This window comes from Myotis nattereri, assembly GCF_964212035.1.
Source record: "Myotis nattereri genome assembly, chromosome: 6".
NCBI classification, from domain to species: Eukaryota; Metazoa; Chordata; class Mammalia; order Chiroptera; family Vespertilionidae; genus Myotis; species Myotis nattereri.
In genome coordinates, this window is record NC_138081.1 from 9,924,534 (window position 1) to 9,995,786 (window position 71,253).

General features: G+C 48.2%; 2 protein-coding genes across 2 annotated transcripts; one reads left to right on the forward strand and one right to left on the reverse strand.

Annotated features, from left to right (window-relative positions):
• The first annotated feature begins 30,145 nt into the window (after window positions 1-30,145).
• PIM1 (Pim-1 proto-oncogene, serine/threonine kinase) lies at window positions 30,146-35,374 on the forward strand. The gene is made up of 6 exons (XM_081094371.1): window positions 30,146-30,588; window positions 30,693-30,799; window positions 30,929-30,979; window positions 31,076-31,442; window positions 33,006-33,182; window positions 33,912-35,374. Exons 1-6 carry the CDS (start codon window positions 30,507-30,509, stop codon window positions 34,067-34,069), a joined length of 942 nt encoding a protein of 313 aa, XP_080950497.1. The 5' UTR covers window positions 30,146-30,506; the 3' UTR covers window positions 34,070-35,374.
• Window positions 35,375-60,108: 24,734 nt separating this feature from the next.
• Window positions 60,109-60,660, reverse strand: TMEM217B (transmembrane protein 217B; the record flags this gene model as incomplete). The annotated part of the gene is made up of 1 exon (XM_081094681.1): window positions 60,109-60,660. The coding sequence occupies one exon, from the start codon at window positions 60,658-60,660 to the stop codon at window positions 60,109-60,111; it is 552 nt and encodes a 183-aa protein (XP_080950807.1).
• Window positions 60,661-71,253: the final 10,593 nt, after the last annotated feature.

Below are 71,253 nucleotides of genomic sequence, written 5' to 3' on the forward strand. Positions count from 1 at the left end.
GCCAGCGATCGCACCTTACATGGCCATCCCGGGATTACGCAGACGCTGGCGGACTTGGAGCAAGTGCCCGTCACCTGCTGCCGCCACAAGTGTGCTTGGGCTTTGGCAGCCTGGTCTTGTGACTGAGGAATTTTTAAATGGAGGCTCTGAACTCACAGAGATGAAAATGTCTCTCTGATGTCACACAGTTGCTGCCAATTCATCAGCTCCAGCTAAAGGTCAGAGAGGGGGAAGCCACCGCTCCAGGGTCCTGCTGCCCCCTCCATGGGGCTTCCCTTCCAGCAGGCTGCGCGCCAGCCCTGGAGCCGGAGCCGGGGTGGAGCCAGGCCGAGGCGGAGAGCATTTCCAGGGCACGCACCCAGGCTCCTGACAGGGCGAGCTGCCCCTGCCTCTGCCGTCTCAGCACATTAACTGGTCCATCCACCCAGCCCCTCCCGACTCGGCTCTTCTGTGGACAGCCAGGCCTCCCTGGAACCTGGATATAAGGGTCCTGAGGGTCCTTCCCTAGCATCACTTCAGGAATAAAACGAAATTGAATAGATTTCCTTTTGGTGTTTTAATAACTAAATGCAATGATCACAGAGCAAAGGCTAGAAGTGCACTGCCTGGAGGGACAGCCTGCCTCCTGGCCCGGAGGTGAGGAGAGGAGAGTCCTTACCTCACCGTGCTTTCCTGAGGGTTCAGTGGCAGCACAGAGAGCCCGGCACGTCCCGCTGTCCACACACGGCAGTTCGGAACCATCCCTCACAACTGTAACTGGACAAGTTACTCAATCCTCGAGTCTCAGCTTCCTCACCCGTGCAATGGGGGTGGACACTTGTACCTGACAGGGCCGCGGTGAGGAGTCAGTGAGAAGGAATAGCAGTCCACGGACGCAGCACCCAGCACTGGGAGAACAAATGCTGGCCACCAGGTCAGTCCTCTCCTCAGTCACCTGCGGCCTGGAGGGAAGGCCGATGTTCTAAAACACCTGCTCGAGGCGGACAGAGTCCTCGGCCCTCGGCACCTCACCGTCAGGGTTAAAGAGGAGACGCGAGGAAAGATGTGGGTGGTCAACATGGACACAGAAAGAACATTTTAAAAATTAGTTTTAGCCGAAACCGGTTTGGCTCAGTGGATAGAGCGTCGGCCTGCGGACTGAAAGGTCCCAGGTTCGATTCCGGTCAAGGGCAGGTACCTGGGTTGCGGGCACATCCCCAGTAGGACATGTGCAGGAGGCAGCTGATCGATGTTTCTCTCTCATCGATGTTTCTAACTCTCTATCTCTCTCCCTTCCTCTCTGTAAAAACTCAATAAAATACATATTAAAAAAATTAGTTTTAGAGTTTTTTTCCCGCTTTGGGGGACTGTTTTCCATTCTGGCCTACGGCTCTAGGGAGGAGAGAGAGAGAAAAGGAAGTTACATGGGTAAGAGAGAAAGGACTGTGGTGACTGCAAGGAGACAAAGATGGAACGTGAAGTGACCTCAAGGAGGAGAAGGACGCTGAAATTCCTGAGGACTGAGAGAGCTGGGGCCTCCCCAAACTTGGAAAGGACCACAGACCAGTCCTCTGCCTCAGATGAAAGGAAAAGACCTGGAAAGACAGTGGTCAGAGTGGCTCCGTGCCTACGGCGCTGCCTGTGGGCCACCCTCTTGGGCACCCTCAGTGCCCCCCAAACACACACTCCTGCAGCTGGTGACTGAATGCCACCCCTCCCACCAGTCTGCTCTCAGCCCTGCCTCTTCTTCCTCCCTGCCCCCCCCCCCCCCCACCCACCCCGCACTTCTGCACAGGGAAGTTCTACAGAAGCTCAGAGAAGGTGAAAGGCGAGGCTTTTCTTCTGGGCTCCTCTCCCAACAGGTGAGCGCTGGTGTGAAACACCTCATCCCCTGGGTTCACCCTCCTTGGCCTCTCCTCCTGCCCTCAAGACAGGTGTATGAGGATCCTGGTTTTATCTTTCCAGGGGGCTTAATATTTTAATGACAAGATCTAGAGATTCCACATAAATATATCATATTCTGTGAACATTTCTTTCTTTCTTTCTTTCTTTCTTTCTTTCTTTCTTTCTTTCTTTCATCCTCACCTGAGGATATTTTCTCATTGATTTTTAGACAGAATGTAAGGAGGGAGATTAAGAAACATCAATGTGAGAGAGACACATGGACTGGTTGCCTCCCCCAGGCACCCCGACCGGGGCCAGAATCAAGCTGGCAACCAAGGTACATGCCCTTGACCAGAATCCAACCCAGGACCCTTCAGCCCGTGGGCTGACACTCCAATCACTGAGCCAAACTGGCCAGGGCGGGTGAACATTTCTTGAGCCTTGCCTACCTGCCAGGCACTGCGCTTGGTCCTGGTCCTTCTACTTCCTCCTGTGGGCTGAGAGCGCGGGGCAGGCACAGCCTCCTAGATGCTTCAGGTGGCGGCCTTGGGGCCTCACAGTGCCTGACTCTCCATACCTTCCCGCCCTCACATCCAGGCAACAACCAGGCGCAGGGAGATTTTTCTTCTGTCTCCCAGGCAGGCTTCTCCCTTCCTGTTCCCACCTCTGCCCTTACTTGTCACTTGTGCCTCAATCCCAAAAGCCCGTGCCTCCAACCTCCCCTTCCTCCAACCCATCCTGCACAACCGCCTCATCTTAGAGCCCTCCTCCTCACCTCATTGCCCCCAGCTGCAGACCCTTCCGTGGTCCGCCCCCCCCCCCCCCCCCGCCATTTCATTTGAGGTCTCCCAGACCCGGCCTTAACTCTCCAGAAAGCGATAGATTCATAGAGCCTGCTTTCCCCGTGAAGGAGTTTCTAAGAGGCAAGGAGCAGGCCCGGGGAACCCATGTGACCAGAGGGCTGTGCACACAGAACGCTCTGGTGCAATGTGGCTGGGGCAAAACTCTGAATTGTAGTCAATGAGGGCAGCCAAATTCCTATCTGGGAAACCAGGGCAGTCTGAGGGTGAGGCCAGGCTGTAAACAGAATGAGTAATGAGGTCAGAAGCTGGTGGGGACCAGAATCATGTCTAGATGCAGTTCAGGAAAACGGAAACGGTACAGGACTGAGGCTGTGAATTGAATTACAAGAAGGTACCGGAGACCTGCTATGCAGCTCCACATGCGGAGGGGGAGGAAGGCGCAGCCTGTGAAAGCTCCCTTTCTTCTGGCTTCGCTCTGCTCTTTCCCGTCTGGGAATGTTGTCTTCCCCGCTGCCCACAGAGTCACAGCCTCCACATGGCCCAGCTCTGCTGAGTGGCTGGTCCACGGTTGCACGGGGGTGGACGAGGAAACAACCTCACCAATAGGGAGGCAAGACAAAGTCACGGTCATAGATTGGCAATGAGTTCACGGCTCCAGGTCCCAGAGTCCTCACCTGTAAAGTGAGGATAATAAGCACCCTAGCTCATGAAAGCGTTATGTAATGACACTACTATGAGGAGTCGCCACGCAAATATTTGTAAAATGCTTAGAACAGTGCTTGGCACCTAGTAAATGCTGTATAAGTGTTACTTAAATAAGGTGCCCAGCTGGTAAATAGGGCCAGTACTCACTCAGGGTCGGCTCTAATTTTAACGTTGGAGTCCTCAGGGCCTCCACCACTGAGGTCAACAGCAGGTTACGGCGGACTCAGCTAACTATAGGACTTTCAAAAATTAATTTTCATTTCAACTAAGAATAGCAGAGCATGCTGCTGGCTTATTTGACTTGGGCCGCAGGAAATATCCCTGGAGTTACTACCCTGACCTGCTCTTAGGCCACCACGGAAAGTCCAGAAGCATCAGTTCAAACATGAGCACCTCTCCCAGTTCTATGAGACTTTGCCAAAAAACCACACATTTAGAAAATGACCGAGGGCGTCAAGAAAGAACAGCATGGGCTGGGGAAGTTCAGTTGAATCTGGCAAGGTTCAAGGCTACAGCTTTCCTCGGAAAGGTAGCTGAGAGCAAATAATTCAAAGAGGAAGAAATATTACAGTGTTTGTGTGTGTTTTTTTTCAAACTGTTGGGGGGAGGGTATTTAGAAAGAAGAGAAATGAGAGGGAGAATATGAGTGTATGGTTTGTAAGATGATAAAAAAAAATAGACACGGCCCTAGCTGGTTTGACTCAGTGGATAGAGCGTCAGCCTGCGGACTGAAGGGTCCTGGGTTCGATTCTGGTCAAGGGCACAGGCCTGGGTTGCAGGGTCGATCCCCAATAAGGGGCATGCAGGAGGTAGCTGATCAATGATTCTCTCTCATCATGGGTGTTTCTCTCTCTCTCCCTCTCTGAAATCAACAAAAATAAAAATATTTAAAAAAAATGGATACGGTGGCCCTAACCGGTTTGGCTCAGTGGATAGAGCGTCGGCCTGCGGACTGAAGGGTCCTGGGTTCGATTCTGGTCAAGGTCACATGCCCGGTTTGCAGGATCGATCCCCAGTAAGGGGCGTGCAGGAGGCAGCTGGTCAATGATTCTCTCTCATCATGGGTGTTTCTATCTCTCTCCCTCTCTGAAATCAACAAAAATAAAAATATTTTTAAAAAATGGACACGGTGGCCCTAACCGGTTTGGCTCAGTGGATAGAGCGTCGGCCTGCGGACTGAAGGGTCCCAGGTTCGATTCCGGTCAAGGGCATGTACCTTGGTTGTGGGCACATCCCCAGTGGGGAGTATGCAGGAGGCAGCTGATCGATGTTTCTCTCTCATCGATGTTTCTAATTCTCTATCCTTCTCCCTTCCTCTCTGTAAAAAACCAATAAAATATTTTTAAAAATGGACCCGGTGTACTTCAGCTCAGTAGCAATTCAAAGATGTCATGCAAAAGCCTGCTTGCTCCAGCAGTATACCACCCAGAAATCTTCCTTAGCAGCACCTCTCACCAGGCTACAGCAGGCACTCAGAGGTGTTTGAAAACGGTGACCCTGGCAGATATAAGATCCCCTCTCCCACTTTAGGATTTTCTGCAGAATCCTAAAACAGCTTTTTGAAACGGGAGAGAAAGGATTGATGAAGCCTGGTATGCATGGTCTGTAACAAGTGTATTTTACAGTACTCTCATTTTTCGAACTAAAAATACTCCTTTTCTCTAAACATGCCTTCCCATCCCCTCCCGTAGGCCTCTCCGTTTGAGAGAAGGATTTTGTTGGCGGTTCAGCTTTTACCGCCACATTTTTTCTTCTTCCCTAAAACAAGGGTGTCCGTGGCCTTGGACCGCTCGCCCCTCCTCACACAAGCGGTGGGTGTCCTCTTTCTCCAACAGCCAACACAGAAGGGCCCTTGCTGGGCAGGATTTTTAAAATAAACGCATCTCGTGGGAGGAGAGAGAGGTCCTGAGCGAGCAGGGCCAGCGGCGAGGTGTGGCGCGGAGCGAGCACGTGGCCTCCCCCAAACAGAAAGGCCGCCGGGACCCGGGGCGCCCGCACAGAGCGGACACCAAGCGGGTCCCGGGGTCCCGCGCCCACAGCGCGCTCCTCCCGCCTTTTCCAACCACCTTCCATTCCTCTCATTCCCCTCCGCGGCCGCGCTGCGGGCTGCGCATACCACGGCGGGCAGACACAAATAAAACCCATACATGGCCTCCGCCGGGGCGCAGGGCGGCGCAGGACGCCCACGGCACCGGGCGCGCGCCCACCCCTGCCCGCCGCCGAAGCTCGGCTGGTAAACACCCGTCACTTGGTAACCCCTCCACCGGCAGCCTTTGGGCGGTTATTCATCCCCGGCTAACCTTCCACCAGCTCCGTCCTCGCCGGCCTCCGCCCCCACCCCCCGGAGGAAATTCCACTGCCCTGACGCGATGGGAAACGTGATCTGCCCGCCCCGGCGCTCTCGCTCCCCCGCCCCAGCCCGTTCCCAAACTGGGTTTCCCTGGCCCCCGCCCCCCTCCCCGCTCCCTCCCGCTCCCTCCCCACCCCCACTCCTGCCCTCGCCACTGCACCCGCTGTAACCCGATCGGCTGGAAGTGCAGCCTTTCATCTTCCATTTCCCACATCCTGAAAATCCCGGGGAAGGAGCCCACCCAGATCAAGGAATTCCAAGTATGCGCGTCCCCCTCCCCCTTTAGCTCCATTCACAAAGCAGATTGCTAAGAGCCCGGGTGCCTGGGAGGCCCCGCTCCCCACCACGCTCCCGCCTCGGAGCGAGCCGTCTGCTCATTCCTTCTCCTTACTCCTCACCCGCACAAAGGCCGGCGTCCACAGGCCCAGAAGCAAAAAGGAACGTTTCCCTGGGCGCTGACCCCAAGGAATGCTTTCAGACGTCACTCCGGTTGCAACTGCGTCGGGCAGAAGGTGCTGCCCGCATTCATCTGCGCCCTCCCTGGCGTTTCTGGATGAGCGGCCGGGGGGAAATGTGTGGCGGGGTCGGGGGAGAGAGAGAAAGGTAACATGTGATGTTTCAAAGGCAAGATCGCCGGCCCTTCCCCCCAGAGACCTTCTTCTCCGACAGCAATGTGTTGAGGCCAGAGGAAAAGATGCTCATTTGAGGGTACGGGCAGAAAATGTGGGTGCAGTTCCAAATGTATGTGCGCCTCGGTGGAGAGAGGTTCTGGTAACAAATTAACTCTGTCGATAAATGTCTTGAGTTGAAATACCCTATTATAGTTCTCACTACCTGGAAATTCGTGATTGTGAAATGCACCCAGGTCAGTTCTGTAGTCGCCCCTTCCTGAATTCTGTCAGTGACCGGAATCCAAAGCAGGGACAGCTTCTCTGACCCCAAGCCCAAAGGTTAGGGAACTGCTAAGCAGCCCTACCCATCCTCCGGCGGTGTGAGAGCTGTTGGAATCTCCACCACCTCTGGGATAACCAGTCCGAGTTTCCTAGTCACTGTGTGAAACTGGATTTCCTCTATCAAGGAGTGCTCCCTGGTCCTGATTGGGGGGGGGGGGTTCGGGGGGAGTATATTTAATAGATTATTAACCCATATTGTTTTTGCAACTCAGGATAGTTAGCTAACTTGCTTAACTAGCATTGGGCCCAAATATGCTAAAGTCTGGGCACACGTTAGTGCCCTGGGTGAGCAAGCCTCATGGAATTACTTCCAAGAAGAATGTAAGAGGCCGGAGCTGGAAGACGCAGTTACCGAGATAAGAAATGACAGGCTGGCAATGAGCCTCAGATCGTCCCCATGGTGCCCAGGAGAAACCCGCGCTGCAGCTCAGTTCCGGACGGAGCCACGTTTGCAGTCCTCACGGAGGTGCAGCCTGCTCCCCATATCTACCTGGTAACAGGTCAGCATCCTTAGCACCCCACAGAGTGTCCTGCTTAATGCCTGCAACTCGGAACAAGTATTATTCTTCCTGGGCCTCAGCTGCCTCAGATGTCTTATCTGTAAAATACCAACCACTGCTGTTCAAAGTGTGATCCGAAGAGGAAAAGATGCTCATTTGAGGGTACGGGCAGAAAATGTGGGTGCAGTTCCAAATGTACGTGCGCCTCTGTGGAGAGAGGTTCTGGTAACAAATTAACTCTGTCGGTAAATGTCTTGAGTTGAAAAACCCTATTATAGTTCTCACTACCTGGAAATTCGTGATTGTGAAATGCACCCAGGTCATTTATAATGGCGGGAGGCTTCACCTGGGAGGCTTCACCTGGGAGCTCGCTGGAAGTGCAGGCTTTCAGGCCCCACCCAGCCCGCTGCATCGGAACAGGATCCCAGGTGACCCCGTGCACACTCCCACTTGAGATCTCTGGCCAGACCCAGGGTCTCTGAGGTCCTCGTTGAAGTTCTGAAATCGGCTGATCTCATTAAGTGGTTCCCAGGAAGTTTTTCTTCTCTGATAAATCCTTTTCCTTCTTTCTTCCGTCTCCTGTCTCCCTTGCCAAGGGACTCAAGTTTCAATAGCCACTGGATTTGCATGAGGACTTTGTTTAAAATACAGATTCTGGCCCTAGCCGGTTTGGATCAGTGGCTAGAGCAGTGGTTCTCAACCTCCTGGCCCTTTAAATACAGTTCCTCATGTGGTGACCCAACCATAAAATTATTTTCGTTGCTACTTCATAACTGTAATGTTGCTACTGTTATGAATCGTCATGTAAATATCTGATATGCAGGATGGTCTTAGGCGACCCCTGTGAAAGGGTCATTCGACCGCCAAAGGGGTCGCGACCCACAGGTTGAGAACCTCTGGGCTAGAGCATTGGCCTGCAGACTGAAGGGTCCCGGGTTCAACTTTGGTCAAAGGCATGTACCTTGATTGCAGGCTCCTCCGCAGGGCCGGGCCCTGGTCAGGGTGTGTGCAGGAGACAACCTATCGATGTGTTTCTCTCACATGGCTGTTTCTCTCTGTCTCTCTCCGTCCCTTCCACTCTCTCTAAAAATCAATGGAAAAATATCCTTGGGTGAGGATTAACAAAAAATACATAAATAAGATACAGATTCTGGAACCCAATAAAAAATGCACTGGGCAGGCTGGGGATGGGGCTAGGCCTGCATTTCAGCCAGCATCCTCCCACCCTGCTTCAGACTATGGCCTCCAGATTGCATTTTCTTTCCTTTAACTTTTTATTATGGAAAATTTCAAACCTAAAACAAATAAACAAAATAGTAATAATGAGCAATCATGTTTCCGTACCCAGCTTCATCAAATCAAGGCCAATTTTGTTTCACTTAGATTATCTTTTTAAAAAGCCTTCACATCTAGACCCTTCCAACCTTCCTGGTTCCCTCCATCTAACAGCGTCTAGTCCTTTAAGCCTCAGCTTGTTCTTCAGGGCAAGAGTTGTGTCCTGTTGTCTTGGAATCCCCAGTACCAACACTGCCCGGCGCTATTGGATGCAATCGTACATTTAAAAGAACTTTGCTTAGGTCCTGGCCAGGTGGCTCCATTGGTTAGCGTCGTACCATACACCAGAAGGTTTCGGGGCTCAATTCCTGGTCAGGGCACATACCTAGGTTTCGGGTTCTGTCCCCGGTCAGGGCACTTTCTCATATCCACGTTCTCTCTCTTTCTCTCTCCCTTTCTCTCTCGGTTGAGGATTAAAAAAAAAAAAAAAAAAAGAACTTCAGTAGTAAAACATAAATTATCATCTCCTTGCGTGATTTAAACTGGAGGTAAACAAGATGATCTGATCTCTCATGTTTCCCATTCTTTGCCTGTGACGCCTTTTTCAGTTAAAGAAATTAAGGCATCAGAATGCATCGTACCGAGTGAAAGGATTGGGGAAGTTTCCAGAAGGCCAAGTTTACTAGTACATTCCTTTCCTTCTGGTCCTAGCATTTGACAAGAGGCTTTGTGTCTGTGGGTGTGTGGAAAGAGAGAAGGTAGGGACGTACCTCTGGGGGCGGATACCATCCCAGGGCCTTTGTGCGAGTCTAACCTAGTGATCTCTGATTAAAGCGCCCGTGGCATTCGGCATATCCTGTCCGCGGCCAGGTCTTCCCACACTTGTGGGAGGAATTCAGGTTTACTCAGCGGGCACGGCGCTGATATCCCAAAGGCACAGCCCTGCCTTTTCACCCATTTGCTAATTATAAAGGAGAAAGCGGAGAATTTGGATGAGCGTGCTAAATAACAGGAGGGAGAGCGAGGAAGGCAGGACCAAACCGGGGAAGGGGCTCCGCAGTTCCAAAACTCAGCACCACAATCAAGGGAGAAAGCGGCAATTAGGCCTGCTTGTCATGCAAGGCAGCCCGGGCGAAACTGGCCGGGAGCCGGGAGACGAGGCTGGAGGAGAGTGTGCGGCGCTGGAGACGGGCTTTGATGTCTGCAGGGAAGGTTGGGTTTCATTCAGCCATCCAACCAACCAAAAAAAATGTTGCAGGAGCAACATGAAACCTTCTAAAATGCAGCAGACGGCAAGCTGCAGGGAGCAAGCGGCGGGGGCCCGAGGTCTCTGAGCGTGAGCGGGTGAGCTGGAGCTTGCGGACTTACCAGTATTTGCCACTTTCCCCAGACTCGCCGCTCCCACCTCTGGCATCTGTCAGAAGACAGGAGCTCACTGTTAACTCGCTGCCGTTGGCTTAGCAGAGGCTTGTGACGAGGGAGAAAGTGTCTAAGTCCGGGCAGCTCTTCACCCGCTGTGGGGAGAAAGCAAAGGGAATGGACGCCAATGGCTTTGTCTCTGAGAGGCCCGAACCGATCACAGATGCAGACGCGGGGTCTGAGGCTGCCAGCTACCACAGCTTTATACCAGCCCATGAAGGAAGACGAAAGTGAGCCAAGAAAGTAGGTTAATCTCTCCGAAACACATAATAGGGAGCAAGGAGCATGGTCACACCTTCCCCTCTTTAATTGCTTCAGGCACAGAGCTGTGAAGCACAAGGAATTCCTTGCCTCTCTCAACCCCTTAGGGGTGTCCCAGGTCTAGTACATTGATTTCTTCTCTGAGCTCATTGCTCAGTGAGGTGCACTCCCAAAACCTAGCCACAACTTTCATTTCCTGCGAGGGACTTTCAGTGCCACTTGGTTTGGGGAGACAACCAACTTTTTATTTATTTTGTGTGTTTGACGATCAACTCGTTCCTAAATCACTAACAGGAAAACAATAGTCAGGTTTGTAGTTAAGATGTCATCATGTTGTTATTTTACTTATGCACAGGGTGCTCCCCGTAGAAAGTAGGATGTGTAATCCTGATTTTGCAATAAGGAAGTCCATGAAATTACAGAAGTCTCCCATGGGAGACTACATGCAATTTCTGTTCCTTAGGGATTGCCCAAATAAGACCCATTCACCACTGTGTATACCACCCAGACTCAGGGTCCAACGTTTCTCTTTCAAAGGATGAAGTAATCTGCTGATCAAATTATATTGAAGGAAATAAGAGAGCATTTATTACACATCCAACACATCACTTCTTGGGTTTATCTCAGCCTTCTCTTCTGCATGTGCAGTGAACCATCCACTGAATCAGCCACTGTTTGCTGTGATTCTCCTGTGCCGCTGTTTACTCTTAAGACCTGCATAAATGGCATCTGTTTACCATAAAGCCAAGAACCCATGGAATAACTACAGGTACAAATCTCCTATTGTACCCGTCACTATTGATATTGCTTCTATACTTCACAAATTGTGTGAGTGAAGGATGAAACTTTGATATAATATCTGTCCTTTTCCCCCCAATGTCACTTGATTTAGGAGAAACTGCAGTTAATCACTTCTAAAAAATTCCCAGAAATCACTCTTGTAGGGTGCAGCATGAATTTAGGATAAATTGCACAACACTGAAAGCACCCTTTTAGCTGTCGTATTTTGTATAATATTTGAAAATGAATTGTGGAATCTTGTTTTTACTCAACATAAAAAAGGGGTGTTGGGGGGGAGAGTCTTAACAGCTGTGTCTGTTTTTTAATAATAAGAAAATAGCACTCCGCAGAATTTCCAGTAAAACCCATAAGACTTAGGCAGTTCATCCCTAAAATATGTGTGGGATGCTGGGAGCTCCCTGGCTTTTCCAGACAACCCTACTCCCACCCCCCACTCCCCAACACACTCCCCATAAAAACACAAAAGCAGATGGGCTGCATCTGAACGAATCAAACTCCCCGGGGACCAGAGCTCTCTGCTCTAAATGCTAATAGAGTGAGTAATCAGAAACCTACATTTGGTAAATTATTTATCTTATCTCTGGAACTCAGCAAAGCATCGAAGATAGCAACTTCTGTAGAAAGATGTTGGTCAAGAACTCCAGCTGGAATTTGTACGTTTACTAGAAAAGGGAAAAGTTCAGAGACCAGTGTGGCTCATGAAAGCAATAATTAAAAAAAAAAAAGACTGAAGGCAAAGCCAAGGAAAACTGACTCCCCAGTTCTGTGGAATAGGTCTGGATCGTGTTTTGTCTAATGGGCCTTATGTTCCAGCCTTATTCGGGTAATGGCAAAGCAAACCAATATAATAGGGATCCCTGAAGAGTTGGGAGGAGGTTCCGGCACTCCCCATCTCTACCCTTCCCTTGCAAAGGGCAGCCAGCCAAAGCCAAAGTAACCGGAAGCAGTGGCTCATCAGTATCACCCCAAGGGCTTGTTAAAAATCGAATGGCTGGGCCTCATCCCCAGCATCTCCGACTATAGGCTTTCAGGGGTGGGGCCTAATAATTTGCATCCCTTCATTTCAAATCTCAGGTACTACTGTTGCTACTTCAGGGACCACACTTTGAGAACCACTGGCCTGGACCATGGAGTCTTCCTATAATTTGGTTTGGTTTCTGTAGAATCTAAGTCCCCTCCCTCAGGTTGAAGTATGGAGATTTGGAGGTTTCAGGGCTCTGGCTTGGATTTGGACAGTGGATTTAGGCCTTGACATGAATCTTAACACTTTCATCAGTTTTATAAAAAGTATTAACCATCATCCATGGGTTAACGTTGTACTTACAGCATATTTACATGCTTTGTGTCCCCCATAGTTCCATGCACTGTTGAGTGCAATAGAAAAAGCAAATAAAAAGGGAAAGTTTTCATTTAAATGTTGTTTAAATCACATTTATAAACACATTAAACTTTTTGTTTTGCCTCTACAATTTCATTAGTCCGTCCACATTGTGAACTCAACTTTGATGGATTGAATTGTGAAATAAGAGGGACCCAAATGATTCTGTTCCCTTTGTGTCTGTGGGGGCTAAAAAATAATAATGCCCTTTCTCCCACCTACTAATTTCTTCTAGCTGGGCTAATAATCAAATTAACAGGAGAAAATCAAATTTTAATACGTGGGGACGGGGAATTCACATAAGCACGAACATTCCAAAGACAGGCAAAAAATAGGTATGTATGTGGTTTTGGGCAAAGGAGAAAAGGGGGGGAGCAGGGTCTGAGAGTTTAGAAGTGGAAATGGGCTATTTGAAGGTGAAGAAGGGCAGAAAACACATGGCAGGGACAATTTTGTTAGTCAACCCAGAAAACAATGGACACAGAAGGAACTTAGTCCACAGGCTCCTGCTTGGAGTCTTCCAGTCTAAAGCGGAGGTGATTGTGTTGTTTCCTTTCCTGAAACAGGCTTTTCCATCTGAATCTCGTAGGCAGGAAAGGGGGGAATGTCAAAGGTTCTTTCTGAGCCTTTTGTTTCTTTTTTCTTTTCCTTTTTTTAAAATATATTTTTATTGATTCCAGAGAGGAAGGGAGAGGAAAAAGAGGTAGAAACATCCATGATGAGAGAGAATCATTGATTGGCTGCTTCCTGCATGCCCCCCACTGGGGATCAAGTCCAAAATACAGGCATGTGCCCTGATCGGGAATCAAACCTGGGACCCTTCAGTCCACAGGCACACACTCTATCCACTGAGTCAAACCAGCTAGGGCTGAGTCTTTTGTTTCTTAATCACCAGCTTAAAATCAATATCCCAAAAGGCAGCTTTAGGGTTGCAAAACTTTGATCCTCTTCATGTCCTTCCTTCAAACCACAAATATATTTAGGGTATTGAATCTAAGGGGAGATGAGGCCAAACAATACAACCACCTGAGTTAGAGAAACGCCAGCAGGTGTGGTGGCCAGGGAATGCTTTTACAGAAGGTGGCACTTGAGTTGGGTCTATGGCTTCCTGTCACCTTCAGATAAAATTCATAGTCGTCAGACTAGCACACACACAGGTCTTTTTTTTTTTTTTTAAATATATTTTATTGATTTTTTTTTTTTTTTCAGAGAGGAAAGGAGAAAGAGAGGGATAGAGAGTTAGAAACATCGATGAGAGAGAAACATCGATTCAGCTGCCTCCTGCACACTCCCCACTAGGGATGTGCCCGAAACCAAGGTACATGCCCTTGACCGGAATCGAACCTGGGATCCTTCAGTCCGCAGGCCAATGCTCTCTATCCACTGAGCCAAACCAGCTAGGGCATACACAGGACTTTGTGATCACCTACGGTCACCGGTTCAATTGGATTTCTCTGTACTCCTTTTCACCCCAGGGCCATACTCATCACAAATAAAAGTGTATGATTATGTGAATTTCAGATGTGATTCAATTGACAGCCCTCTACCAAGCTATCCTGCTCCCTTGCTCAAATTGGGAAATAGGGGCAGAGTAAAGGTCTCTCTGGAGCGGGGGGGGGGGGGGGGGGGGGGGGGGGGGGCGGGGGCGGGCTGGGAAATGACTGCCCTGTGATCCTTTGAACTTCATCCAGGAGCAGCCAGTTGTGTACATAACGAGTTTCACTGTCCTTTTTTGTGTGCTTTGGTGACAGCAAGGATCCAACTGAAAAAGAACCATTTTTCTTTAATGTCACCGTGATGCGACCTTTCCCTCTATTTTCTGCTTACAAGGTTTTGGGGCCTTACTACCGTATGATGGGTTTTTCTGCCCATGCAAATTCAGCCTCTGGTGTTTACACTCGTCTGTCCCTCCCTTGCTGACATTTGAATTTCCCCATCCTGCCCTTTGATTGGTTGATTCCTCTCTTCCTATTTATGTTCAAGACCCACATCAGGTGTTATCTCCTCGCCTAAACCTTCCTTGACCTGGAGGTCAGATTTGGAGGGTGTAGCTTGCTTTGCATTCTTAGTCCTGATTCTAATCACGGTAGAGTAGGTGTTGAACTGTGCGAGAGGGGCTCATTAAATGTTTGTGAAGAAAGGAGCCAAAACGGAGAGGCAATGCCTAAGCACAGAGAGATGGGAAATGGCAAGCCTCACCCTGGGGACAGCAAGTTCTGTCCTGCCCTTGCCCTCTCCTCACACTCATAGGGAAAGAAAGACGTGCACGGATGAGCAGAAGGCCTCAGAGTAGCTGGGTCTTGGTTTCCTCGTCGGTAACACTGGGATAATGACAGTACCCGCCTCAGAGAGTGGAGGTGGGGGAGGGAGTGTGGTGTGTTATAAGGTACTTACACTCGCCTTGGCACACAGAAAGGGCTCAGCCATGTTAGCCATTGTTTGCTATATTAGACTGTTTCCATGCTTGTAAGCGGGAGTCACACCACTTACTAGTACTAAGGCGATGTTTCCCAGGTACCTGAGTAAGCAGTTGGGATCAAACCTATTGCCCAAATTTAGACCCAGGATATCTGAAAGGCATAGGTGGCCCTTTGGGCTTTTGTGTGTTGCTGGCGAGTCTAACAGTTGAACAGCTGAGCGGTGCTGAGATCTCCTGGGACCCAGACTAGTGCAGCCAACGATGGGGGGAGGGGAGTGCATGATCTTTGTCTCCAAACCGTGGAGAGCAGTGGCTTTGTTTGGAGTTCTCCAGAGGGCACGATTAAGACCAAATAAAGGGAAGTTCCAGAGAAATAGATTTTAATTTATCACTTAAAAGCTTCCAGACGAGTGTAGCTGAATGGAACAGGCTGCCTCGTTAGGTAGTAGGCTCCTTTTTAGTAGTGGTAATCAGAGTCTGGATAATTACAATAGGTATTCTAGGACCCTGAGCTTTGATTCTTGATTCTGGCCCTGCTCAGGTGGCTCAGTTGCCTGAGTGCTGTCCCATGCACCACACGGTTGCTGATTCAATTCCCAGTCAGGGCACATGCCCAGCTTGCAGGCTCCATCCCTGGTAGGGAGCATACAGGAGGCAACTGATCAATGTTCCTCTCTCATATTGATTTTTCTTTCTCCCTCTCCCTTCCTCTCCCCCACAGCCCCCCAAGAAAAAAGCTCTGGATTCTGAAATATGAAATGCTGTTAAGCTTCTGTTACAGCCATGGACTTGGGAATTCAAAGGCTTGGCTTCAAATCCCAGAATTGCCTTTGATTGTGGGTTACTCATTAACCTATCTTTGCCTCAGTTTCCTCATCTGAAATAGGAATAACAACCCCTATTTCCCTCAGTATCAGAGGTTAGATCTTTTAAAATATGTAAATAATTTAGCACAGTTTATATAGTTAACACCCAACAAAGAGCAACTGTTGTTTTTTTTAAATCCTCACCTGAAGGTGTTTTTTTTTTTTTTTTAATTAATTTTGGAGAGAGAAAAGGAGAGCGAGAGGAATCAAAAACTTCAATGTGAGAGAGAAGCATCAATCGGTTGTTTCCTGCACCCCGCCCTGGCCAGGGATCAAACCCACAATCTAAGTATGTGCCTTGACCAGGAATCGAACCTGCAACCTTTCGGTGTACGGACGACACTCCAACCAACTGAGCCACACTGGCCAGGGCAAGGACAGCTATTTTATCAGGTTCAATGCTCTCTCATATTTGCTTATATAAATTCATATCGACGTCTGGGATCTTTTTACCTGTAAAGCTCAACTCCCTTCCACCAGTCCTTTCTCAGTGTTTGCATGTCCCAGCTCACTCATTTTGGTTAATCTAGGCCCTAGGCACTCATCCAAACCGAGATCAGGTGAGAATATTTTACCTCTAAGCCCAGGGAGTATGTGCCTTCTGGGTAGGCTCCAGAGTAAATGCCCTTTTCCTCTCAGTGACATAAATAGTCCTGTCACTGCTTCCAAGCTCTGTTAAGAAGAGGAACAGACCTGTTTCCTCTGGTGTCCCCTGAGCGCTGATAACTGGATGCCAAGGAGTTGGCCTGATCATGTGGGGTAGGCAGCTGTCTACATGGTGTAATTTGAGGGGTTTGAGGAAATCCCCCTGCTTAAAATATCTTCTTCCAATGTCCAGCACACATGCCTGAAATTATTATTCTTCACAGTAAGATGCTCCTGAAATGCAGTTATTATCCAGGAGTGGACTCACATTCAGCCATTAGCATTTGTTAGCACCTCGGTTTAAATGATCAGATAAATTGATTGAGTAGAGTCCCAAACCTAAGCAGGCACAAATAAGTTTCAGTGAGAGGAGCTGATTCCGGAGGGTGAGGAGTGTGGGGCACTGGGCCGCTCTGGTGGGGGCTGTGTGGATGGTCAGGACAGTCTGGGGCAGCAGGGAGAGTCCAGTCACAGGCAGGAGGGGGGTGATGTACCAGCGGGTTGGAGAGGCTCTGAACACTGTTCCAGGATTTCTCTATTTTGAATGCTTCTATAATTGAAGATATTTTTAAAATAACACTTAACAGCGTGAAATTCCCAGGTTAAAATTGAAGTTTTGATTGCATGATACCAAAATGCTATACTTGGGTTGAAATCCAATCCCGTCTTTGTGTAATTTGTATAATCATCCTTGCAGATGGCCATTCACTCTTTCTTTTATTGTTATTATTATTGATTTCAGAGAGGAAGGGAAAGGGAGAGAGATAGAAACATCAATAATGAAAGAGAATCATGGATTGGTTGCCTCCTGCATGCCCTCCCCTGGGGTTGGGGCCTGCAACCCTGGCATGTGCCCTGACCGGGAATCAAACTGTGACCCTGTTCACAAGTCCATGCTCATCCACTGAGCCACGCAGGTTGGGCTTGCCATTCATTCTTTCATTCAATCAAAAGTTGTTGAACTTAGAGAAGTGCCAGGTGCTATATTAAGCTCTGGGGACACAGGCAAAATCAACAATCCCTGCCTTCACACAGGCTAACTGCTCACCAATCTGAGATCATTAACTATTCTTGGGTGTTGCATCTTGTAGAGTCAGTCTACATTCCTGACATTCGGATTCTTTTTTCCCTTGGACTCTTCAATTCCTTTCTCCTAAAAACTACTCATTCTATCATTTTATGAAGTCTTTGAAAAATTCATTATAGCCCTGACCGGTTTGGCTCGGTGGATGGAGCGTTGGCCTGCGGACTAAAGGGTCCCAGGTTTGGTTCCGGTCAAGGGCATGTACCTGGGTTGCAGGCACATCCCCAGTGGGAGGTGTGCAGGAGGCAGCTGATCGATGTTTCTCTCTCATTGATGTTTCTAGCTCTCTATCCCTCTCCCTTCCTCTCTGTGAAGAATCAATAAAATATATTTTTTAAAAAAAGTCATTATAGTACTATATTTGTTGAACTGATACAAAATTTAGTAAAATTTAGCAGTAATTCCATCTTCCAGAGAAGGCCAATCTGAATAATTTGGTTAATTATCATTTTAAGTCACCAGATACTGCGTGCCTGTGATATACTTGCCAATTATTGAGTGATGTCTCAGAGGGAGCTATTATTAGCCCCAAATTACAAACAAGGAAACTGAGTCTTTAGAGGGTTCGATTACATAACCTCTAAGTGCCTGAGTCAGGATTCAAAACCAGCCCTGTCTGACTCCAAACTCTGTGCCCGTAGTGAACATGAAAGAGTAATTTCTTATAAACATTTTAATGGTTAACATCTATAGATGCTTCTGGAGTCATCTAAAAATAGCATTATCTTGTCATAGGCTCGGATGGGAGCTCCTGGGTTTCAGAGCCAGTATTTCTGTCAAATGTCGAACAAAGCAAATTAGCTCACGAGGGCTGTCATAACAAAGTACCACAGTCTGGTGGCTTCAGCAGTGGAATTTATTTTCTCACAATGCTGAGGACTAGAAGTTTGAGATCAAGGTGTTGACAGAGTTGGTTTCTTCTGAAGCCTTTCCTCTTGGCTTATAGACGGCCACCTTTTCTGTCTTCGCTTGGTCTTCCCTCGGTGCCTATGTCCTTATCTCCTTTTCTTACAGGGACCAGTCAGATTGGAGTAGGGCCCACCCATGTTACCTCATTTCACTTTACGCAGGATAATAAATGTGTACTATTTCCAAGTACACGTTCTGAGGTATGTGGGGGGCTAAGACCGAAACACGTGTGGGGTAAGGAGACACTATTCAGCCGATAACGTGAAGTGAGCCTCTGGTTGCTGATCATGTCCTGCAGAGAGCGGATAATGGGATGCCTTGCTTGACCTTGGTCACTTTCATAGTTGTTTCAGAAATATTGATGAACAGCCCCCGTTCAAGGCTTGGCACTAAGTGAAGGAAAAACTGTGGCAGAAACGGCCCCTGTCTTCAAGAGCTCACACTCTGGAGGCCATTTATTTTATTTTTTACATTTGTCAGACTATGAGAGGAGGTTTATTTAAAAAGTCACAGAGGTAGAAAAAGTGCGTTGTAGAAGAAATGGCCTCAGGAAACAAGTTACAGAGGCTAAAGAAAGGGTCTTGGAGCCCTAGCTGGTTTGGCTCAGTGGATAGAGCGTCCACCTGCAGACTGAAGGGTCCTGGGTTCGATTCCTGTCAAGGACACATGTCGGCCTTGTGGGCTGGATCCCCAGTGAGGGGTGTGCAGGAGGCAGCCGATCAGTGGTTCTCTCTCATCATTGGTGTTTTTATCTCTCTTTCCCTCTCCTTTCCTCTCTGAAAGCAATAAAAATATTTTTTTTAAAAATAAGAAGAAGAAGAGGAGGAGGAGGAGGAAGAAGAAGAAAAAGAAGGGCCGTTGGAGCTTAGAGGAAAGAGAGAGGCAGGGAAAGCGTGCTGAGAGAAGGAGAGAGGCGAGGTGTGCTCCACAGAGAGAGCCGCCGGAGGGCCATTTGGAGAGACTGAGGTTCTCAAGCTCAGAAGTGCGTCCGCGTCACCTGGAGGGCTGGTTAAAACACAGAGTACTGGGCCCCATCCCCGGAGTTTCTGATTCAGGGGATCTGGAGTGGGCCCAAGAATTTGCATTTTAACGAGTTTCCAGGTGCTGCCAGTCTGGAGACCACACACTCTCAGAACTATTGAGCTACACCTACCAAGATCGCATGTGACATGTATGATTGAGGTGACGGGTGCTCCGAGAGCACAGAGGAAGGGCCTTTTTCTGTTTTTCATGTTAAAGCAGCTGAAGAGACAACCGGGAAAGTCCCTTTGCCCCTGAAATTACCCAGAAAATTTCTAGCATTTAGACCTTGATTTCGTAAACTTATTATGGTAAGAAGCAATGCATTGCCTGTACCATTAATTTGCTACTTGGCAAATACTGCCTTTATTACTAATTACATCTACATAAGAAAATAGAAAGCCTGGGAGTACACTAAATTCTGGGTTCTAGCCTTGATCTGAAAATGCTATGGGAACTTTGTCAAATCTCTTGCTGCCCTGAGATTTGGTTTTGGTCATCTATAAAACTAGAGATTAGATGAACAGATCTTTAAGTTTCCTTTCAGCTTTCTCTTTATGGTCCTATATGTCTTGTCTTATCAGGATAAAAGATCCTGAAACAGGAACTAGAACCACGTCTTTTGTTTCTATGGGTCCCCGGAGTTCCTGACACAGAACCGTAAACATAGTAGCTGTTCAGCAAATGTTTATTGATTAATTGACTGAATTAATCAAAGCAATGCAAGGCACAAGCGATTCTTGGCTCAGCACTATGGCTTCCCCTCACCCTAAGGCTAATGCTTACCCCACCTGTGTAGCTGCCAGGAGCTCTCCTTTTCAGCAGCCCTTCCTCTTCGTCACCTCTCACTCACGTCGTTAACTTTTTATTTTATTTTATTAATTTTAGAGAGCGAGAGGGGAAGAGAGAGAGAGAGAGAGAGAGAGAAACATCAACTTGTTGTTCCACTTATTTTTGCATTCATTGGTTGCTTCTTGTAGGTGCCCTGACCAGGGATCGAACCCGAAACGTTGGGATATCGGGATGGCGCTCTAACCAACTGACCTACCTGGCCAGGTCACACCATTAACTTTTAATATTGTTCCAATCCCCATTCATTTCTCTTGGGCACAATACTGAAGGAAATTATCCACAAACTCTATTGTCTTTCCATTCATTACCTTGTTTCCTGATTTTATTTAATCTGGCTCACGGCCCTCTGTGCTCTAAGTGTGACCTCTAACACACAAAGAACTACTCCATACATTGTCTGGCTCTAAATCAGGGTATGTTTCATGGATTAGGGCTTGTGCCTCCCTCACCTGTGGACTTTGGGCAAGTTAGTTACCTTCCTGGGTAGAATAACAATTAAGAGGATTAAAGAAAAATGTATGTGCCACATGCATATCTACCACATATAATATGTGTTGCCATATCATATGGCCGTCATAGTGCTTTGTACATAGTAAATGTTCACATAATATCAGCTGTATGTACATATATTTTAAATATGGAACACTTTACACATTTGTGTGTCATCCTTGCGCAGGGGCTACGCTAATCTTCTCTGTATTGCTCCAATTTTAGTATATGTGCTGCCGAAGTGAGCACAGATATTATTTCTATAAAGTGGACTGCACCTACTTCTCTAAGCCTTTGGCTTAGGAACCTGGCAATCTTAATTTTTAAAAGTACTTCTTTGAGGAAGGCAAAATTTTGCTCTGAAGTCTGTATTTTTAATAGAGCAAACAGCCGCCTGCTTTTTTCATCATAATATACAGGTAAGTGGCAGGGGCAAAGATTAATGCAGTGGACAGTCACAGGATCTTTGATGTCTTCTTTCTTGGGTTAAATTAAATTCAGGTGTTTTTTTTTAATTATCTCTTTTGCCTGGCCAGCATGGGTCAGGGGTTGAGCATCGACCTATGAACCAGGAGGTCGTGGTTCAATTCCCAGTCAGGGCACATGCTTGGGTTGCAGGCTCGATCCCCAGTGTGGGGCGTGTAGGAGGCAGCCAATCAATGATTCTCTCTCATCATTGATGTTTCTTTCTCTGGCTCCCTCTCCTTTCCTCTCTGAAATCAATAAAACATATTAAAATCATTTATCTGTTTAGGACTTCCCAAAGGAAGCTATATAATCTTTCAAATTTTACAATATAGTCTCTGTACTTGAAGAGCTTAGGGTCTCATTCATGGCAAACACTCGATTACTGTTTGCTGCTCTTAAAGTTGATGCCATGATGGCAGCAAACACTTAGATAACAAAAGAATATGATTGTGTCAGATTGCTAGTACATATAGTTGCCGTGAGTTTAAAAACTATTGTCTGGAGTGATCCGGGAAAGCTGCAAGTAGTCCAAATGGCCTTGAGTTGGTGTGAAAGGATAGACTGAACTTGGGAATATGCATGTCATTTTGGGCTAAAATATGTAATCTGTGCTGTCTTTACAACCCTGAACAAGAGGACTGGCTATTTGCCAATGTAACTTTCATTCATAAGAGCTAACTCTGATGACTGCCAATGACACATTTGATTCTCATCTAGTGAGTGGGTATCTCCTTAATGAAGTGGCATCACTGAACACAGCAGCAAGTTAACCTACCCAGGGAAAAGTCACACTTCCCACAAAGAGGGTAACCCAGCTCTCTAGTTGTCCAGGGTGAGCAAGACTGAACTTAGAAATTCTAAGAATCTTTGACAAAGTTCTACGTGAAAGGCCATAAAAAGGGGTTCCGTATTTGTATATGGTTTTTAGTTCAGGCCGCGGTGAGCTGTCAGTGTTTGTTTTAGCAGCAGCAGCATCCAACCTAAAAAGAGAACTAAAACACAGTTGGAAAGAGGAAGTATATGTTGAAAATATAACATTTTCCAAATTACTGAGTGAATTTCATCCAATCATGTTAATGCTTGTCCTTGACACTTAGATCTTTTAAAAATATTTTTTTTATTGATTTTAGAGAGAGAGGGAGAGAGAGGGAAACATCGAAGTGAGAAAAAACATCAATCAGTTGCCTCCCATTCGCACCCTGACTAAGGATCAAACCCGCAAGCTGGGCATGTGCCCTGAAAGGAGACCAACTGGTGACCTTTGGGTGCATGAGATGACGCTCAACCAACAGAGCCACTCGGCTAGGGCTGTCATTTGAATCTTGAACACTTTACGTGTTAAGCTGCTATTGCCAAACCATAAGCTTCAGAGATGCCTTAAATAGAGAACCTGCCTCATTTCCTCTTCCATGAAGACTGAAATAAAATCTATCATCTTTTTCATCTCTTTTCTTCACCTTTTGCATTATGACATCAGGAGGTCCTACTGATTTCTCTTTCTGGCTTTCTGCTTTTGATTTAAAGAAACATCCCCTACCCCCTGCTTGTTTTATTGAGAGATCATTGACATACAACATAGATTAAGTTTAAGGTTTATAACATAATGACTTGACTTACATGTATTATGAAATGATTACCATAATAAGTTTAATTAACATCCATCATCTCATACAGAAACAAAAAATGTTTTGTAATGAGACCTCTTAGGATCTACATTCTTACCAACTTTCAAATATACCATACAGCAGTGTTAACTATAGTCATCATGTTGTACGTTACATCCCCAGTACTTACTTATAATTGGAAGTGTGTACTTCTTAACTACTTTTAACCAATTCCCCCTCCCCGTGCCTCTGGTAACCACAATTCTGATCTCTTTTCCTGAGTTTGTTTTGTGGTTTTTTAGATTCCACATATAAGTGAGATCATATAGTATTTGTCTTTCTCTGATTTATTTCACTAAGCATAATGCTCTCAAGGTCCATCCATGTTGCTGCAAATGATAAGAGTTCCTTCTGCTTTATGGCTGCATAATACTCCAATTTTTTTTATACATACCACAATTCTTTATCCACACATTCATCAGTGGACATTTAGGTGGTTTCCATGTCTTGGTGTAGCCAAAGAAACTTTTATTCATTCATTTCGCATGTATTGGGGAATACAAAGAACATAATACAAAGCATCCTTTGCCTCAATTCCCAACGTTACTTACCCCACTCCCTCTCCCCTTTTACCTGTTCATCTGTGACCCATCCTTAAAATCCATGTTAAGTTCTACATCCTCCATGGAACCTTTCATGACCTCTTCAGGCTCCTCTGACCCCTGTCCTTGTGAATGACACCCTCAGTTAGAACCTAATCATAGAATACCTTGTGGTTACCTTAAGCTTATCTTGTGCTCCTTGGAAAGGCAGAATGGCATGGGGGGGTAGGAGACAGCTCAGTCACTTAGTCATGCAGCCTTAGGCAAATTACTTCTGTTTATGTATCTGTACACCAGCGAAGATAGTAAAACTGCCCCTGTCATAGGATTTAGATGAGGATCCATAGAAAGTGCTTAGAAAAATGCCTCGCACATTTGTGACGCTCAATGTTGGCTACTATCAGTGTCTCTTTGGCCCAATCAATTTTTAGCACTTAGCCTTTATGTTCAATGACAGATTGGTTTCTGCCCTCACCACATTTATAATTTAGTTGTAGAGACTAAACAAATATAGAAAAGAAAGGGTGTGTACTATTAAATGACAAATGAGATACACAATAAATGTTTTCATTAGCATCTTTTAGCGTCTAGAAAGATGTTCCACAAAATCTTTTTGAGCAGTTTCCCCCCCTTTTACCTAGATGCACTCTGTGGCTTTTCAAGTATACATTAGCAATTGTATTTTCCTTTTAAAAGATGGCAGACAACCCCCTCACCAACTCCCAGACATATGACATCTTTCCTGTTCTCTCTCAGGGATTTTGTTCACAGGCCTGGCTTGTTTTCTTTTTGTTTTTATCTGTGGCATAGATTTTCCTAGTCTCCTGGTCTAATAAGGTATTTTATAACAGTCTCCGGAGTTCCTGTAGCTCTATACATTTTAAGCTGCTCCTTTTTGTTTCTTATCTATCCACTAATACTCAGAAACTATAAAATCTTTGTGTACAGTGCCTTCAATAAATATTATTTTAATTCAAATAGTCAGTACTGAATGTGTAAAATTATTATTTTTTAAATGAATTGGTAATAAATTTAAATACGCTTTACTGGATAATAAAAATGCTTTCTTCTCCAACCTTGCTGAGGAAACTGAAAGTTGACTAAAAGAGATTTATAAACTTGAAACAAATGTCGCATGTTATCAAGAATCAGTTCTGACTTGACTATCCGGACTCCCTGACCCTTCTAGAGCTGACACTCTGGACTCCCTAGCTGTTCGCCAGTAGACAATTATTACAATTTAAAATGGAGGCTTTAGTCTTTTTTTTTTTTTTTAAATATATTTTATTGATTTTTTACAGAGTGGAAGGGAGAGAGAGATAGAGAGCTAGAAACATCGATGAGAGAGAAACATCGATCAGCTGCCTCCTGCACATCTCCTACTGGGGATATGCCGGCAACCCAGGTACATGCCCCCGACTGGAATCGAACCTGGGACCTTTCAGTCCGCAGGCCGACGCTCTATCCACTGAGCCAAACCGGTTTCGGCGAGGCTTTAGTCTTTTTAAAGTTGGACTGTTTCATGTATTACTGTTTGTAGTGGATTTTCACATATATTTAATACATATGAAATATATGTGAAATTTAAACTTTTCTAAATAATCTTAAACTCTTGAGGCAATATTTTAAGGTATAGAAGTGTATTGCAGTTGGATTGTCCAAAATTTCCCCTTTTGATTTCACCAAAGAGAGTAAAATAAAAAATAATACATTTTTCAAAATTAATCTTTAAACTTAAAAAATGCAGTAATTGTATTTTTAAGGAGAACGAAGAGATACAGACCCAAATGATTTTCTCCTTATAGAGAAAGCTGTACAGCAGATCCTCCAATAAGGTAACTTTCAACGTCGTTCTATTACAAAGTTGATGCGATGCCCTAGAAACTTAACTCTTTTAGCCTATGGTAAAATTGGTTTTGCTGCACTTCCATGACAATTGAGGACTTAAAGTACAGACCCCTACTTACAAAAACGCATCAACTTGCCCTGGCTGGTTTGGCTCAAGAGCACGTGCCTTGGTTCCAGACTCCTTCCCGGCCCGGGGCCCTGGTGAATCTCGTGCAGGAGGCAACCAATCGCTGTTTCTTTCTGTCTTTCCATCTCTCTTACACTCTTCTTAAAAATCAATGGAAAAATATCCTCGGATGAGGATGAAAAAAAAACACAAAACATCAACTAGACTCAGAGGTACTTTAAAAAATAATATACAGGCATCCCTGCAAAATCAATTCTTTTAAACTGTGATTACAGAAATTGCTGAAGTCATTCCTTTGACAAAGGCTTGATTAAATCCATAGCAGGTAGAATATGGGAACCACCTAAGGATTCATTTGGGTATTATTCAAATTAACATTCTCCCCTTTCCAGAGAATTGTTAGCATTATTATGGCCTTTATCTTCCTAAAAGCACTTGTCATTTAATAATTAGCGTGCTTTTCCTGATTCCTTGTTAGATTCTTTGAGACAAGCACAAGTGGTGCTTGCTTTTATTATTTAAACTACATTTTGATGAATCAAAATATCAAGTTCCCTACACTTGAGAAAAGTAACTTTTAACATAAAACATACTTGAATGTTTAATAATTACATTTAAAAGCAGTTTTAAGTAAATAAATGCTCTTGCCAAGTGTGGTCCATGTTTTGTAACTTCCAGCGTTGAAGTAGCCACTATATAAAGCAAACATATTAAATGTTAATCACTTCAGCTCTAATTAAATATTTAAGCCTACAAAGATCTAGAGAAAGTGGAAAAAAGGTTAAACTTGATTTCATGTATACAACTATTTTGAATCATATTCTCTCCCAAGATGATTAAATCAAACTGTCCTGAATTTCCCCTTTGGAATCTCCAAGGTGCAAGACCATTCTAAAATTCCTCCTTTTCATCATCATTGCCATCACCACCATCAGCATTATTGCCATATAGCTAATATTTTTAAGTTTACTCTGTGCTAAGCTATGCACACAATTCTGCTTTACATGCAGAATTGCATCTGCTTCTTGCCACAGCCCTATGAGGTAGGTGCTATTATTATCTCCATTCAGAGTCTGAAGCTTTAGGAAGGTTAAGTAACCTGACGAATATCACATAACTAGTTTAGGTGCCTGATCACAGATTTAAAAGCAAGCTAACTTAGTTTAAAGCCCCTGCTTCTCACCTTTATTTTGCCTAAGCCCGCTTAATTAACTTAAATTTGGTATAAATAGACTTTAATTATGACCTTTTTTGGGGGGACCCATTTTGGTCTTCCCCTTCATCATCAAATGTTAAAGTATACGTTCAAGGAATAGGGAGACAAGATACAATTAATTGAAAATTTAACACAAAGATGAAAAACAACAACCCAAATAGATGATTGTGACGGAGTGGACAGAGGATGATTGCACGGAGTTTATTTAGCAATCTGGGTGCAGCCACAATTGTTTCCTGATGGCTCTAAAAGCTTTCAATAAAAGTGAAGCGGAGAGGACATTCTGAGACCAGGTTGGCTGCTTCTGTAAAGGCAGGAAGACTGGCAAGTGCTAGGTGAGTGTGAGCAAGTGAGAAGATCATAGTAGGGCTTGAGAGAAGGAAGGGGGCGTAGAAGAGGGGAGGGGGGGCGGTGTCAGGTACATTTACACTTGGTGTCTTAGTACCAGGGGCAGTTTTAGACCCCGATAGGAGGAAATCTTTAAGTCCCCAGGAGTTGAATTTGGGTCATTTCATCTCTTCTCCTTTAGCTGTTGTATGACTCGGTGTCACCCTACTCATGTTTCATTTTTCTAAATGTAAAAAGGGAATGACTCTTGTTCCCTGTGTTTTCTCCTAGTCATCAAAAAGGAAGGAGCTATGCCTGCCCGGGCAGCTCGGTTGGTTGGAGCATCTTCTTTCCCAATAATGCCAAGGTTCAGGTTGGATCCCTGGTCAGGGCACACACAAGAATCAACCAATGGGCCGGCTCCTGTGGCTCAGTGGTTGTGCATCCACCCATGAACCAAGAGGTGGCTGGTTGATTCCCAGTCAGGGCATATGCCCTGGTTGCAGGCTTGATCCCCAGTAGTGGGTGTGCAGAGGCAGCCAGTCAACGATGTTTCTCTCTCATCAATGTTTCTCTCCCTTCCTTGCTCTCTAAAAATCAATAAAAACATTAAAAAGAAAATCAGCCCTAGCCGGTTTGGCTCAGTGGATAGAGCATCGGCCTATGGGCTAAACTTACAGCGGTCGCCAACCAGTGGTCCGTGAGGTCTGAAAGGCTGGCGAGCACTGGTGTAAGGAAACCTTGTCCAGGGTTCGATTCCGGTCAAGGGCACATGCCTGGGTTGCAGGATTGATCCCCAGGGGAGGGGGGGGGGGCGTGTGCAGGAGGCAGCTGATCAATGATTCTCTCATCATTGATGTTTCTCTCTGAAGTATGGTAGCTATCATCTCAGGTAGAAACTGTAGTTTAACTTTAACCCTGCTGTTTGGCTTCTGTACTTACTTGCTTTAACAACAGAAAAGTTACTTTGATTTTCTGAATTGTATAAATCATCCCATTCGATTGAATGCCTTATTGATTGTCATGTGACTATCCCATTGATTGTGATCTTTCTGGTTTTAGAAAGCACATTCCTCTGTACCTGGGAACCAGGACAGCACAATTATCCCAAGATCTGAGGGTTCCAGATAATGTTTCCCTGTCAGCTCAGTGGTCCCAAGACCCAAAACTATAATTAATCTTTGTAGATAACTAATCGGCTCAATCTCGCTTCTGTAACTTTGTGCAAACCAGGATCCTCATTCCAAACCCTGGGATGTAATCAATACCTTTGTGATTTTTGCCTATTATAAATCTGGTGTTGAGGCCATCTTACGGCTGCGAGATTTGGGAGAGCAAAATGCCCCCTCGTAGTCCCGGATTGCAATAAATGTGACTCTTTAATTTGACTTCTTGAGGCGTCCTACTGTGAGTCGCGGGGTACATTACAACATCTCTCTCTCCCTTCCTCTCTGAAATCAATAAAAAAATATATTAAAAATAGAAAAAGAATCAACCAATGAATGCATATGTGGAACAACAAATTGATGTTTCTCTCTCCCTCCCTCCGTCTCTCTCTAAAACCAATCAATCAATAAAAACTTTAAAGAATGTATGTTAGCCGGACCAGTGTGGCTCAGTGGTTGAGCTGCAACCGATGAGCCAGAGGGTCAGGGTTCGATTCCTGGTCAGGGCACAGGCCGGGTGCGGCTCCGGGTGCGGCTGGGTCCCCAGTGTGGGGCCTGCAGGAGGCAGCCAATCCATTTTATTTCATCACTGATGCTTCTGTCTCTCTCCCCCTCTCCCTTCCTCTCTGAAACCAATAAAAATGTATTTTAAAAAATGAATGAGTTAAGCCACAGGACACAGAGGGAAATATATAATATTTTCTAACAAATTCAAAAACGTTGTAAAATAGCTGGGCATCTTTATAAACTCAGCGCTGCAGAAAACTTTTCATGGGACATTGAAGTTCATTAATGACTTGCAGGTGTACGGATCCTCCAATATCCTTTTCTTCTTTCAAGCGGCAGGATCTTGAAAAAAATGAAAGGGGGGCAGAGTTAGCTTTTCCTTACTTCCGCCACCGACAACCCCACGCACGCATTACGGAGAGTTTCATGTTCTCATTTCTGCGTCATGGCCAACCCCACGTGAAGTGGAAAAACAAAGGAGGAACGTCGCCTCGGTCCGTTTTCCGTGTCATTTCCTCGGGCGAGAGGGGGTTTCCCCGGAGACACGCCGGGCCGCCAGCGGGTGCGGGGCTGCCCGCCGCTCCTCCCGGCCGGGAACGGCCGCGGCGTGGGAACCGCGGGCCCCGGGCGCAGCCCCACGCGCGCTTCGGCCAGGCGCGCTCCTCCCCGCCCCCCGCGCGGGCCGGGCACCGCGCTGGCGTCGTGATGTCCTCTGCCGGGCCCACGCATCACCGGCGGAACCAGGTTCTTTTCTGCTCTTTTAAAATAAAAATCTTGAGAATAGCGTGTGCGTGTGTGTGCGGGGGGGGGGTGACGTCTCGCACGGGCTGACAGTCGTGATCTGGACCCCGCGCCCCATACGCGGGGTTCTCCCCGTGTGACTCCGGGCCTGCGCCCCTCCGCTCCCGCCGCGGAAGCGCCGTGACTCACATCTTTCAGATGCTCCCCCCACGCGCCCCACACACCCGCCCGCGAGGACCCGGCCCGCGCCCACAGCGTGGCGTCACCCCGCCCAGGCCGACCGGGAGGGCTCGGGTGTGAGTCACACGGAAAGACCACCCTCGTCGGCATCCCCACACACGTCGTCCCTCACACCGACGCCGGCCGCCCGGCCTCCCCGGACGCCCCGCGTCTCTGCGCAACGTGTTTGGCTCCAGCCCGAGCCCTTGACCCAAAAACCTCCGAGGCAGAGCCGCAGAGCCGGCCTCGCGCGGCCTTTGAAGGCTTTGTTATTGTTTGGGTTTGAATCGATACGCCCCTCCCCATCCTTCCTCCCGGCTGCTCTACACCCAGCTCCCGCCTCCCGCACGCCCCGCGCCCCTCCCCCTCCATTTTGGCGCCTTTTCCTTCCCGCCACGTCGTGGCGGCGTAGAGACCATTCTGACCGCGAGAGCAGGGCGGGGCGGGGGCGGGGCGTCCGCGTTATGCAGATCAGTCGGCCTCTGGTTGGCTGGAGATGCGCCGGCGGGGGCGGGGCCTGGGCGCGGCGCTCAAGCGCGCGGGGCGGGGACCAGGGGAGTCGCCCTGGCCCGCGGCTTCCCTACCCCCTCTCCTCCCTCGGTCTGCCCGGCAGCCGGCTCCCCGCCTAGGCCCCCGGGAGAGGCCCCGCCCCTTCCCCGCCCGCCCGCGCCCCCCGCAGGCGCGCTCCGCCCCTTTACTCCTGGCGGCGGTGCGAGCCCGGCGTCTGCTACAGCGGCCGCGGCGGCGAAGGCCCGAGAGGACTTGGCGGCAGCGACGGCGGCGGCGGCGGGACGAGCAGCAGCAGCAGCAGCAGCTACCAGCCCCCGGTGCCGCGGCCCTGCCACACGAGTCCCACGAGCCGCCAACCCCGTCGCCCTCGGCGCTGCCTGACCCCGCGGGTGGGTCCACCAGCCGACAGCCCCGGCAGAGCCCCCAGTTGTCCTCCGACTCGCCCTCGGCCTTCCGCGCCAGCCGCAGCCTCGCCGCATCGCCGCCCGCAGCCTTAGCCCAGCCCTAGGCGCCGCCCGGTCCCCGGCTCCTGCGGCCGCGGCTCCAGGCAGTCCCTGCGCCGACACCCTGGAGGGTGGGATGCTCTTGTCCAAAATCAACTCGCTTGCCCACCTGCGCGCCGCGCCCTGCAACGACCTGCACGCCCCCAAGCTGGCGCCCGGTAAGCGCCCCCCTCCCCCGGGATGGGGCCGGGGCTGGACCCGCCGGCGGGGAGCTGGGGGCTCGCGGGCCGGCGCTGAGTCCCCTGCTCCCCCCCTTCGCTAGGCAAGGAGAAGGAGCCCCTGGAGTCGCAGTACCAGGTGGGCCCGCTGCTGGGCAGCGGCGGCTTCGGCTCCGTGTACTCAGGCGTCCGTGTCGCCGACAACTTGCCGGTGAGTGGGCGCCACGCCGTGGGGGGGGGGGCGGGGGGTCGCGGGGCGGGGGCGGGGAGAGGGGGCGCAGGGCTGTGTGTTGGCCCCAGCGAGGGGATCTAATGTCGGCTCTCCGGGGGTGATTTCCAGGTGGCCATCAAGCACGTGGAGAAGGACCGGATTTCCGACTGGGGCGAGCTGGTGAGTGCGCAGGAGGGAGCGGACCCCCAGGGTGGGGGGGTGGGGTGCGGGGCGCCCCCCGCCTCGCGCGCTCACGCAGCCTCCCGGTGCCCGCAGCCCAATGGAACCCGGGTGCCCATGGAAGTGGTGCTGCTGAAGAAGGTGAGCTCGGGCTTCTCGGGCGTCATCCGGCTCCTGGACTGGTTCGAGAGGCCCGACAGCTTCGTGCTGATCCTGGAGCGGCCGGAGCCGGTGCAGGACCTCTTCGACTTCATCACGGAGCGGGGGGCCCTGCAGGAGGAGCTGGCCCGCAGCTTCTTCTGGCAGGTGCTGGAGGCCGTGCGGCACTGCCACAGCTGCGGGGTGCTGCACCGCGACATCAAGGACGAGAACATCCTCATCGACCTCCACCGCGGCGAGCTGAAGCTCATCGACTTCGGGTCGGGGGCGCTGCTCAAGGACACCGTTTACACGGACTTTGACGGTGAGCCAGGCCGGGGCGGGAGCTGCCGGGAGGGAGCTGCCCAGGTGACGCGGCCGGGCCCGGGGGCCTCGGGCCAGCTTCCCTCTCTGGCCCTTTGTAAAGGTCATCGGGCAGCCTGGCTCCATGATAGCAGGGGTGGGGCGAAGGGAGCTTCCCAGCGTAGTAAAGCCGGGGATTTCAAGCCAGCGGAACCTGTAATGTTTCTGGCACGATTTTATTTTATTATTATTTTTTTAAAGTAGAATTCAGTGGGTTCCAAGCTTTTCGGATGAATAAGAGGTTGTGGGCAACCGGCCGTAGCCCAGATTTCTGAAGTCTGACCCAGTTTCCCCGCCAGGAATAGGATGGGAGGTGGAAGAGGGAGGAGAGAGTGGGAGAGATGAAAATTGATGCCGGTTTTTGTAGTTTTTTTGCTTTGTTTTAGAAGAGTTTAGCTTTCTGTAAGGTAGTTTTTAGACTGCATTTTTTTCCTCCCCTTTGATCTAGGGACAGATAAGGGCTAGAGACAGAAATAGTTTCACTAAATAATTCATTTTGTTGATTTTTTTTTTCGGTGTTGTTCAGTGAGGGCGTCGGGAATGAATGTTGTGAAATAAGATCTCTTGCTAGTTTGAAAATTAGTTGGGTGTCTCCGAAGAGGAGGAAAACCTATCCTAGGGAGGGGCTTGGAGCAGGTTCTTTCAGAAAAGGTGGAACGGAGAGCCGGAGAGCCGGCGATCAAAGCCGAGTGGGGTGGGTCACCTGAGCCGCTTAGCCTAAAAAACGACAGCCTTTCAAAACCTGTGACTGGGGCTTGTGGTTTGTGTTTATTTGCCCTTGGAGGACGCTGGGCTGGGCTGCATTTTTTTGTATTTAGCAGTTAATGGCTGGTCGGATCCTCCCATGTTTTTTTTCTTTCGAGTCTTTGCTGCCCCCTGGTGAGCACCAGAAGAATGGCCCCTCCTTTTTTTTTTTTTTTTTACAACCCAAAGTTTGTAAACAGGAATCACGTGGTCTGAAACCAGCTCTGCAGATCTGTCTACCTTTCCAGTGTGGGGAGGAAAGGGCGTGGGTGTCTGCGCCTGCACTCAGGGCGGGAGGAAGGCCTCCCAAAGGGCACCCTGACTTAGGATATTGTGCAAGTGCCCTCACCTACACATATCTGAGTTGAGAATCTCACCCTGGCTCCTGGGCAACCTTTAGATCAGTTTAGGGTTTGTCTGTGGGATACCTCCCCTGATTATGCAGACATACATCCCTTTATTCCCCTGTGGGTGGTCCTGCCCCATACAGGCCTCAGGCTCTGGGTCTTCGGCCAGCCCCTTGGTTTCTTGGAGCGGCTTGTAAAGACTTTCAGTTTATGGTCTGGGCTGGTAGAGAGGTGGGTAATGCTTTGGGTTGGAGAGATGCCATAAGCTGCTTATCCACTCCTTTGAGCTCAGGGAGGTAAATTGAGTTCACCAGCTCCCGAGGGAAGGGCTGGGGTGCCTTTTGTTTTAAAGAGTTACTCAGGATACCACTCAGTTGCTTTGAGTTTTATTTTTGCTAAAAGTGTGTTTTCCTTCTTATTCCCCTGGCTCACAGGGACCCGAGTGTATAGTCCTCCAGAGTGGATCCGCTACCATCGCTACCACGGCAGGTCGGCCGCGGTCTGGTCCCTGGGGATCCTGCTGTATGACATGGTCTGTGGAGATATTCCTTTTGAGCACGATGAGGAGATCGTCAGGGGCCAAGTTTTCTTCCGGCAGAGGGTCTCTTCAGGTAACTTCTGGAAACCCCTTGTTGAAGAGAAGCAATCTGGGGATTGCTTCCACAGTCTTTGAATTCTGGGGAGCTTCACTCTCCAGGAGGTGGCCAGCCTGTGACTTCCAGTCCTAGGCCAGCAGTTCCCCCTTGAGAGCTGACCCCCAGGAAGCCGAGGGTTTGCCGTTGAGCATTCTTGGGGGAGGTCAGAGGAAGGGCAGGTGTGCGACTAGTAACAAAAGACAACTAGTTTCTCTGAAAGGGTGTTTAAAGTACCAACAGAATCATCCTGAGCCCTCAGTGCCTGGCTGGTTTGCCAGGGAGGAAAACGTGGAGTGCTTGCTGAGCCTTCTCCCTTACGTGGAGGCCGGCTCTAAACATTGTGGTCCCAGTGACCTCACTGTGGGTGGTGTTCGTATTTGTAAGTTGGTAGGTGAATTGAATCACCTCCTGCTCACTGATGTCTCATCACAATCCCTAGTCATCCTCCTTCGTATTTCTGGTGGGTGAGTGGGTGTCGTGGGAAAGGCTCTAGCTATTGAAATTTGAAACCACAGATTTAAGAGGGGTGCTGTGTTTTTTTTAGCTGAAAGCAGACGGTTGGATCCAGATGTTATATTCTCACTAAAGAATATGAGTTCTAGAAAGTATGTGGTCTCTGTTGGACCTCAGACTTGTGGGTCCTTGGAAGGCCCTTGCATCACAAAAACAAACTGAGTCATTCATAACCTTTCTTGTTTCCTGCAGAGTGTCAGCATCTCATTAGATGGTGTTTAGCCCTGAGACCATCCGATCGGCCATCCTTTGAAGAAATCCAGAATCATCCGTGGATGCAAGATGTGCTCCTGCCCCAGGAAACTGCTGAGATCCATCTCCACAGCCTGTCGCCAGGGCCCAGCAAATAGCAGCCTTTCCAGCAGGTCCTCCCCTCCTGGCAGATGCTCCAGGGAGGGGGAGCTTTTGTACCAGTGACACTTCTCACCAAGCAGCACAGTGCTTGATACAGGAACAATATTTACAACTCATTCCAGACCCCAGGCCCCTGGAGGGGCCTCGGACAGGGGAAAAGAAATTCCTCTGGGTGTCCTAGGCCTCAGTTCCTCGTAGATGCTCTCTCCTTCTCATAGGTGTGCAGCCAGCATTGCTGGACTCCGCAAAACCCCGGGGGTGGGGAGGGTGGGGGAGGGGGTGGGGGTCAGAGCCCTGTCATGGAACTGTTCCCTTCACTGAATGCCGTGATGGTCAGGTTAGGGGAAAACGGGTTGGGGATAGGACTAGCACCATTTTTTAAGTCCCTGTCACCTCTTCCTTGACTCTTCTGAGTGCCTTCTGTGGGGACTCCGGCTGTGCTGGGAGAAATACTTGAACTTGCCTCTTTTACCTGCTGCTTCTCCAAAAATCGGCCCGGGTTTGGTTTTCCCTGTTTTTCTCTCCCGCCCCCTTCTCCCCACCCTTCATAAGAAAGGTGCCATGGAAGAGGCTACAGGGCCAAACGCTGAGCCACCTGCCCTTTTTCTGGTCTTCCTTTTTGGTTTTTACTTCACTGTTTCAAAGCCAAGACCTCACACACACAAAATGCACAAACAATGCAAAATCAACAGAAAAACTGTAAATGTGTGTACAGTTGGCATGATAGTGTACAAAAGGATTGTAGTTGATCTAATTTTAAAAAATTTTTGCCTTTAAGTTATTTTACCTGTTGTTCTTTTTTAGTTTTGTTTTTTGGGTTTTTTTTTGTTTTTTGTTTTTTTCTTTTTTTTGTTTTTTTTTTGAAAGATGCGCATTCTAACCTGGAGGTCAACGTTATGTATTTATTTATTTATTTATTTGGTTCCCTTCAGCTCCAAGCTTCCACGGCTGCTGCCATAGTTTTCTTTTCCTCCTCTAACTTGGGGACCTTTTGGGGGACGGCTACGACACTTGCTCTGTTCTTAGGGTGATGGGGCTCAGGCGGGACCGCTGCAGGCCCCTCTCGCCTGCTTACCCAAGTGGGTGGGTTCTGTGGGGAGGGGAGTTGCCGACTTGTGTATATAGGGTAGATAGCTGGAAACCAGTTCTGGACAGTGTGCCTTCCGGATCCTCTCTGGGGCTGTGTTTTGAGCACGTAGCCTGCTGGTTTTACTGAGTGAAATACTGTACAGGGGAATAAAAGATAATCTTATTTTTTTTTTTTTATACCTGGCGTTTTTTGAATAAAAACCTTTTATCTTAACTTGTGGCTTCTAAGTGTTATCTATGCAGACTTGCTAATGCGCTTTTATTAAACCACTTGGTAAGTGTCAAAATCTAACCTAGGAGGAAAAAGGGAATTTCAGCTTAAATCAGGTTCCTTCAACAGGACTTCTGGGAATAATCGCTTTTCTGAAACAATGTATGGCTGGGGGGGGCGGGGGGGGGGGGAGGCAGTCATATGGACACGATTTGGCTTGAGGGGCCCCCATAAGGTCCTAGTCTCTGTTCCTAATGCAAATTCTAGTTTCTCTAATACAGCACGGGGGGTTGTTTCCCAGTTGCACTAGCCACATTTCATGAAATAGCTGCTTGTGACGAGGGGCCCAGGAAATGGAGGACATTCCCATCATTGCAGAAGGTTCTAGTGAGCAGGGCTGAGTTGTCAAACAGCCCTACTGTCCCCCACAGGTAAAACTGAGCACGAACCCATACTACATACTGCAGTTATCAGAAAAACTGTAATTACTCTTAGTTTACTGACTCAAGTTTCCTTCATATGCAGTGTGGGGTTTGGCCATGAATAATGGTGGATGAGGAGAAATGCGCTTTTTGACAAGCAGACAGGATTTTCCCCTCCAATGTGCTTGACAACAGGTTTATAAACGACTAGGGGCACAGTGCACGAATTCATGCGGGTAGGGTCCCTTGGCCTAGTCCTCTGCAATCAGGGCCATCTTCTGCCCATTCGCCAGCCCCAGGCTGAATGCTGCCTCTGCCGCCGGGCTGTCAGGCCACTGGGATCACCAGCTCATCCCCGGGGCCACTTGCAGGTGCCACCACCACCACTGCCACTGTGCTGCTAGGGCTTGAGGTGCTGACAGAAGTTGCGACCTACTCACCCCAGCATGAGCGCCCTGAGCGGGCAGCGCCTTCCATCAGTGGCTGGCCTGGCACACACGCATGGAGGTGAGGTCGCCGGTGCCCGCTTTCCTGCAGTCCTGAGCCCCCGAGCAGCCGGGGATGAGCTGGTGGTCCTAACAGCCTGACAGCCAGCCCAGTCCTCCTGCCACCCACCCCGATTCCCCCGTTCACCATTGCTGATCCATCGGAGCCTGCGGGCCGAGGGGCAAGGACCAAGAGGTGCTCAATGCACCTCATGGTGACCGGTCATTTGGTCGTCCTGGTCATCACAGACACTGGCTTTTTATATCTCTATAAAAGGCTAAGTTGACTCACGCATTTGCAATACATATAAAGCTCTCGCTGGCGCCAATCACACGCGTGCGTTTCGATCTGTCATTGTTGATCGTGAATTTGGTTGACACTTCTATTATAGAGAAAGGGCAAATAGCGATATTAAAATATTTCTTCTAATTAATTTCAATGTGCATGAATTCGTGCACTGGGACACTAGTATAGAGATAAGTGAGATGTTCAATTTTCTTCCATTATCCCTGGTTGAGATAATTAGTATTTATAGTACGTTGTTTCTTTGCAGGAATCTTTAAGCCCCTTATTCATTTATATATACATTTTTTTTAATCCTTACCCAAGGATATGTTTACTAATTTTATACTGAGTGGGAAATAGAGAAACATCACTTGGCTGCCTCCCCGACCCCCATACATGCCCAGACCTCGGACAAATGTGAAACCCAGGTATGTGCCCTGACCGGGAATCAAACCCCGTGACCTTTTGCTGTACACATTTTGGCTTACAGGATGCTGCTCCAACCAACCGAGCAACCCGACCAGGGCCCTTGTTCATTTCTTGAGTTTTGTTTAAACCAGATGGTAGCTAGGACCGCCTGGTGGAGGCCTGCTATGCTGAAAGCACACTCAATTTGCATAAGTATTAGTAAAGGTGGGCTTCTTGCTCATGTGCATCGGCAGCAGTTCTAACATTCTCCCTGTGGGTCATCTTGTCCTCTCCCCTTGGTGCATACACACATCCTCTGGACACTGGCCAGGATGCTGTCTTATCAAGATGCTTGAGAGTCCAGGCTGTAATACCCATCACTTCTCATCGTCTACCCTTCAGCTTGGATTAGATCCCAAGCCCTAGCTCTACCCCTGTGGCTGCAGGAGAGGAAGGGAGGATTTCTTGGTTCTGGGGGCGGATTTTCTAGGTTCCCCTTTTCCCTCCCTTCCCCCATCTCACAATCTCTTGGAACATGAGGGTTGCATGCCTCATCCTTTCCAGTAAAGTTGACACGTGAACAATTAAAAATTGCCCCAAACTTATAACGAAATCTAGTAAAGCCCCACCCTTGTTCCCCTTGAGTTTCTGGCAGTTCCCCATCCTCTACTGAGACTACTAAGGGCCTCTGAAGAAATACATAGCATGCTTCTGTTGGGTACAAAATACTAGGGGTTGTATAGGAAGGGTGACAGATCACATGTAGTCTCTTTTTTAAAGTCTAGAGTGGAACGGAAGTCAGATAACTAATATGACTGTGTGGCCAGAAGGATATAGACGGAGCAATCTTTAGGAGCATCACCTTGGGAGCCCTCCTCGGCCTTTGAAGCCTACCACCACTTACCTGGATGCCCTGGGCAAGGCATGCTCTCTGAGGCTAATCTCCAAATAGAGCTACTCCTGGATTGGATTATTAGGAAGATGCTTTTTAAATAATGGGAAGATTGAGTTAAATATGAGAGTACTCATGCAAACAAATACTAGCTCCTGCTTATGGATGCAGATGTATATGCAGTAAAAGTACTAAGAAGTACAGGGCAATAAAGTCCCAAAGTCAGGAGAGTGGTTATTGCTTCTGGGGAGGAGGCAGGGAGGTTGGGATTTTGGGAGGGATATCTGTACGGGGCCTTTCGACTATTTGGGCAAGGCTTCATTTCATGAGCCAGATGGCAAAGATTAAGGTGTTTGCATTATTCTTTTTTTTTAAATTGAGTTTATTGGAGTGGCATTGGTTAATAAATTATATAGGTTTCAGGTGTACAATCCTATAAGACATCATCTGTATATTGTACTGTGTGTTCACCACCTAAAGTCGAGTCTCCTTCCATCACTATTTATCCCTCCTTTACCCCCTTCTACCATTCTTTATTATTATTATTATTAGTAGTAGTAGTAGTATTGATTTTTAGAGAGAGAGGAAGGGAGGAAAGGAGAGGGAGAGAGAAGCATTGATGTGAGAGAGAACCATCAATCAGCTGCCTCCTGCACACCCCCGACTAAGGATTGAACCAGCAACCCCTCTATGTGCCCTGACCGGGAATCAAACTGGCAACCTTTTGATGCACAGGATGATGCCCAACCAACTGAGCCACACTGGCCAGGGTCACCCTGCATTATTCTGTATAGATTTTTTAATCTTAAATATTTCATGATAAAATTTTATTTTATTATATTTATTGATTTTTAGAAAGGGTAAGAGAAAGAGAAAGAGAGAGAGAAACACTGACTTGTTGTTCCACTCATTTATGCATTCATTGGCTGACTCTTATAAGTGCCCTGACTGGGGATCGAACCAGCAACCTTGGCATATCCAGGACAATGCTCCACTCAAGTGAGCTACCTGTCCCGAGCCTCATGATAAAATGTAAAAAGTAATGAACAAGTTAGTGCTTATCACATAGGAGATAATGCCTCCTTGGCTGAGGTGATCTGGGAAGGCTTCACAGAGGAGGCAACATTTCAACTGGACTTAAAGGATGAGCATCGGTTTGCTCACCTGTAAATTGAACATGCAGATAGAGCAGAGAAGTCCAGGAGGGCTGCTGTTTTCCCCCATTATAGCAGGGATCAGCCCAGTACGGCCTGCTGACCAGGTCTGGCAGACCACCTGGTTCTGTGCGCCTGCACACTAAGACTGGGTTTTACATTTTGAAATGGAAGAAAAAGTTCAAATGAAATTTTTTTTTGTTAATCCTCACTCGAGGATATTTTTTGCTATTCATTTTTAGAGAATGGAAGGGAGGGGTGAGGGAAGAGAGCGAGCGAGAGAGATAAACATCAATGTGTGTGAGAGAGAGATGTTGATTGGTTGCCTCCTGCATGTGCCCCAACCAGGGTGGGGATGGAACCTGCAACCCAGGCACATGCCCTTGACCAGGAATAGAACCTGTGACCCTTCTGTGTGAAGGCCGACACTCCAACCACTGAACAACACTGGCCAGGGCAGAATATTATTTTGTAACACATAAAGATGATATAAAATTCAACTATCAATGTTCATAAATAATGCTCACCCAGTTGTGAATTGTCTGTGGCTGCTTTAGTGCTGTAGGGGCAGAGTTGAGTAGTTGTGACCTTATAATTGGCAAAGCCGAAATATTTGCCATGTGGCCCTTCGTAGAAAAAATTGGCTGACTCCTGCACCAGACCACGGTCTCTTTGATTCATTTGCCTCTTTCTTAACACTTAGCCATAATAGCTAACACCGGCTTTGCACATATTAATGTCATCTTACAACAAATGCCCGTGAGGTAAATGCTATTATGACTTATCCCCATTTTACAGATGAGGGAGACGGAGGTGCAGAGCAGTTCGTTCCCATGTCCAAGTCACATACCTAAGAAGCAGCCAGGTCAGCGTTTGGACCCAGGCTCATCATCGCTCTGCTAACCTGCCTCGTATAAACATTTGGGAAGGTTACTTCAGGGCCCAGGATCTGGTGGTCCGGGAAGGTCTTCCCCAAACTCCAGAGAGCCGGGTAAGCAGTTCTGTTCTATGCCAATATTCATTATTGGCTCCTGTGGGCTGCCCTTCACTTGGGCCTGGGCAGGGAGGAAGAGTAGGAGGCGGCAAAGGGAGGAGAGAGGGGACCAGGGGGAGGGGGAAGGGGTGGAGCAAGCGCACATTTCTTGTAAATGTTGCTCAGCTCCTTCAACTGCTCTGCTGGTTCTTGGAAACCCTTACCACAAAGGGCCTATCGAGAACAGTGTTGTAGCAGATATGGCCTCATCCCCCCAGCTCACTTCCTGCCCAGCCTTGTGCTAGTAACCCCGATTGCAAAGAGCAAGGTTACAGTGACCCCCAGCATCGCTGTGGGAGGAAGTGCAAAAATAAGCAGAACTAGGGTCAAGCTGAGAGGACAGACTTTATTTTTATTTATTGTAACAGGACATACGATGCCCAGAATTGGATTAATCGTAATCCTTGGTTCCTAATATATTCTCACCTCTGGTCCAAGCATGGCCTGCTGTTATCATGATATTATGCTGGGTAGTGAGCCTGTCACCCAACTCAAGAAGCAGACATCGACAGTGATATCCACCCACCTTTACGATCCTCTCTTACTCCATCCCTTGCCTCGATCTGATATAACCTACTATCCTAAATTTTGTTTAGCATTCTCTTAGATTTCTTCAAAAAGTTTTTACTTTATAGGCATGTGCTCCTAAATTATAGTGTTTAAATAGTTGTTCTTGAACTTTATAAAAAGAGTATCATGCATGAATGGAGTGATCTGGAACTTGCTCTTTCCACTCAGCGTTATGTTATGAAAATTCATGCGCGTTGTAGCACTTGGTCCATTTTCACTAGAGGATTCTCTGGTGTGGACAGTCTTGAGGGGCCCCCTGGGTTAAGCTGCTTAGGAGTCAGCATGCCCATCAAGGTGTAGGTCTTGCCCGGTATCCCAGGGGGAGAGCAAGTAACCAGTAGCCATTCCCGATGTCCTTTCGGAGCACCCACTATGCCCCAGGCACCATGCCAAGAACACAGAACTCCCTTTCCACGTGTGAGCAGACAGAACCAGGCTTTTCTCATCTGCACCCTTTAGGGTTCAATGTGGCGACAGCAAACAGACAAGTGTCGCAGCAAAGCCAAGACCTGACTGCATGGGCTCCCCGTGAGAGCCATGGCTCAGCAGGGACTGTTGTGTGTGTGGTGTGTGTCTGATGTGGTGTAGGGTGATGGTATGGTGTGCTGGTGTGTGTGTGTGTGTGTGAGTGTGTGTGTGTGTGTGCACATGTTGTATCTTTGGTGTGTGTGGTGACCAGGGCGGTGTATATGCACTTATGTGTGTGTTGGTGTGCACACATAGTACAGGGGGTGTGGGTGTCATAGACATGTATGATGTGTATGTGCCAGTATGCATACACACTCATTCTCGGGGCTACTACCTGCTTACCCCACCTGACTAAAGGCTCCTATTTCTTCACTTTGTGGGTTGGCTGCCTCCTTTTCCTACCTCTGCCCTGATTCCTCTACCCCACTCCCTCCTCTCAACTCTCACACCTTATCTTCTTTCTGATCTCCAACTCAGATCCCTCCTCCGATAACCACCCACCCAATTCCCTTGTTCCCTTCACCGTTCCTCCTTTGGGGGGAGAGGGGGTGCCCATTCCAATTGACCTTTGAGACCTCATCCTGGATTTGACCTTGCCAGCAAGCTTCATAAAACCGTTGGCCCCGCCCTCCTTGAAACTCCTCCCCTGGCTTCAGGACCCCAGGTTTGCCTTCGACTTCTATGCCCCCAGCAGGAAACAGATGGCACTCTCAGATGGGCGGGCGAGTGACGAGAGTGTGAACAAGAACTCCTTCCAAAGGTGCGGGCAGGTGTTGGGAAACCACGAGGGGCCACCACCTGAGGGGCCGAGGACGGAGCAGCAGCTGGAAGCAGGTGTGGGGAAGCCTGCCTGATGAGATCTGTGACCTTCATCCCAGAGGCAGCCAGCCCGTGGGAACCCCAGGGAGCGAGCCAGAGAAATAAATACCCTGGCCTCCCCCCTCCTCCTCCCCGCCCCCTGATCTCCTCCCACGGCCTCTCAACTGGTGTGAGGCTATCCCCCAGGTGATGAGATGGTGTGATGGTGTGTGTGTGTGTGGGTGTGTGTGTGTGCGCGCGTGTGTGTGTGTCAGGGCACAGACCCAGATGGGGAAAGGCTGGAAGTGACTGCAGAGGACAGGGAAGCCCAGCACAGTGGCCTCAGGTGCCGTCTCCCAGCTCCAGCGCGCGTCTTCTGCATGGTGGTTCCTGGAACTCCAGCACAGACCTCTCTCCTGAGCTCCAGGCCTGGGGACCAGTAGCCTAAGTCCCCTGCCCAGGGTCTCCCAGTAACCCAGGAACTGAATTTCACTGGTGCCTGCAGGACAATGTGAGGCCTCCAACCCGAGTTCCCACCCGCCACTGCTCGCTTCTCAGTTCCACTCATGAAGTTCCCAAGAGACACAGATGCCCACAAATTTTCCAAGTGCAAGTAGTATTTTTAAAAACCACAAATGTGTTTTAGTAAAAATGATAGTATAAAGTGAAATAAAGTGATGTGCTATAATGCTACCACACCAGAGAGAAATACTCTTAGGAGATTATATATATCCTATATAATAAAAGGCTAATATGCAAATCGACTGAATGGTGGAATGACCAGTCACTATGATGCGCACTGACCACCAGGGGGCAGATACTCAACGCAGGAGCTTCCCCCTGGTGGTCAGTGCGCTCCCACAGGGGGAGCACCGCTCATCCAGAAGCCAGGCTCACAGCTGGCGAGTGCAGTGGTGGTGGCGAGAGCCTCTCCCACCTCTAGGGCTAAGGATGCCCCCAGGGAGCAGGCCTAAGCCATCAGTCAGACATCCCCTGAGGGCTCCCAGACTGTAAGAGGGTGCAGGCTGGGCTGAGGGAACCCCCCCCCCCTCCGCCAAGTGCACAGTTTTGTGCACCAGGCCTCTAGTATATATATAATATTTTTATACATGTATATTTTCTTTATGTAATTTTACAGCGCAGAGCTCATATTTTTGTAACCTGTTTTTCCCCTGCATTTAGCAATGTGCTATTGAAGTGTTTCCATTTCAAGAGCTATAGATTTTATATGGCCAAAATACAGATGTACATTATTCATTTGTGTAATTTCCAATTTTCTACCATCATATATGAACTACTAGAGGCCTGGCTCATGAAATGCATGCATGAGTAGGGTCATTAGGCCTGGCCTACAATCAGGGCCGATCTTCCCCGGCTGCCAGAAGCTGGCCCCGCCCCCTGCCACCAATGCCCTCTGTATGTGGGGAAACCAGCAGGGCGATTGGGGCCCCACTCCCCAATCGCACCCACCTTGGCCTGGCACTGCCCATGTTCACCGCCACCCACCCCTGGTTCTCCATTCCCATTGGGTGATCAGAGCCTGCCAGCCTGGGGGAGGGACCGAGAGGTTGGCCATTCCTGCCAGCTCACCGGCCCCGCCCCACACTGCCGGTCGCCCTCTGTGTGTGGGGCGACCAGTGGGGCAATCGGAGCCCCACTTGCTCTCACCTGCCTTGGCCTGGTGCTGCCCGCATCCGCTGCCACCCACCCCCGGGGAATCAGAGCCTGTGGTCGGGGGGAGGGACCAAGAGGTTGGCTGGTAGGCCCCGATTGGGCGATCCGGGCCTGCGGGCTGGGGGCAGCTCCTATGCTGAGCATCTGCCCCCTGGTGGTCAGTGCGCATCATAGTAGTCGGTCCTTCTGCCACCCGGCCGATTTGCATATTATGCTTTTATATATATATAGATTCTGTTACCAGTTAGGGCTCTGGGCAGAGATTGTTGCCAATATCCATTCTCCTTTCCTTCCTTAGTAATAAACCTCTCATTTTTCACTGATCATATGACTTTCCTTAAGAACAAAGACTAAATTCCCTTGCAGCTAGCTGTGGAGATAAGACAAGGTTATGCCCAATGAAATGTAAGTAAAAGTGTTGCTCAAGCAGATTCCAGGAAAACTCCTTCGGACACCGATAGGCGCCCTTGACCCTGAGAGGAAAGGCGGAGCTCTAGGAGGAGAGGGCGACAGGGTGATAAGAAACAGGAGCTGACAAAAGTGAAAAGTTCCCCCAGGCCACTCCATCGCTATCGCCTTGTTTTGTGACAAGCTTTTAATATTTCACTGGGAAAATATTTCCCCTCTTTAACTTAGTGATTTCTGGATTTTTTTTCATTCTCACCCAAGGATATGTTTTTTTTATTGATTTTCAAAAATTGATTTTAGAGCGGAGGAGAGAGAGAGAGTGAGAGACAGAGAGAGAAAGGAACATGGATGTGAGAGAGAAACATCAGTTGGTTGCCTCTCATACTTACCCCGACTGGGGATCAACCCACAACCTGGGTATGTGCCCTGACTAGGAACCAAACCTGCCACCTTTCAGTGTATGGGAGAACGCTCCCACCAACTGAGCGGCATAGGCCAGGGTTTTTATTGAATTTTTTTAGAGAGAGAGGGAGAGAAACATCGATGAGAGAGAAAAACATTGATTAGTTGCCTCCTGGGGATTGAACCTGAAACTTAGGTATACCCCCTGACTGGGAATTGAACCCAAGACCTTTTGATGCATAGGATGATGCTCCAACCAACTGAGCCACCTGGCCAGGGCTGTGTACTGCCTTTAAGTACACTTTCATTGTATCTTGATCCCTCTGTCCTTCATGACACATCTCTCCAATTTTATAATACAAGTCAGCTAAAAAGTGAGATTTGCCCAGCCGGTGTGGCTCAGGAGGCCATGGCACATGCCCGGGTTGTGGGCTCAATCTCCAGTGTGGGGCGTGTGGGAGGCAGCCAATTGATGATTTTCTGTCATCACTGATGTTTCTATCTCTCTTTCCCTCTCTCTGAAATCAATAAAAATATACACTTTTTAAAAAGTGAGATTTGATATTTAGGCAATTCTCATTTATTTACATCAATTCATGGGGGAATTTATATGGTGATATGAATAATGTAAAATGAAAAAACTTGCCCTGTCCGGTGTGGCTCAGTTGGTTGGAGCCTCATCCGTACACCAAGCATGCCAAGTCCAAAGGCAACATGGTCCGAATAAGCAAGGTTTAAGTTTATGTGGCCGCAAAAACACAAAAGCTTCAATTTTCATAGAAACGTAGGTTTATTTCAATAGAGACATGCTGAATACAAAGGGCTGAAATAAGTGAGTCATCATTAACATAAAATAATGGAACATTTTAATAAAAATTAATATTTTTTCTTGAACATTGACTTACCAGACACTGAATAACTGCACAATTAATAAGCATGACGCAAATAAACCTATTTTTCTTGTCCTCTGAAAGCGAAATATTTCCTGTTGCGCACACCAAACAAGTCAGTCCAAGACTAATGACGTGGCCATCGGCTGCTAAAATATTCGCCGCTAGTATTAGTGGAGAGAAATGGTGCATAAAGGAAATGAATGCAACATGATTATAGTCATCAGTCATTAGCGAATGTTGTAGTTCATTATTAATAATTATGTATAATAGGATATTGTAAAAATTAAGTTACAAAATTTTTTTTAAATATATTTTTTATTGATTTTTTACAGAGAGGAGGGGAGAGGGATAGAGAGTTAGAAACATGGATTAGCTCGCAACCAAGGTACATGCCCTTGACCAGAATCGAACCTAGGACTCTGGGACCCTTAGAGTCCGCAGGCCAACGCTCTACCCACTGAGCCTAACCGGTTAGGGCAAGTTACAAAATTTTTATTAAAATGTTTCTTATATACCATTATATTGGCTGGGCCGCAAAAATATTCATTGTGGGCCACATGCAGCCCGCAGGCCATGAGTTTGACATGCTTGCCGTACACCAAAAGGTTATGGGTTCGATTCAGTAAAGGCACATGCCTAGGTTTCAGGTTCAATCCCTGGTTGGACTGGGTATGGGAAGTGGCTGGTCAATATATCTCTCTCACATCAATGTTTCTCTCTCTCTTTATCTCTCTCTCTCTCCCTCTCTCCTTTCCTCACTCTCTAAAATCGGTTAAAAATAAAATAATAAAATGAAAAAGAAGTTAAAATATATATTTGACTCTGAAATGAGTTCCTTAATCCAACATATTTTCATTGGTAGAGAAAGGAAGGGAATGAACTTTTTTTAAACCAACTTTGTTGAGGGATAATTTACACTCGCTCACTAACACCCACGTTAAGTGCAGGATCTGATGTGTTTTGACAATTGTGCACACCTGCGTAACCACTAGCACTATCAAGAGATGGATCTCCAGCCCTCCGAAGGCTCCGCCCCCACCGGCCCCAGGCAACCACTGATCCACTTTCTGTCACTCCCGATTAGTTGCACCTGTTCTAGAATTTCATGGAAATGGTGTCAGACAGCGTGAGCTCATTTGTGGGAATGACCATTTATTGGGTGCCTACCATGTGACAGACACTTTACCAGGGTACCATCATTTTTCCCTTAAAAATGAGAAAACCAGACTCAGAAACTCAATCATTTACCAAAGTCCCATGGCTAGTGAGTGGCAGAGAAGAATTCTGACTAAGTTATCTCCAAGTTGAAGGTCTTTCTTTACACACCACACTGTCACTGCCCTTGGCTTTGTGCAGGCCCTAAAAGATGAATATTTGAGGTGTGAGGTCAAGGTTTATAATCTCATGAAAAGGCGAGATTAGGGCACATGGAACACCTGGAGAACAGACGCGAGGATCCGTAATAAAATGTTAAGGGTAACCAACCTCCAACCATAAGCTGCCTGCTTTGTACTAACAAATAGCGACCGGAGGCCTACGGGGAAGCTGTTGGCCGAAGGTGTCACGCGGGTTCTCAGTGGCAGGATTCCTCTCTATCACCCTCGCATTTCCTTCAGACAAAACCGTGAAGCTGGGCTGGGAACCTCTGGTGTGGCGGGGGCCGGGTCTCAGGTCTTCTTCCTTCCTGTCCAGTCAAACCCGTGTGGGAACCGGAAGTTTAGAAAGTCATTCCTTAATAAGGGAAACGCAGACTCAGTCCCCAGCTCCCAGAACAGTAGCACCAGGAGGGCAGCGAGACCTCAAGGACAAGTACCATGAAGAAGAGACAATCTCCAGCCTCGATGGGGTCGTGTTTCGAAAATGTGTTTATCATGTGATTGAAACACAACACATCTTCCCCGAGAACCTCGTTGCCAGTGGAGGCTGGGCCCTCAGATCCACAGGCGAAGGCTGAGTTAACACGAGTGGCTGAAACACTGTGCCGCCGTGTGAGGCCTCAGCCAAAGCAGTGGGCTGTGGGCTCACAGACAGCCTGAGTTGCTGTCTACACCTCCCTCCTACCTGCCACAGGGATCGGCTCCCCCACATCCCTGCCCCTTGGCATTCCGCCTGAGCCGAGTCCAGCCCCTTGCAAGATCGAAAATTCTTCTGGCTCCTTCCCTCGCTTGGTCCCAGCTCCATTCTCTGTTTCTACGTGAATCTGATCACTCCTGTGACAAGTCTTCAAGAGTTGATGGGTATTCATTTTACTATTTTTTTCAACTTTTCTGTTTGTTTGAAATTTTTAATTTTTATTTATTAATTTGAGAGAGAGAGAGAGAGAGAGAGAGAGAGAGAGAGAGATATGGATTTGTTGTCCCACTTTTTTATTCATTCATTGACTGCTTCTTGTATGTGCCCTGACCAGGGACTGAACCGCCAATCTTGGCGTATTGGGACAACACGCTAACCAACTGAGCTACCTGGCCAGGGATTATGTTTGAAATTTTTCATAATAAAAAGTTGCAGGACATTTGTGGGGGAAAAAAAAATTCAAATGTCTGTCACCTCAGCCTTTCTCTCTGAAACTGGCAAGGAGGAGTATAGTAATCAGGGAAAATGACTGACCTCCTTGAAAAGGACGCGACTACAAAGTGCTCAGTGAATCTGACACCTGTCAGAGCGAGAACATGGCAAACTCCTCGCCAGCCGGCTTCTCCACTGAGCGACTGATAGGAGCCTAAGACAAAACCCGTTTCCTAGGGTGTTGTAAGACCTGTTTGAGACGATCTCAAGGGAAGAATAGGGTGGGCCAGGCACACCGGAAGTGCCACTACATATAGTCAATTCTCGTGACTCACAGTAACTTCTATAAAGTTGCTGTGAGCACTGAATTAGTGAGTTCCGAGTCGCTGCAACAGGGGAGAGACAGGGTCCGCTCCCTGCAAGCCTCTGGTCACAGTTTATGTGTGTTTCTCTTTAAACACGTCTTATGTCATATATAGGCAGTAAGTCTTCACTTAACGTGGCTGATAGATTCTGTGACTTTAAGTGAAATGACCAATTTTAGTAAAAAAAAACAATTTTACCACAGGCTGATGGATATAAACAAGGGTTACGTTCCTATGGCCTCTCACCTACAGTGTAAGGAAAAAATGTTGGACGAAACTAGGAGGTTCTTGTATTGTGACCTCCTCACGTCGAACTCATGCCAATAGCCTTGTACCTCGGGCCCCAGGGAAGCTGCCCTGTCAGCTGTGCTGTCTCTGTAGGGCACGTCACTGCCTCCCTGGCCAGGAGCACTAGACACACTTCAGCACGACATTTGGGGGCAGTTTTATGTATTTATTTAGTTAGTTATTTTTCAGTATTTTTATTGATTTCAGAGAGGACGGGAGAGGGAGAGAGAGATAGAAACATCCCTGATGAGAGAGACTCATTGATCGGCTGCCTCCTGCACGCCCCTCACTGGGGATCGAGTCTGTCACCCCGGAACGTGCCCTGATCAGGAATCGAATCGTGACCTCCTGGTTCATAGGTCGACGCTCAACCACCGAGCCATGCCGATCGGGCTGGGAGCAGTTTTAAACAGCAAAGTCACCAACAAAAAGCACAAACCTGTGGGGAAAAGGACACAAAAAGGACACTTGTTCAGAGTATGAGAACTGCAACCAGAAGGCAGAGAAAGCATCGCTCCGTTCCACCTGCACATGGGCAAGTCGTGCGCTTCGGGTGACTCAAATTTTCGGTGCTTTGCACATGTCTGCAATGGCCAGGAAAGCACTGTGAGTATTGACTTTGGGGGTCACAAATAAATTTCAGTGAGAAGGCACATTCACAATTAGAGGGTTCATAAATAATGAAGATAATTGTCCTCAGTGATGGAGGGTTTGTTTGATGGTTTTTGTAATCTTTCTCTCATATACTTTTACTTCTTTGGAGAATCGTGAGCTGGGCAAGGTGGATGGTCTTATCCCCACTTTATAGATGTAGAGCGTGACAAGCCTGCCCGCGGGCTTTGTTCCAGGTACCACCAGTGTGACCATCCAGGCCCTGGCCGTGTGGCTCAGCTGGTTGAGTGTCGTCTGGTGCATCAAAGTCACTGGTTCGACCCCAGGTTGCAGGCTCAATCCCTCGCCAGGGTGCAGGGGAAGGCAGCCGAGTGATGTTTCTCACATTGATGTTTCGCTCCAAAAAAATTAATTAATTAATTAAGAAGAGTGTGATTATTCAAGCCTACCCAACTGCAAATCAATATATTTTTTTTAAGAGTGGGCTCTATGCCTCCCCCCCACCCCCCTTTTAATCCTCACCCGAGGACATGCTCTTAATGACTTTAGAGAGAGGAAGAGGGAAATGTGAGAGAGAAACATAGATCAGCTGCCTCCTGCACACGCCAAGACGGGGGATCAAACCCACAACCTGACCGGGAATTGAACCGGTGATGTTTTGGTCACAGGATGATGCTCCACCAACTGAACCACACCGGCCAGCACTCTGGTACTCAGTTTTGAAATCTTCATGTTTCCAGTCATCTAGACACTCAGTGAAGGAAGTAACTTTTTATGCAATTGTTTATTTATATGAGAATGGACTCGTGCATGTTAATTTTATTCTATGGGTTATAACAGGGGTGGGCAAACTTTTTGACTCGAGAGCCACAATGGGTTCTTAAACTGGACCGGAGGGCCGGAACAAAAGCATGGATGGAGTGTTTGTGTGAACTAATATAAATTCAAAGTAAACATCATTACATAAAAGGGTACGGTCTTTTTTTTCAATAGTTTTATTCATTTCAAACGGACAGGATCCGGCCCACGGGCCGTAGTTTGCCCACGGCTGGGTTATAAAATCCAGTACTCTTGCTGCCCAGGCTGTTTCAGCTTTGGCCATTGGGAGCGCCTGCGGGTTGGTTCCTGTGTCTTTGAAGAGCTCCCATCTTTTTCTGAGGACCTTCCTACTTCCTGCCCCGGCAAGATGGGCCAGACTCACCCTGTCTCCTCCCCAGCCAGGACTCAACCACTTCTCCAAAGCACCGGGGCCTTTGATTGAGGGATGGTGTTTAAAGAGCAACCTGGCTCTGGATGTGCTCATTACTCCCCGGAGTCACTGCCTCGAAGCCTCTCAGGTTGGAGCTGGGACATACGTGTCTGCAGATCCACGCGTGAGCACAGCTCTATGCTTACTTCAGTGTCCATTCGTGGTACCAGGTAAGGAGTTTTTAATGATGGTCGTTCCTATGTCTTTACAAACTAGTATGCAGTAGGTTTACAAAAAATGTTTGCTGAATTGAATGGAACTAATGAAAAATGTAGGGGTCAATGTGGTGCAGAAAAGTGTTGGGGGATTGAAAGAGAGAACAAGATAAATGAACCTTTGCCAACTGGTGACACTGAAAGGGCCCGGGCTTGGGCTCAGAGATCAAGGACCAGCTCTGGCCACTGAGCCTCAGGACCTTGAACCAGTCACCTAACCTCTAGGCGCCGGTTTCCCATGCATAAGAAGACTCGTTGGGCTAAGCGACCCTTACACTCCTTTCAGCTTGGGAGTACAAATCCGATACTATCAGTCACTTGCTTTAAATATCTTTGAAGGGCAGGCAGTTTCTCTATTTTTTTAACCACAATCTACAGTAATAAATATAATTCACAGAATGAACTGGTATGGTTGTGTGTATAAACATATATATGAACACGTAGCCATATACCTACTATATATACATATACACACACATTGTGTGTAGTAGGGATAGGTCTGAGATAATGTAATAAAAATGTAAGTGTGTCTTAAATACAATAGAAATTAACTTCTCCTTCACATAACTTACTTTCTCTTTTGGAGTCTGAGCATGTGGTTTTCAAGGCTCGAACACCATCAATAACAGCTTCCATGTCCGAGCCCAAGGTGACTGCTCCAGCTCCTGCCATCATGTCTGTATCCAGCCAGGGCAAGGGGGGAGGGAAGACACGAAGGAGAGCATGCCGTTCCTTTCAGGAGCACAGCCCAGCAGTGGCACACGCCACGTCTGCTCAGACTCCGCTGGCCAGAGCGCAGCCAGGCAGCCACCCCCGGCTGCAGAGAGGCGGGGGAAGGTGGGCTCTAGCTGAGCGACCAGGTGCCAGCACGTGGGGCCTTGCTATTAAAATGAACGGAGGAGAGTGGGTTGATGGAAACCTTGCAGTACCTGCCGCCATAGATAAAACTGAAACATTTGCACACAATTGTACTTACTCTTAATACAAAAGCACGGGCTTTCTCTCTTTTAGTCTACTCCATTCAATTTCTTGTTCATTTTCTAAATATTGGTCTTGACCTACTAAACTGACTTCGTCATACTCGACGGGATTACAACCCTCCTGTGAGACACACTTTCCCAGAGCAAAGGGCAAACGCGTCCTCAGCACAGCCAGTGGTTAGCCTCCTGGCGGCTGTTGCCCTTGCACTGCGGGGGCCCCCCTGAACTCCCCCTTCCTGGACACACCACGGTGTTGCCCCCCAACTTGCTGTTCCCTCCGCCTGGAATGCCTTCTGCAATCCCCTCCCCCCCCCCCCCCACACACACACCTCTCCCACCCAAACTATTGGTCTGGCAAACCATCTTCATTGTTCAAAGCCCAGCTTGTGTGTCCCCTCATCTAATAGTTGATCCACTCCTTGTTACCGCCCCCTCCACCCCATCCCAATTAATGTTCTTAGTGATCAGCTTCCCCGCCTCCTCTGTGAGCCCCTCCAGGGCAGGACGCAGGTCTCACTCATCTTGGATCACCAGGCCCTTTGTCAAGGCCCAGCACAGAGTCCAGGTCCAATGCTCACTTTCCGAGTTGACCAGATAGACGACTTCTTTCGGAGGAGGGGAAGCCGACCCCATCCTCTTAGCAGGAGTCACTTCTACCTCTGCTTTGCTCTCCTAATGCTTTCCTTGTGCCTCAGATTAACTGAGGGGCCCTGGAGCCAGGCTGCCTGGGTTCAAGTTCCGGCACTGCCACTTCATGTGTGACTCTAGCAAAGAGATTCAACTTTCCCAGGCCTCACCTTCCTCATCTGTAAAATAGGGAAAACAATACACTTTATCTCACAGAGAATTAGTTCATGCATTTGGAGCAATACCTAGTAAACACTCCATCAGCATTAGTTATTAGGGGCTATCTCTACAGCTCCATTAGCCTGTTAGCACGGGAGGGAAGTTTTACATCTCCCTCGGTGCGTTTTGTACAGGCCTTGCTTATCGTAGCGCTCCATACATGTTGACTTAATTGGCAAGCCACATCCAGTATCGTTTCCATATCTGGCTAGCCTGTGGGAATTGTAATAAAGAGCAGGTCAATGAACGCCTAGCCAAGTGTAACCAGACTCAGGGAAAGACAGCCAAAAGGAACCACGCCTGCCACATCGACTCAGATTCTCTGAGCAATTCACCATCATGGCAGACAAAGAAACATGCAGACTTGCTTATCAAGGCTGCCAACACTTCTCTCACCAAGTTAGAACTACCTGAGGTAGCAAGCAAGGGGAGATATTTGTTGTTGTTGTTGTTTTTAAATATTTTTATTGATTTCAGGAGAGGACGGGAGAGATAGAAATATCAATGATGAGAGAGAATCATTGACCGGTTGCCTCCTGCACACCTCCTACTGGGGATGTGCCCGCAACCAAGGTACATGCCCTTGACCAGAATCGAACCCGGGACCCTTCAGTCGCAGGCCGATGCTCAATCCACTGAGCCAAACCAGCTAGGGTGGGAGGGGAGATGTTTTGTTATGAATAGGGAGTTGGCTGGGCCCTGGGAAACAGAGGTAGGATTAGATGGCTGCCTCTCTGTTTAACGGTGGGGTCTCTGAAACATGAGAGCTAGGGGACCCAAACCCCATATCTATGAGAACCAGCTACAGGAAACCAGAGGCCACCCCAGGTATCTGAGGCAGAACGGGACCGAATCTAAGGAATTGGTGCAGGCCTCTAAGAATGACTCCTACATGATGCCAAAGACCTTGCCTGCCAGGCTGCTGCCACTGCCCCCCTCAGGAAGCTGGGGATCAGGGGCTCACCTTTGGAATTGTTGATTCCCAGAAAACACCACATAGCCACCCAGGGGTTGGGAAACTATGACCTTGTTGGCCAGCTGCAGCCAGTGCAGGAAGATGGCCTCTGCCTCACTTCTGCTGTCCCAGATTCACACCCACACCCAGCCTCGCAGGACCATAGCTGCAAGGGATTTGGGCACATTTGGTTTTAGCTTTCCACTCTGATGCAGAGGTAGATACATTAGGGGGTTGTAAGAGATGCTGGACCCATCGACCCACCCCATGCCCTCACTCACCCCGTGCTCCAGTCACTGGCTTTCTGACTGCTCTTTGCACACAACAAACTCGTTCCCACTGCTTGGAACTTTGCATTTCCTGCTCCCTCTGCCTGGAATGCCCTTCCCTCAGATCTTTGCAGTCCTCTTAAGCATCACCTCCCTGAGAGACATCCCTCATCGGAAGGCCTCCGAGAGGCCTGGGTCCTGGGCCTGCTCCTGAAACAGTCAATCACAAGAGTCTGGAATGATTAGGAGTGGCTAAGTCTCACTATCTGAGCTAAACCTACATTGTATCCCCTTGTTTCCTTTTCTCTTTTGCACCTATCATTAGCTGAGGTTATGATATATACTTACATGTTCACTTGCTTATTACTTGTCTGCCCTGTGGAGAATGTAAGTGTCACAAGAGCAGGAACTGTATCCGTTTTCTTCACCCCTGTAGCTCCAACATCCAGAACAGGGCCTGACGTACAGCATGTGCTCAATAAACACTTGTTGAACAAACCACTGAGAAATAGAGATAACACCACCCTTTGGACTTACCTCTGTTACTTCATTTATTATATAACACTAGAGGCCTGGTGCATGAGATTCGTGCACTCGAGGGGGAGGGTCTCTCAGCCCGGCCTGCATCCTCTCGCAGTCCAGGAGCCGTTGGGGGATGTCCGACTGACTGTAAGCTGGCAGTTGAACATCCTTAGTGCTGCCGCGGAGGCGGGAGCTGCGCTTGCCAGCCCTGAGCCCGGCTTCTGGCTGAGCAGCGCTCCACCTGTGGGAGCACACTGACCACCAGGGGGCAGCTCCTGCGTTGAGCGCATGCCCCCTGGTGGTCAATGCACATTATAGCGACCGGTCATTCTGCTGTTCAGTTGATTTGCATATTAGCCTTTTATTATATAGGATTGTAATCACTCCCCCACAAACCTCCTTCTTGATTCAAGGCCAAGACCACATCCTTTTTTTAAATTTTAATTTTTTAAGATATTTTTATTGATTTCAGAAAGAAAGGGAGAGGGAGAGAGGAACATCAATGATGAGAGAGAATCATTGATTGGCTGCCTCCTACATGCCTCCTACTGGGGATTGAACCCACAACCCAGGAACATGCCCTGACCAGGAATTGAACTGTGACCTCCTGGTTCATAGGTTGATGCTCAACCACTGACCCATGCCAGCCAGGCCACATCCTGGTTTTTATTTTTGCCTCACTTATTAGCATACTAATCAGCAAATAGTTGACAAACCACACATTTTGATAAATATAGGAATGAAGGCATGAATGCACGTGTTTGGGAAGCATAGGTGTGTTTCGGGATTTCAGAGGAGGGAGAGGAAGATGATTATTGTATAAACACAATCAAATGCTAAATAAAATCATCTCAAACTGGCCAGAAAATGCAAGATCCTTGGCTGGGGGTGGTGGGCCGGTGGGTGGGCCGAGGTCAGGTGCTGGCAGCAGGCTCAGCCTGAGCAGAGGAAGGTGCAGAAGCTGAGAAACTCTGAGAAGGAGCTGCCAAGTGTCTGTCTGCAGAATTGATAGGGTCTCTAGTTGACGGGGCACTTTTTTAAAAAAAATTTATTTCAGAGAGGAAGGGAGAGGAAGAGAGAGATAGAAACATCAATGATGAGAGAGAATCAACGATGAGCTGCCTTGTGCACACCCCCCACTGGGAACCAACCCACTACCTGGGCATTTGCCCTTCACAGGAATCGAACCCAGGACCTTTCGGTCTGCAGGCCGATGTTCTATCCACTGAGCCAAACCAGGTAGGGTGCCTGGGCACTTCTTACAAGTACTTCCTCCCAATCCCTCTGAAAGGCACCCTCTAATATCTGTTTGGAAAGGAAGAGGGCCTCAAGTCCCATTCTCCAGTTCATTCATAAACTACATCTTGTCAGTGTCACGCTGCTGGGGCGAGAGAAGCACCAAACATCCCCTTTTATAAGACGCACTCTAGTGCTGCCCCTCAGGGAATCTATTTCTGAAGGGAAAGGCAGCCCTGGTAGGAGGCAAAAGGAGATTTGATAAAAATGTTGACCTTTTAATATCTTTAATATATGTTATTTCTGATAATCATCAAATAATTGCTTAACTCAGCCTTTTACATGTACACAGACATGCAAGCACACACATACACAAAAACACACAAACACAATGTACGCAAATAGAAACATCGATATACACGAATAAACACACACAGTCATGTGCACACACACTCACACATAAAGCCCTTGTCTAGGAAACAAAATGAGTAGTCAGAGGGCATTTGCAAAGCCTATTCCCCAGGGAAGACGATCATAAACCACTGATGGAAAAGACACTTAAGCATTTAAACAAGTTTCTGTTTACTGGCAGCTGGTGAGGAAGAGGCAGGAGGAAGGAAGCTGGGAGGTTGCACAAGCAGCTGCCACGGGAAGGCCGTCTGGCCGGCCAGGAGTCGGCCTGCTGCCGCCGCCGCCGCAGCCACGACCAGCCACAGGCTCTCCGGGGCCTCGGGCAACCGCTTGCTGGGTGGGCACAGTGGGGAAAAAGGAGCCAGGCCTCAGTCCATCGGTACAGACCAATAGTCAGGCCAGACCAAAGCAAGGAAAAAGAGGGCTTCGAAGGCCAAGAATAGTAGCAATCGACGGATGGGGGAGTTCTGGGGAAAGGAAGAGGGAACATGGAATAAAACGGACAAACATTTGTTTTGAAACCAGTGGGAGAGAGAGGTCCACTCGGAATGAAGTGTCCCCTGCGGGACTTGCTGCCAGAAGGCCGGGAGCCCCAGGGGGTAGCAGTGAGGTGCCTCCTGCCGCAGCCGTGGGAAAGGGGGACCCGCTTCTTGACACCGCCGTCCCCTGAACTGGGCCCCTCCCTTCACCCTGAGGTGGCGATGACAGCTAAGAGCTCACAGCGTGGCTATCCCAGGGGCTCCCACCTCTCCATTTCCTCCCTTCCCTCCCGGGCTAACTCACTCTCTCTCCTAGGACCCAGCCTACAGGTGTCCTCCTCCAGGAGACTTCCCTGACTGCTCACCGCCAAGAGCGGAGACTTGTTCTGCAGCCCAGCACCCCGCACACTGGGTGGAAATGGCCCGAGTGACCCAGCGCCGCAGTCGGCTGGGCGCCCTGGGTATGTGGCTGTGTCCTGCTCTGCAGGGGATTCCACCTTCCTAGCTCAGGGCCTGCAAACCTAGCGAGGCGAGGGGGGCTGAGAGCTGGGGCTGCACAGCGCGGTGACTGCCCTCCGAGATGCCCTCCAGGGGCACCTGCGCTCTCCTACAGGCTTGTCTTAGGCATGGGTAGGTGGGGCTGGGCGGTGAGGTGTTCCTGTGTCGGCAGCTGATGCCAGGGAAAGGGACTGGGAAGGAGTGCAGGGACAAGAACGCTGAAGTCAGGCCCCAGGGCATTTTCCCAGGCTCCAGAAATGAGTGAGAGGAAAAGGGAGCAGGAAGTGGGGGGGGGGGGCAACTAAAGAGCAGCAGGAATTTGCCTCCCACTGTAACCACTATTTGGAAAACAAGGCACAACGGGCCGTTCGCTTCTGCTGAGGGTTTGTGTCCATTCCTTCCACGAGTATTTGTTGAGCACCTGCTACGTGCTGGGTGTTGTTCCAGGTGCTGGGGAAGCAGCAGTGAAGAGACATGGTGCCCCCTGGCCGGGGAGCGCGGAGGGTTAGAGCGTTGTCCTGCTACGCCAAGGTTGTGGGTTCCATCCCTGGCCCGGGCACATATAAGAAGCAACCAGTGAATGTATCAATAAGTGGAACAACTAATCAATGTTTTCCTCTCCCTTCCTCCCCTCTCTCTAACATCAATATATAAAAACTAAAAAGAGAAATATGGGGCTTATATTTGGGGGGGGGATGGGATGGGGTGGGGAATAAGTCAGGTGACAGTCCCTGTTATGAAAAAGTAAAGCAGAATCAGTGGCCTAGAGAAGGATGAGGTGGGAAGGGCTGCTTCATATAGGTTGGTGGGAAGGCCTCTCTGATGACTTTTGAGCAGGCGTCTGAAAGGAGCAACAGAGGGAGCCAGTGGTCACCCAGAGTAAGTACACTCCAGGCTAAAGGATGTGCAAAGGCCCTGAGGCTGGGGTGTGCTGGGTGTGTAAGAGGAACTGCAAGGAAGTCAGTGTGGCTGGAGCAGAGGGCAGGAGGACAGAGTGGCTAGAAAGGAGAGTGGAGGGATGACAGGGAACTGGACCACGTAGCACGCCATGGCCCACACTCAGAGTTGTTACTGCCAGGGCGGTGGAGAGCTCTGGATGGACATGGCAGCACAGTAGAGGAGACGTGAGCTGACAGGGTTTTCAGCGGGACCCCTGCGGCCGTTGGGTGGAGAACTGACGTAGAGGGAACAAGGGTGTGCTGGGGAGACCAGCAGGCACGCTGCTGCTGCCAGAGCCTGGGTGGAAGATGGTGTTGGCCTGGGCTTGGGTGGCGGCAGCGAGGCTGTGGGAGGTGGTGGGTCTGGATCTGCACTGCAGGTGAAGCTGATAGGTTTGTTGGGGTCCAGCCACATCCCGGGGGAGGTGATGAGCGTGCAGGGACCGTTGGAAATCGTGTTAAAGGGGCCGCTTCAGCAAGGAAGCAATTGGATCAAGTGCACAGTTCAGGGGAGAGGCCCAGCTGCAGGTACCAGCTGGGGCTTCTCACAGGGGCCTGGGCAAGGGCTGGAAGTGGCCGAGACAGAGGAGAGAAGGGGCCCAGGGACTGAGCCCGGACACTGCCATGTTTGGAGGTCAGGGAGATGCGGAGGGGCCTGCGAAGGGGAGGGAGCACAAAGGCAGCCCTGGTCTCCATAGGCCAAGAGGGGAAAGTGTTTGCGAAACAGGGAGGGATCCGCGGGCAGCAGCCACGAAGAGGTCCCGTGAGAAAAGGGGAGCACGGGACCTGGGATTGGCAGGTGGGGATCACCTTACAAGAGCAGTGTGAGCGGAGGGAAGGGGGTTCTAGGCCGAACGGGAGGCCAGGAAGTGGAGGCAGATGCAAACAACTTTGGAGCAGAATGGTGTGCAGGGGCACCAGCCTTGTTTCTGAGTCGTCAGCTGTTCTGCATCAGGCAGCTCGTAGCTCTGCTCTCCCTCTGCCTGGTCTCTGCACAGGTCTCCCGTCTCCCAACCTCCCACCGCCTCCCCGGGGGGACCAGCAAGTTACAATCAGTCAGGGCACAGCTTGTGAAACTGGGGACGAACCCATAGGATTAGCCCTCAGCCCTCAGCCTGAGGCTCCCTAAATCCCAGGATCTGGCCACCCCACAAACAGCACCCAGCAAAAGCTTACTGCTGACTGCCATCTGGTGGTCATGTTGGGAACTGGCCAGCTCTCACAGGCGATGGGAGGAACTGAGCGAAGTGTTACAATGGCACCCAGCGCTCGGTGAAAGTGGGCTACTACCATTTGGCCCATGGTTCGGGGGCGTGTGGTTAAAACAGTGTCCCTTGACTTCACTCCCAATATTTGTTGAAGGAAAAGGAAATATCCTAAAAGGAGGTAGCCCCTTTTAAATCTTGGTAAAAGTTAAGAGTGCTTCAGGGAACCAAATAGGACACTCGTGTACGAAGTCAGAGGATCTAGATTCAAATCCTGCTTTTGCTGCTGTGTGACCTTGGTCACATCATTGAAGCGTCTTGGGTCTGTTTCATCAACCGTAACCTGGAAACATTAGGGTTAAAACTACGCAAGGTGGTGAATGGAAGGAGAGCTCTCAGGAAAAGATGCTCTTCGTTAGTTCATGGAAGTGACACCCCAGCTTCCAATGCTTTAAAATAACGGTTCTCAACTGGGGGATATCTGGCAATGGGATATTTTTGTTGTCACAAAGGTGGGGGGATCTAGTGGCATCTCGTGGGCAGAACATCCTACAATGCATAGGACAGCCCTTTGCCAGACAGAAGTCGTAGTGCTTCACCTGAGAAATTCTGGAGCTTTCTAAAAGGGGGTTGGGGGGCTCCTGCTATGCTGCAAGCCAACATGAGGAGCTGTTTTCTGAAAAGTCCGAGGGAAGCAGATGCTGACGCTGAAAGGGGTTCTCTCAATGGCCACCGGCAGGAGTGAGGCGAAGCCCCGTGTTACTGTGCTCGCCAACGCGGTAGCTACGAGCCAGCCACATGTGGCCACTGAAATCAAAATGAAATAAAATGCTGAAAATCCTGGTTGTAACAGCCACAGCCCCAGTGCTCAGCAGCCACATGTAGCTAGTGGACAGACAGAGACAGAACATGTCTAGCAGCACAGCAAGTTCTAGCGGACAGCGCTGCTCTCAGAGGCCTCGGCAGGACCAGGCCTCGGGGGGCCAGCCACAGAGAAAAACTGGAGACAGAGGACACGCAGAGAGAAGGGGCCCCGCGAGGCAGCGGCACGCACTGAGCAAGCACACAGGCAGGATGCAATTTAATGCTAAAACAAGTCACAAACACATACACTATCACTGACCTCTGCCACCCACCCCCCGCCCCCAAGAATCACTCTTAAATGCGTAAAACTCAAGAACCCCCCAAAGGCAAACAGAATCAACAGGAAGCGGGCAGGGATGGGGACTCCGTTGGTGGGGAGCACTGGCCCTCTCTCCCTGGCACCGTTCAGTTTAACTTGCGGTACATCATCCCCGGCCCGACGGGGGACCACGAGTCGAGGGTAGTGATGGAGGAGAGCCTGCGGCGGCTTATCTTGCTGAAACTCTTGGGGTCCCGATAAAGGATGTAGGTGTGCTTGAGAATGAAGGGCAGGCAGAAGAAGTGCAGGAGCATGCGGGAGATCTGGAAGACCACGTGCACGTAGCCCAGCTCCTTGAACTGCTCTTTGATGATTCCGTTGAGGAGAAGGACCGTGGAGAAGTTGGTGATCTCGTAGGTGACGATCCAGAGGGCGTAGCACAGCAGCCCCTGGTAGACGTTCAGGTGGATGCAGTAGATGAGGAAGGCGCTGACGAGGACGGTGATGGTGGATAGGCTGATGCAGATGTTCTTTTTGTTGGTCAAGACCCAAGTGGCTACCACAGACCCGTTCGTGTAGACGCTAAACTTGTCCTCGAAGCCGATAAACGTACACTCGTTCAAGTCAAAGATGAGGAACTGAATGGTGCTGAGGATGGAGAAGATGCCCACCAAAACGGAGAACGTCTTGTCATTCATTTTATACTTGTTTTGCCAGAATCTCTCCTGCAGGGGAAAAAGTAAAATCATGGAGATACACAACAATATGGCAGAGCCAGCCCTAAACCAATTCCCCAAACCACTAGGGATAAATGCGGGTGCTCAGAGTAGTGATGGTATGTGGACTGGCCGTGGGCTGGAGGGGCACAGGGGTGTGGTCCTTGCTCTGACCTACAGCTGTAGGTGACCACATCACCGGGCAAGGGGGCATCGCTGGCCTGGGATACTCCCCAGGGAGCTCCCAGCCCTGCTCCCAGCTCCTGTGTCTGCAATAATGATCAAGTCCCCTCTGGCCTCCTCTCTGGGATGTTTGCTTCTCTGAGGTCAGAGGCACAAGCTCCTCGAGGGCCCGAGGTCATCCCTGACCCTCCCCCAGACGCCTGTCTCTCCTCCCAGCCCTCGGAATGGAATGCCCCTGCTTTGCTGTCGGTGTCTGACCCAGATTTGTCCCAAGGCAGGGTTGAGCCAGCAGTGAGTGGAAGGGGGAAGGCTATGGGTCTGACTTACTATCTTCTCTGCCCAGGGTGAAGGTGTCTCATCATAGAGCTGAAGGCCAGCAGGCAGACCCCCAGCTGCAACCTAGGCTGGACCTGAACCCTAGAGGCCGCTCCAGCCTTTGGGAGAGGCCCAGAGCCCCAGCGGACCCGCTGAGGGCACACTCATTAGGGAGGACCCCAAGCTGGGCAGGCCGGCCAGTGCCACTCCCTCCCAGCCCAGATCACCTTCAGAGAATTCCAGAGCACAGCTCCCTCCTCTTCGCTCCCCACTGGTGAGCCGCCACTGTGGGGGGGAGGGAAGGGGAACGGTCACACGTGAGGGGGCCGCGTGCAGTCCCTGGGCTGAGCCTGTCGGATGGCTTGGCCTCTTTCTGAGGCGACCGGGACAGGCCGCCTGCTCAGTCCTGTGGAGCAAAGACAGGCCACCGTAAACCTCCCTCCAGCCTTCTCACTCACTCTATCAATTTCAAATTTTCTCTTTTTCGTCAGTAGCAATTTTTTTGGTGTGCTAAAATATATATAACAAATTTTACCATCTCACCCTTTCTGTGTGTGCAATCCGATGGCATTCAGTACATTCACACGGTTGTGCAACCATTGCCACCACCATGTCCAGACCCTTTCATGTTTCCCGAGAAAAACTTTGTCCTCATCAAACACAGACTCCCACTGCCCCCCCCCCCCCGCCTGTTAACCCCCTTTTCCCTTTCTGTCTCCATGAATGTACTATGCCAAGTACCTCACAGTGGGCTCACACAGTCTTTGTCCTTTTGTGTTTGGCTTATTTCACTTCACATAATGTTTTCAGGGTTCATCCCAAATATGCTCAGACTGTGTCCCCATTATCCTTCCACTCTGTGGGACTCCAGAGTGTAGTCCAGGATGCACGAACCGCTTGCTGCACCGCAGGCCCTGAGGGGTCCCCGTGGGCTGGGAGAGACCATGCCCCACCCCACCCCCCAGCCCATAGCTGCACTGATTCTTCCCTGTCCCCAACAGTTAAACCGCACCCCATCCCTGCCCCCAGAGCAGCTTCCAGAGCAGCCACTACCTGCGGGGTGCTCTCCTGCACCAACCCAGATAGGGCCCCAAACCACACAGGCGCATTACTGTGGTTTCAGCCTGGGTTGCAGATTTCAAGGCAACGTCTCTATCAATCCCATTGTTTTCTCATCGCTGCTGCTCTAGCCTTGGTTTTGACCCTGTCACCTCCCTCCTGAGTCACCACTCTGATAACCACCTCACTTCTCTTCTGTCCTGTTGGGCTCCTCTACATCCACTCATCAAGCAGCTCCGAGCATCTGCTCTGTGCCGGGCACTGAGCTTGGTACTGGAGATACACAGGCAAACATTCCAGTGAGGAAGCGAGACAGAGAAGTAAAATGTTAAAAAGCAAACTTACAATGCAGTGTGGGAAGTGCTGTGGAGGAGGTGGCCCATGCCTGGGATGTACCAAGATCTAACCCGGAGTGAGAACCAGGAGGCTTTTCTGGAGGAGGCAGTCAGTGAGCTTAAAGGATGTGGGGAGAACTGGGCAGAAAGGCAGGAACTGCACCCCCAGCAACGTGGACTACACCCAGGTGGGCCCAGACACAGGAAAAAGCCATTGTGGAAACAGCAAGTTTGGTGTGGCTTGAGCAGAGGGGTAGGCCGCTTGCATGGGCAGAGGACAGAGAAAGGAAGGGGCCTTACCTGCCACCTGCCCTGTGGAGGTTTCTCTGGAAGGCACTGGGGAGGCCTGGAAGGGTCTTGGGGGGCGGGGTGTGTGTGTGTGTGTGTGTGTGTGTGTGTGTGTGTGTGTGTATGAGAGACAGGATCTGACTTGCATTTTAGAAAAGCATTTCTTGCTGGGACCATGGGTCAGAAGAGGGGCAAGAGTGGAGGCAGGCAGAACAGGTGAGAGCAGTTAACAGAGGGATGCTGGGGGAGTGACTTTGCATTTGGGGCTGGAGCTGTGGGAAAGGGAGTCTGGAATGAACACCTGGGTGGAGGGTGGCCCCTTCCCTGAGGTGGGGAGCCTGGTGGCAGGAGCACACTGAGGATGCAGGTGGGGAAGAGGAGGAGGACGACAGCTTTGGAAATGCTGGGTCGGGGTTCCTCAGGGACATCTAAATAGGCACGTCTACTGTGAAGTCACCTCCGCCAACTCAGACAGAATCTGAGCATTTGCTGGATGTAGGATTCTTGGTTAACAATGTGGGTGTTTTAGTTTGTTAATCCTCACTGGAGGATATTTTTTCCATTGATTTTTAGGAAGGAAGAGAGAGCTGATATAGAGACAGAGACAGAGATAGAGATAGAGATAGAGATAGAGATAGAGATAGAGATAGAGATAGAGATAGAGATAGAGATTGGTTGCTTCCCACAGGTGCCCTGACCAGGGCTGGGGATCAAACCTGCAACCTAGATACATGCCCTTGACAGGGAATCAAACTGGTGGACTGATATTCTAACTATTGAGCAATACCAGCCAGGACAATAATGGGTTTTTGAAAGAACTTTATTTATTTATTTATTTTTGAAAGAACTTTATTTTTTTAAAATATATATTTTGAATTTTATTTATTGATTTGAGAGAGAGGGGGGGAGAGAGAGAGATCCATTTGTTGTTCCACTTATTTATGCATTCATTGATTGATTTTTGTATGTGCTCTGACTGGGTATCAAACCTACAGCCTTGGCTATCAGAATGGCGTTCAGCATTCTAGCCAAATGAGCCACCCGGCCAGAGCTGAAACACCTAATATAGGTTATCCTGCCGTCTGGCTTGCATTGTTTTTGCTGAGAAATCAGTTGTTAATCTTATTGGGATTCCCTCATAAGTGACAAGTCATTTTTCTCTTGCTGCTTTCAACATTCATTTTTCTTCCTCTTTGACTTGAGCGCCTTTACTGTGTAGGGTTGTTTGTGGAGCCGTTGCATTTATCCTACTTGGAGTTTGTTAAGCTTACTGGATGTAGGTTAGAGTTTTTCAATAAATTTGAGAAGTTTTAAGCCATTATTTCTTCAAATATTTTTTTTCTGTTCCTTTCTTTCTTCTCCTTCCAATACTAACATATTTTGGTTGGTGCTTAATAATGTCCCACATTTCTCTGAGGCTCTACTTATTTTGCTTCATCTTCATTCTCTGTTCTTTAGATGCATAATCTCTGTCACCTACCTTCAAGTTTACTAATGCTTTCTTCTGCCAGTTTAATTCTACTGTTGAGCCTCTCTAGTGCATTCTTCATTTCAGTTATTTTACTTTTCAACTAAAGAATTTCCACTTGGTTCTTTTTATATAGTTTGTACCCCTTAATTGATATTCTCTACTTGATGTGGCATTGCCATTATATTTTTCTTTACTTTTTAAAATCATGGTTTCCTTTAATTCCTTACTTTTATATATTTTAAAAAATATTTTTATTGATTTCGGAGAGAGAGAGAGAGACAGACAGACAGACAGAAACATCAATGATGAGAGAGGATCATTAATTGGCTGCCTTCTGTATGCCCCCCACTGGGGACCAACCCCACAACCTGGGCATGTGCCCTGACCAGGAATTGAACCGTAATATCCTGGTTTCATAGGTTGACACTCAACCAATGGTTGAGCTCCTTTAGTTCTTTAAACATATTTGTAATGGCTATTTTATTATTATTATTTTTTTAACCCTCATCTGAGGATATTTTTTCCATTGCTTTCCAGAGAGAGTGGAAGGGAGAGAGAAAGAGAAAAAAATCAATATGAGAGACATTGATTGGTTGTGTCTCAACTGGGGTTAAGGAACCTGCAACCAAGGTACATGCTCTTGACCAGGAATCCAATCCACCACCATTTTGTCCATGGGCTGACATTCTAAGCAGTGAGCCAAACTGGCCAGGGCCGTAATGGTTATTTTATTTTTAATTTTTTAAATATTTTAAATCTTTATTGTTGCTGTCCCCCTTCTCCAGTTCCTGCTCCACTCCAAGCATTCACCACCTTATTGTCTGTGTCCATAAGTAATGCATATAAGTTCTTTGCTTAATCTCTTCTTCCCCTCCCCTCTTCCCTCTGAGATTTGTCAGTCTGTTCCATGTTTCCATGCCTCTGGTTCTATTTTATTCATCAGTTTATTTTGTTTAGTAGAATCCTTATTTGTTTAATTTTTAGATTCAATTGTTAATAGATATGTATTTATTGCCATTTTATTGTTCTTTTTTAATTTCTTCTTCTTCTTCTTCTTCTTTTTCTTCTTCTTCTTCTTCAACTGATTTTAAGATTCTCTCTTTGTCTTTAGCCCTTGGCATTTAAATTATGACGTGTCTCAGTGTGGGCCTCTTTGGGTTCCTCTTGTTTGGGACTCTTTGTGCTTCCTGGGCTTGTAAGTCTATTTCTTTCAACAAGTAGTGGAAATTTTCTGTCATTATTTCTTCAAATATATTTTCAATATCTTGCTCTCTCTCTCTTCTCCTTCTGGCATCACCATCATGCAAATGTTGTACATTTGAAGTTGTCCCAGAGGCTCCTTATACTATCTTCATATTTTTTATTCTTTTTCCTTTTGCTCTTCTGATTAGGTATTTTTTGCATCCTCATATTCCAAATTGTTAGTTTGATTCTCAGAACCCTCTACTCTACTATTGAGTCCCTGTAAATTATTCTTTATTTCAGTTAGTGCATACTTAATCTCTGACTGGTCCTTTTTCATGTCTTTGAAATTCTCACTAGGATCCTTGAAAGTCTCACTAAGTCCCTTGATGCTCTCATTAAGATCCTTGAGCAACCTTATAACCATTGTTTTGAACTCTGTATCTAGTAGTTTGCTTACTTCTATTTCCGTTAGTTCTTTTTTTTGGAGATCTCTTCTGTTCTTTCATTTGTGACATGTTTCTTTGTCTCTGCATTTTGGCTGCTTCCCTGTGTCTGTTTCTATGTGTTAGGTAGAGTCGCTATGTCTCCTGGAATTGGTAGAGTGACCTTGAGCAGTAGGTGTCCTGTGGGGCCCTGTGGGGCCCTGTGGGGCCTCCCCAATCACCTGGGCTGGGCCCTCTAGGTGTGCCCTTGTGTGGGCTGTATGCACAGTCTTATTGTAGTTGAGCCTTGATTGCTGTTGGTGTCACTGGGAGGAATATGCCTCTAGGCCAATTGGCTGTTAGGACCAGCTGTGACTACAGTGGAAGAGTTGCTGTGCAGGAGACACCCTATGGAGCAGGACTTGCTTCCGTGGGGCTTTAGTGCTTACTGAGTCTGCCCCTTGGGTGTGTTGCTTGTAGATATTTAGATTGTAATCTCATATGGCCTGAAGCTGCCGCCAGGTGCACTGGCTCTGGGGCCTCCTTGGGGGTGCAAAGTCAGTCACTCCCTGGGGCCACACACAGGAGCTACAGAATTATCTGCAGGTGGTTGCTACTGTGTTGGGCTTGGAAGTTCCCTGGATGAGGCCAAGCTATCTTAGGCCTCTTTTTGATAGGTATGGGGCACGCTGGCACCAGCTGCTGCTTATTTGAGAGATTTTATGAAAGTCTGAAACCTGAGTTAGAATAGGCCATTCATATAGAAAAGCTGCTGCAAACAGCTTGGGTGGGGCTGCAAATTGGATTGAGTGGGGTCTCAGGGAATCACCAGGGTGGAATGAACAGTGTGAGCCAGGCTGATGGAAGCACAGATATGGCTGCCAGTAAGCTCTGCAACAGGGGTGGTCTCAGCATAGAAATAATGAACCCTGTGAGCACCCCTGTCTGGGAGAAAGCCACCCCCAAGTTCTTGCTCCAATGCCAGACAATCCAGTCCCTCCTCCTCCCCCCACCCCCCCATATGTCCCTGGATCCCCCTGAGCCAGTGGTTCTCAACCTTCTGGCCCTTTAAATACAGCTCCTCATGTTGTGACCCAACCATAAAATTATTTTCGTTGCTACTTCATAACTGTAATGTTGCTACTGTTATGAATCATAATGTAAATATCTGATATGCAAGATGGTCTTTGGCGACCCCTGTGAAAGGTCCATTTGACCGCCAAAGGGATCGCCACCCACAGGTTAAGAACCGCTGCCCTGAGCCATTGCCCCAGTGCTGGAGCTCAGAGGGAGTGAGTCTGTGTAAGTTCCTGCAAGGGCCCTTTAAGCGGGACGCCTGGGATTCCAGCAGCCTTCAAGTCACTCAGCCACATCCTGCTGGTTTTTACAGCCCGAAGGTATGGGGACTTCTCTTCCAAGCTCTGGAACCCTGGGCTGGGGGGCTGGGGTGGGGCTAGGACTCCTTGCTCCTCACAGGAGGCCTCCACAACCAAGATATCCCTCCTGCTTAGAAAGTGCCACACGTGGGTGTTGGACCAGCCCGTCCTGCACCTTCGCCCCTCCTACCGGTCTCGATGTGTTTTCTTCTTTACTTCTCTCATTGAGGACTTCTATTCAGCTAGCTTTCAGGAGGTTCTGAATGATGGCTGTTCTGTATGTTGTAATTCTGATGTGGATGTGGGAAGCAGCGAGTACTGGTGTTTATTTATGCTGCCATTTTGTTTCTCCTCCTGTAATGGCTCCTTTAAGCCTTTTTCTGTCAAAGCTGATATCTTGTCACTCCCACAGGCAGTTTCTGTTACCTGCTTTTTTTCTGGTGTATGGGTCATACTTACTTTGCTGTTTCTTTGCATGTCTTTTAATATTTTATTGTTGTTGTTGGAAACTGGGCATTTTAGATGACATATTGTAGCAGCTCTGGGTACTGAGACATCCCAAACATCCACCAGGTTTATTATTGCTATTTGCTTATTTACTTGTTTAGTAAATGGCTGGATTATTTTAGTAAATTAAACCTCTCCATGCCTGGCTAGTGTGGCTCAGCGGTTGAGCATTGACCTATGAATCAGAAGGTAATGGTTCGATTCCCAGTCAGGGCACCTTCTTGGGTTGTGGGCTCGGTCCCCAGTAGGGGGCATGCAGGAAGCAGCTGATCAATAATTCTCTCTCATCATTGATGCTTCTATCTCTCTCTTCCTCTCCCTTACTCTCTGAAATCAATAAAAATATATTTAAATCTCTCCCCTCTCCGACCTCACACCACAGGGTGTGAAACCTCTGATATTGCTTCTCAGGAAGGTGCAGCTTGGGTATGCCCACACCCTAGGCCAGTGATGGCGAACCTATGACACGCGTGTCAGAGGTGACACGCGAACTCATTTTTTTGGTTGATTTTTCTTTGTTAAATGGCATTTAAATATATAAAATAAATATAAAAAATATAAATCTTTGTTTTACTATGGTTGCAAAGATCAAAAAATTTCTATATGTGACACGGCACCAGAATTAAGTTAGGGATTTTCAAAATGCTGACACGCCGAGCTCAAAAGGTTCGCCATCACTGGCATATAGGGACAATACTCTAACCAATTGAGCTACCTGGCCAGGGCAATGAGGATCTTTTGATACTTCTAAACTTTTGTGTGCACAATTAGAAGAAGCCAGCTATAGAATTAGGCAGATTGCATGGAAAACATATTTGTCTTTTGAAGATTCAAAAAGAGGATTTAGATACATGGATCAACCTATAATGTCATTTAGGCGTCAACTCAATTCTTTTTTAAAAAATATATTTTTATTGATTTTTAGAGAGAGAGGAAGGGAGAGGGATAGAGAGATAGAAACATCAGTGATAAGAGGGGAAATCATCCATCAGCTGCTTCCTGCATGGCCTCCACTGGGGTAGAGCCTGCCACCTGGACATGTGCCTGATCGGGAATCAAACCATGACCTCCTGGTTTATAGGTTGATGTTTAACCACTGAGCAATACTGGCTGACTACTTCTTAGTTTTCATTAGACATTGTGGGGTTGTTTTTGTTTGTTTTAATATATTTTTATTGCTTTCAGGGAGGAAGGAAGAGAGAGAGAGAGAGAGAGAGAGAGAGAGAGAGAGAGAGAGAGAAACATCAATGATGAGAGAAAATCACCGATGAGATGCCTCCTGCACGTCCCTCACTGGGGATTGAGCCCACAATCTGGGCATGTGCCCCTGACCGGAATTGAACCCAGGACCCTTCAGTCCACAGGCTGAGGCTCTATCCACTGAGCCAAACCACTTAGGCTGTGGTTTTAAGCCTTAAAATCTCAGTTTATATGTACAAAAACTTCTAGTGTGCATTGTATGGGTAAACAATGGTCGTAAATAAACAAATAGGGCTATGGGAAACCTCCGAGGCCGCGTGGTTCTTCCCTGCTCCCTGGCTCCCTATCTTTCGGTTTTTCCTTTTTTTTTTTTCTTTCTTGGTTTATTCATCACAGTGCAGTTAAGTTGGACTTAGGTGAAGGAACTTAGGACCTGACAATATTGAAAGAAGACATCTTACACCATTGCCAAGGTTTAATGGAATGACTTCAAGACAATGCCAAGTTGGTAACTATTTCCCTTAACAGAGAGCTCCCAGAAGACAAAGACTTTAAAGATCATTGACTGCCACCTGGAGATTATGTTTATTGGAAAGAATGTAAATAAGAGATATTTTCCACCCTCAGTGGAAGGGACCTTCCTGTGTGCCTAACAATGAGTGGACATCTACCCTTGTCTATGAAGATAAAACGCTTGAGGATGAGACACCAGAGGTAGTCAGCTATCCTAAGCCATTGACAAGTCCATAACCTATGCACTCACATTGAACTCAGAATCCATGTTGTTTGTCTTTACCTTTCTGCTAATGATATTAGTCATAGTAATAGTTATACTTGTTCTTTGAACTTTACTATGTGGTCCAACTGTTTATGATTTCTAAAACGTTCTAAGATAACTGTTAATACTCTTTTCATGGTTTATGTAAATGTAATACTAGATGCCAAATACAGAAAATTGAGACAGAAGGCAAACACCCAAATCGTGATAGTCCACAGGATAGAAATCATCAAGAGTGTTTTTTCACAATGAAGATTCTAAAACCTGACTGCCTTCCATTACCTGCCCTTCCCTTTTGGGGGAAAAAATCCGGCCTCATCTCAGATCCCATGGTTACAGTATTGTCCCATCCTTAGTGGTCAAGAAGACAATGTTGATATTGAGACTTCCTAGGAATGAGCCTTCCTAGCACTGAGACAACACTATCTGACCACAAGGTTAGTCATCAATGTATCCCTCAGATTGGTATATGGCAAGGGAGAACTGTGGAACTGTGGACATAAAAAGAGATTCTATGGAAAGTAACCTCACAGTGTAATTTGATCATAAATTCCTAACTGGGCAGGTCATGGCTGGTAGTCACGCCCCAGGCATATAACTTTTTAGTAAAACATTTATCTTTGCCCTAAGCAAGCCCTGTCCATTGTTTTGCTGTTAGGTTAACAAACCTTTGAAACAAGCACTTGAAAGAGTACATAATCTTGTTAAATACACTGTAATCCAATCCCACCTTGCTTTCTTCCATCTTCATGTAACGTTCTTCTTCTTTTTTTAAAAAAAAATCCTCACCTGAATGTTTTATTGATTTTTAAAGAAAGGAGGAAAGGTGGAGTGGGGAGAGAGAGAGAGAGTCATCAGTTGGCTGCCTCCCTTACTCACCCCTACTGGGGATTGAACCCAAAACCTAGGTATGTGCCCTGACTGAAAATCAAACCCTAAACCTTTTGGGGTACGGGATGATACTCAACCAAATGAACCACACAGCCAGGGTTCCATGTAATCTTTATGATCCCTTCTTAATTTCAAATACATAAAAGAGCTGTAAAACTGTTATGCTTGGGAATATTTGAGATCTTGCTTGTCAGCATATGTTATCAGCTTGGCTCAAATAAACTCATAAAATGTTATTTACTTATTTTTTTATGTTTCTGTGAATCCTCACCTGAGGATATGTTTCCATTGACTTTTAGAGAGAGCAGAAGGGTGGGGGAGAGATAGAGAAACATCGATGTGATAGAGACACATTGATTGGTTGCCTCCCCGATGTTCCCCGACAAGGGCCAGGGATGGAGCCTACGACTGAGTTGCATGCCCTTGACTGGAATCAAACCTGGGACCTATCAGTCCATGGGCTGAAGCTCTATCCACTGAGTCAATAAATTTTATTTAAAAAGAATAAAATACTTAGGAATAAACTTAACCCAAGGAGTTGAAAGACTTGTACACTGCAAAATAG

Excerpts from the sequence above, each read along its gene's own strand:
- PIM1 (XM_081094371.1), top strand. The coding sequence starts at position 30,507 with ATGCTCTTGTCCAAAATCAACTCGCTTGCCCACCTGCGCGCCGCGCCC. Across the intron at positions 30,980-31,075 it reads TTTCCGACTGGGGCGAGCTG|CCCAATGGAACCCGGGTGCC; the intron begins GTGAGTGCGCAG and ends CGGTGCCCGCAG. Across the intron at positions 31,443-33,005 it reads CGTTTACACGGACTTTGACG|GGACCCGAGTGTATAGTCCT; the intron begins GTGAGCCAGGCC and ends CCTGGCTCACAG.